Source organism: Numenius arquata, chromosome 6 (genome assembly GCF_964106895.1).
Source record: "Numenius arquata chromosome 6, bNumArq3.hap1.1, whole genome shotgun sequence".
Lineage (NCBI taxonomy): Eukaryota > Metazoa > Chordata > Aves > Charadriiformes > Scolopacidae > Numenius > Numenius arquata.
In genome coordinates this window covers 16466734-16537943 of record NC_133581.1, presented here as the reverse complement: position 1 = coordinate 16537943, position 71210 = coordinate 16466734, and the positions used below count along the sequence as shown (strand labels likewise).

General features: G+C 47.4%; 1 protein-coding gene across 1 annotated transcript; it reads left to right on the top strand.

The window, feature by feature from the left end:
• Positions 1-41430: 41430 nt before the first annotated feature.
• Positions 41431-59734, top strand: TH (tyrosine hydroxylase). Its single transcript, XM_074148817.1, has 13 exons — positions 41431-41541; positions 46077-46280; positions 49983-50157; positions 50947-51035; positions 51252-51319; positions 53071-53121; positions 53991-54136; positions 54537-54672; positions 54807-54876; positions 55228-55284; positions 55899-55994; positions 56163-56296; positions 59243-59734. Exons 1-13 carry the CDS (start codon positions 41452-41454, stop codon positions 59400-59402), a joined length of 1476 nt encoding a protein of 491 aa, XP_074004918.1. The 5' UTR covers positions 41431-41451; the 3' UTR covers positions 59403-59734.
• The last annotated feature ends 11476 nt before the right edge of the window (positions 59735-71210 follow it).

Here is a 71210-nt window from a genome sequence, read left to right as displayed (position 1 = left end):
CAGGACCTCTCTGTCCCAAAGGGTCCCACCACCCCCTTTGGCTGACTCTTCAAATCAGAGCTGAGAGGAAAATGTAAGCATTCTGTACCTTGAGTCCCTCCAGAGTAAATGGCTGGCAAGCCTCAGGCAACTGTCTAGTGAGGCCATCTTGAAAAAAAGCCTGAAAATGGGAATTTTCCTGATTTTTGGTGATTTTTGTTTCATTTATGACTAGAAAGGAGAATACAGCTGTCCCTGTGCCCTGGCTTTTGGACAACAACCTTGCAATTGGGGCACTGCTGGGGAAGGATGATGGGGCATGGATGGTGTGTTAGCTGTGATCTGCGGAGGATGGGGTCTGGGAGGACCTCCCTGGGCCGCTGGTCACGGGGCTGCGGAGCAGCATTGCTCTCAGTCATTGTGCAGCTCTGCACTCGCAGGTCCCCCAGTGGGACACCCAGGGAGAACCTTGTCAATAGCTAGGGACTTCAGGAGCAAGCAGAGTAAGAGTATGCATGCCCTCCCTCTCCTTTGCCTCCCTTTGTCATGCTAATGGAAATTAGTTTTTTCTTTTGAAGTCTCTCTCCTCCAGCCCCAAATACGATGCTTCCTCACCTTGTCCCCCTTCTCCCACCACCTGAGCTTTTCAAGCTCGTTTCTTGACCCGTGCCCGGCTCCGCACCACCAGTCGGGAGTTGGAAGATCCCTCCTGCTGCCTCCCTTGTGCTGCTATCAGGTTCAACCTGTTCAATTAGTGGAGCCCCAGGCGCTGCGGGTTCCAGCTTTCTCTTTCTGCTTCATTTAATTTGAACACACACACCTCTCCCTCCCTCCTCCTCCCTGCTCACTTCGAGGCCCCGGGCTCTGCACTGTGAAAGGCGCAAGGCAGGGCATCACTTACACACCTGGAATATGTTGCAACAAGCCCAGCAGCCTTTTACAAGGAAGTCTGGGGCCCAGATGATGAGTTCGAAAGTCCTTTGCAGAGCTGCCTTTCTTGGGTAAAAAAAATGCGCAGCTAAAACCCATCCACCAATTTCCATTGCTCCTTGGGGGATTGGTTTTCTGCTTTCTTCTTTTTTTGGGGTGGGGGTTTAACATTCCCCCATGCACATGTGGAGATCCAGCCAGCCGTGCATGTACACAAACAAGGATTAGCTGAAACTGCTCCCTGGCTTTTTTTCTGGTTTCAAAAGGAAGCTGCTATCGAAACACTTCAGTTGCTTGCCTGGTTGTGGAGAACCTTGTAATGGGCACTTCTCTTGCCCCATCCTGGCGCTGGCATGGAGATGTCTGAAGAAGATGCAAGAGCAGCTACGGCTGCTCAAAAGCATAGATCTGACTTGGCCAACTGTCTGACTCCAGGATTAAAGCCTCCGCCTGTGGGGTGCAGCCTGGAGGAGCCCTATGCTCCTGCCAAGGGTGGAGGGAGCTCCCTGAAAAACCTAACAACATCGACAGCTTCTCCTCCCAGAAAGCAGCTACCCCTGACACACATGCAAGTATGCAAATAGGTGATGCACACACTATATATATGTAATGCACCTCCCCTGGCAGCACCGGGCAGAAAAGCAGACCCCGTGTCATGGGCACAGTCCCTGTCTCCACTGCATTGTCACACAGGGCTATGGAGGAGGCTGAGTCTTGCCGTTTCCCTCTGTGTGTACACATGGGCAACACTGTCAGGGCTGGCACGGCTGCTTCTCTCCCCTGCTGTGACCAGCTGAGGAGGTGGAAGCTGCGACATGGCAGCTGCCTGCCTTGTTGGTCTCTCTTCCAGGCGTTAGAGCTGCCTTCCTCAATGAGGACCAACATCTTGGCCTGACAATGAACCTGTCTGCTCAGCAACAAATATTTCTGCATTGCAACTGGCTTGTTTCAAGGCCCAGCTCTCTGCAAAAAGAGGGCAAAGATTGCAAAAGTAAGGCTATATAAACGATGGGCAGGATATATATAAACTGCTGGCTGCGGCATGAGGAGGGATGCAGTGCCCGCGGGTGGTGTGTTGGAGCAGTGTGCTCTCGCCAGGGAAAATCTGGTGGTGGCGGGTGGAAGCACCGTGTGCTCTGCATGAACAACACGACCTGACAAGCAGCACGCTGCTGCTGGGGGCTTTGCTCTGCCGCAGGGGTGTTCAGAGGCACCAGGCTGAAGGGGGTGACTTTCAGCATCTGAGCCATGCAGTAATCCCCTACAAAGGCACAGGCCACTGTGCTCTGGGACAAATAAGAAATAAAACTTAGACCTGAAAACAAAGAAAATAATCTGACCCGTGAAATTGCATGTTGGGGTGCTGCCCAGCAATGGCAGGAAGGAACCACTGCTCCATGGAGCTGCTGGTGGCTCAAGAGCTCTTTCCTTCCCTGGCTGAGAGCCTTGGCCAAGCAGAGGAGTCACTTGCAGCTCGCTGGGAAGTTCTTTGCTGGCTGCCTTAGCTGCTGGCTGCCCAATGGCTTGCAGGGCATTTGCCCTCACTGCCTGGCTGGTTGGAGTATTTCTGCTGTGATAAACCTGTTGGAGAAGTTGAACCTAGTTCAGCAGGGCAAATACAACAAAGCGCTACCAAAATCAACACAGCTAGACTTATTTTGCTGGCAGAAATGTGGGCTGCTGGGCTAGGACCAACAGCAGCAGCAGCAAAGACAACAACATGACTATAACAAAGTGACAGAACACCATCGGGCCTGTCATTTTTAGATGAAAATTTAAACATCTCTTTTGCTAAAGCTGGAAATATTATACCAGTCTGTATAAATCTCTTCTCCACCTTTACTACACCCAGCTGTCCTGCTCATGTTGTGGCTATACATTGCAATGTGTAAAATCTTGCATGTCTCATTTCGTGCTGGGCAGTTTCTCTATGTGGTTTCTTAAGGAGTTTATTCTGCAATGTGCCATTTTTTTCCTATCAATTAACTTAAACAGTTGTTTGTTTGCTTATTTTACTGGCAGAAAAATATTCCACTGAGCTATAGTGCTGCAATAGTTTATTCAGAGCATCCTTCATTGTTTACCAGAACTCAGAGACTGGGTGGAACAAGAGTTCAGCCCAGCAACTGCTACTGGGGAGCCCGAAGCAGGAGCTGAGTGGATGCAGATGCCATTCAAGGTCACCTTCTTCCTTTGAGTGGGTGTTAGTGATGCTCACTCAGCATTTTGCAACAGACTCCTTCAGATGGGGAGCCGCTGGAAGCCCCTCACTGCACTGCAGGGAGGAGTACAGGCTGCTGCTGAGCAGAGCCATCCCCAGCATGTGGGGTGAAATTTTGGTGGGGGTGAAATTGGTGGGAATTTTTACAGCAGATTTCAGCACCTCCAACTTCTTCTTTCATTTTTTCAATAAAAATGAGTGCATTGTTGTCTTTTGTTTCAACCTTTTGCAACCTTCAAACGCTGCCTCAAACCTGTTTTGGCTGCTTTTTGTTTTGAAATGGTGAGAAGACGGCCATAAAGCTCTCTATAATCTGTCTGTCTCACCTGGATGACTCATTCCAAAATGCCACAGGCCTGCAGCAGTGGCTCCAGTGACTCCATGGTCCCCAAGGGTTACCCAGAGTGAGGACAAGGCAGGGGCAGACGGGAGTGAGGGGTACTCCCGAAGCCTCACCCCCATACACCCAGCACCTGCTGTGAGCGATGGGTAGAAATGTGCACTGAAGTGGGCAGATTTGAAAGGCAATAAAAGCTTCTAAGGCAGGAACTTGGGTAATTTGCTTTTGGTAAATCCCTGGGTTTGCTATACATACCTCTCAGGAAGGTGATACAGCCAGCTATCAAATTTTTCATGCATTTTACCATTGAAAATGCACGCTTTTATAAGAGGGTTTGAAGAAAAGAGGCTGTGCTTATTTCATTGACCCCGTGCTATCTCTTTATGAACATTGCTGAAAGAGTTCTATGGCCGAGATGGGTAACAAAGGCAAGTGAAAGGCTCTGCAGAGCCACAGCTGGGATTTTTCATGCTCCAGGGAAAGACGATGCTTCCCCCCAGAAGGCTTTGGTTGGAGCTGCCCCCGCTTGTTCTCACCTCCTTCCCCTCTCTTTCACCCAGGACAACCTGTGCTGGTGCTCCCCGAGCTGGAAGAGGAGTGGGAGAGGAGGAGGACGAGGACACTGGTGCGGGGGAGGAAGAGGAGAGGAGGAAGGGCAGGAGAGATGAGAAGGGTGGAAGGGGTCCGCAGCAAAGCGGAGGGGAAGGGGAGCAGCCCCTTTCACATGAAAACGGCTTTTCAGATGGAAATAGCGGGGTCAGCAGCAGCCCTTGGACAATGGCCCCCTTTGCTCCGCTCCCCGTCGGCGACAAAGAAATGGGGGGACGCTGCCAGAGGAGCCCCTCTCCACGCTCCCCTGGCCTGGGGCAGAGCGAGGGGCTGAGCCCTGCCAGGGGTCCCCGCCCCTTCACAGGCTGCAGCCAGGCTTGTCACCCAGGGCCCGCAGGGCACGAAAACTGGCTGGAAGAATGCTAACAAGGTGGGGGGAGGGAAATGGGAGGAGAAAAAAAAAGAGGGAGAAAGAGAAAAGCCAAAAGATTTCAACACAAATAATCTTCAAGGAGTGTTCTGTAAACAAAACGAAGGGCATCGCGCCAGGAGCACCTGCCTCTCCACATTGACATTAATTGTTTGGGGAAGAAGAAGGAAAAAAAAAATTCCTCTTGCCGCGTGTGCGGCCGTATGCCTGTGCCCCAAGCAGCCAGGGAGGCGAGACGGCGCGGGGCTGCATCGTGATGGGTGCTGCACGCCTGCAGAGGCAGGAGGGGATGCGATGCTTGTTGCTGGATGTGGAAGCGAGTCTGTGGTTGCTGTGACAAAGCCAGCCCTCGCACCCAAACCCATTGGGTGCCAGCCCCACATCTGCTCTGCCTTACTCCTACCACTTCATTCCTGGGTTATGCATGAGGATCTGCATGCTTTCTAAAGCTCTTGGTGGTTTAAACCTCTTAGTGTCTTGTATCACTCTTGGTTCCCGCTATTGTTTTCTCTCCATGTATCGTGTGTAATCCCTTGTTGGATGCTGCCAGGCTCCTGACCTTGCGGCTCTTCTGCACTGACGAGTTCCTCGGGCGCAAGTTTTGTCCTGTTCTGGGGATGGGTATAAAGGAGCTGGAAGGCTCCTGCACCCACACAAGCAGTGGAGAAGGATTAGACCGTGCATGAGCAAGTCCCTAATCATCCGGTTTGGCAATCTCCTGGTGAGCCACCTCACCTCACCTCGCAGGGACTTACTCTCCGGGTCTTGTGCGTGGCACCTCCAGCAAGCAGCAGCAGCATTTGCAGGGACTCGGGGCAAATGATGCTGTGGCAGCTCTTTCCAGGCCCAGATCTGTGCTAACCTAAGCTGCAGAGCTCTCCGCCTCTCATGAGCGTGGCTTCAGGGACCCAAAACTTTGACACAGCAATGCACACATTTTAGGTAGAGACCCAAAGGGCGCCAGTTATGCACAGCATCTCCAAGCAACAGTAACGTGGGAGCTGTTTCCTCCCTTTTAGTCATGAAGGCCATCAAGGCACACAGGGTTAGGTGGCAGCAAGGATGCGAATGGTTGGACATGACGCAAACACAGGTTGGGCACAGGGCTGATCCTTGTCCGGTGCTTGGAGTGTAACCAGGGCTGCCAGAGCTGCCCCCAGGGCACCCCTTGTCTCCTTGTTTACACAAATAAGGCTTGCCTGAGGCACCCAGCAGGCCCAAGCAAAGCAATCAAGAAATCATCTGCTGGTGCTGATGGATTTGTTAGCTGGTGTAAACAGTATACTGGTTTCATCTGAACACTGTGGGGCTGATTACAACTTGCTAAAAATCGTTCCTGGCTATTTCATTCAAAGATCTTCCTACAGATGCAGTGAAGGGCCAGCGGCTAAGGCTTCGCTGCTTGACATTGGAGCTGGACTGCATGACTGAATTTTGCAGGCATTGCTCAATTGGCATGAAACAGCACATCAAAACTGCTGCATTTGCTCATCTTATGCATGCAGAAGAGTCTGGGTAGCCTGTGTCACTGGAGGTGGCTAACTGTCCAAAAAGTCTGGTTTGTCAATACAAGCTGAAATACAACAGGCCAAGGCCCTGTGGTGTGGAGCAGTTCTTGTAGTGCTTCCTCAGGGGAGGGAAATCTGCAGCAAAATTGTATTCATGGTGGCATCACCCACCTTAAAGTAGGGTTACGTGGGTGCAGCAGAGCACAGGGAACAACACAATGCTCTGTTGGTGTTATATTAGTCTGAGGTTTCGGGATTGATCAAGTCTCCAAAGCTGGAGGAAAGTCAAATATCTCCTGTCCCTTGCTTCAAAATTAGGTTTTGCTATTTCAAGCCCAAGGTTTCAGTTTTCTGTCTCCAACTTTCTCCTTTTGATAATCACCCATCCTTACTTAAGACACTCACTTTCTTGGCCTGTTCCTCAGTCAGCCTTAACTTTTTTTCTCTCCTGTCTGATGTCCTCCTCTGTACATCCTAAAAGTGCCTCTCCCCTCCCCATCACTCCACTTTCAGGGATGGCTGTCCTACCCCTTGCCCTGGCACTAGATGCTCCCCAGTGAATTGCATGTCCCCACGCAATCAGAGACCATGCTTGTGGCTCCCAGCAGGGACCCACGCAGAGCTTCAAGCCCCCCAAAAGGATGGGGAAACCTGCAGGTTTTCGGGGGGGCGGGGAAAAAAGCTCCTTCCCCCTATCCTGCCCACTCCCAGTTTAACCATTAACAGGCTGGCTGGCCCCATCGAGACAATGGTCTGTTTGTTTAGCACCGAGGGAGCTCATATCGGGGGCCTGGCAGATTTATCAAAGCGGAGTGATTAGCTCTATTAGAGAAGGGATTTGTGTAAACAAAAAGACAGGTGCAAAGAGACGATTCCAGCTGGCAAAGGCTTCACAGAGCTTGAAGCATTTCAGTGGCAATAAAACTTCTTCCAGGAAACAAGAGTCAGAGCAGAGAGAGCATGTGTGTTTTTAACTTATTTGGCTGGCCCTCCCGACCACTTGTCCTCCCTGGCCCAGGCAAGGGGAACATGGCCTTTGGTGTCCCTGTGTCCATCACTGCTCCCCTGAGTTTGCAGGTGTCTCCAGGCTTCGTAGGTCGCTTCCATCCCTTGTGGTAGGAGAATGGGTTGCAACATGGTAGCATAAGCTGGTGCATGGTAGCATAAGCTTTCCTTTGGGGATGTGTCACCTGTCACCCTTGAGCCAGATGATGGACTCCACCCTGTAGAGGGAAGGCTAAAACCCATCTCTCTGTCTGAGCAGCCTTCCTTCTTTCATCTAGGGAGGTCCTCTCCATCCTCATCCCAGCTGTGTCCTGCTGGAGTGATGCTGGACCACTATGGTCTCATCAGTCATCAGCAAAGATGTTTGGCATTTGCTTCACCTGTGCAATGCAGCTTGTTAGAAGCCTTCTGCCAACCTCTGCAAGAAGGGATGAAGGCTGAACCCCAAAAACGCACAGACCTTGACCTATCTTGAGAGCTTGCTTTGGAAACAGAAGCCAAGCCCTAGTGACAGCATGAATACCATAAGCTAGTAGTTCAAAATCCCTGCTTCCACTGCATTTACTAATTTACTGTAATACCCGCTCTGAAATTATTTTTCAGTTTAGACTACACTGACACCAGAATAAGCATGCTTTTTATCCCCATTGCCAAAGTGGATAAAGCTTACTCATAAGAAACACGTCAAAGCAGAGCATGCAGCTCTTCCAGGGCAGCTCTTTGGAGCATTGCTGAGCAGCAGCAGAAGTTTTGATTGTGAAAGGTTGTGTGAGCAAAGCAAATCAAAGAAACAGGAGGAACCTCACCATGGGCTGAGCTTCTGCTTCTCTGATTTGAGATCTCAGCACACCTGACCCAGGAATGATTCAGAGAAGAGAAATTTGTCACCCGCAGCTGCAGATTATTGTCATGGCAGAGGACTGCTAACATGAGACTGTCATATTTTTCTTCTGCAAAAATATTTTCTGCAATGACAGATACATTTTCTGCTTCCCATGCTATCTGTGTTCTTAAAGGATCTCTTCAAAGGAGCTACACTGATGCTACAACATTTTGCTGAGTGTAACATGGATGAAAACTTTTCTTCAGACATGTTATACTGGCTGAGTATGTATTAGCAATGCTGACCGAGGGCTGGGTTTGCTAGCTGATTCAGGCCCCTGTGGCAGCTAAGCACCTAGTGAGCTTTTCCAAAGCCTACTAGATTATAATCTACATTTTTAGGTACTGACTTGCCTGTGTCTTTAGGCACCCAAGACAAGACTTCAGCCATTAAACCTCTTTTGAATGTTCCAAAGGCTTCTAAAGCTTTGTTGTGTTGTGCATGCACACATATAAAGTTTCCTATATGACTCAGTTTTAGAATTTTCAGAAGTTCTTTAAAACAATATCCCTCCAATTAACCTTAAACCCAGGCAATTTCCCATTGCACGTGTGCCCTGCTGGGCTAAGGGAGAGGCAGGTGCATCTCTGTGCGGGCAGGCTGGATGGTGGCAGCGCTGCCCACCCAGGCACAGCTCCAGTCCTGCTCCCTCATTGCACACTTCATTCCACCTTCCCCTGCCTTGGCTTTTTTTCTATACCAACAGGGATGATAGAGTTGATCTCTGTTTGCAAAGTAGCTGGAGATCTTTGGGAGAGCACTCTCTATGAAGAGACTTCACAAGCTATTGCTCTGCTTGCAGCTGGCCACACTCATAGCTGCATTCTTTGGCTGGTTGGCGGTAGTGTTTATCACCAAAGGCAGCTATAAAATAAAGCCCTGGGGGTACGTTTTCAAAAACAGGTGCCTCAAATGTGGTCACAAAATACGCACATCCCATAAGAGAGCTGTGCAGCAAGCACTGGGTCCTGTGCACACACCACCTGTGTTGCTTGAGCAGTACATGTTTTGACTGCCCAAAGTCTGGTGCTGCTTAAAGTTACCCCTTCAGAGTCCAGCTTCTCTCTGAAACGTACAGTTTTGCTGAACGTTACTTTAATAAGAGATCCAATGGCTCTCTCACTGCTTCTGTGTCTCTGTTGAACTTGCTGTATGGATGATTCACGTTTGGGTCCCTGGATGAGAATGATCATCATTTGTCCTGCTGTATTTTCTCCCCCTAATGGGGATATGTTAACACCTTGCTCCATGCTATTTCTCTGTTTATGGGATTTCTCTGTATGGGGATAATAGTGGCATCGATGCTAAAAACAACTCTCTAAGCCTAAAAAGGTCCCAACGTGGTTTCCATCAACCAGGTCGCAGTGGTACCTTTTACACCTTCCTTCATGCTAATACTGTTTCACCACCCCAGAGTATGCATGCCTTCTCTCCTTCTCCCTTCCCACCTTGCTGCTTTGTGACCATTTGCTGTTGTTCATCTCAGCTGAAAACCAAATGGAGAGTAAAGATGTGGGGGGGAAATCAGAGGTTCAGGCAATGAGAGCAGAGCTGGTGTCAAACCAAAGCATGACCTAAGAAGAGCCTGGTGCTCAGGATTTCCACCCAGCAAACAAGCCTCTTTCCTGCTTATAGCTAAAATCTGTCTTGAGAAGTGTTTCCGTTTTACCAGTGTCACACAATTTGCACTGACAACAAGGAGGGTCAGTTCCACTTTGTTGTGGTATTGTATAGCTGTTCAAAACTGAAAGCTCAGGCCTCTGCTCTTGCATCAGTCTTCAAGGAACAGAGCATATTTCACCCCATTAATGTGAAAGCATCAGTTCCCTTCTGCATTCAAATGGCAAAATAGATCCATCAGCATGACAGAAATATCTAAGGGATCTTCATTTGTGCCTCATCCCCAAGGGTCAAATAATGGAGATAGGCGACAAAGGAAAGAAAACCAGGCTTATGAAAATTCATGCAATTATTTCTTGGCAAGTCATTGCTACTATTTTGCTTTTGGGTCAGGAGGATGTAGAAATGCTGTTGGCTGGGCAGAGACCCTGTGAATCTGGGCTGCTGGCTGCCTTGCACACCCCACCAAGGAGTCTGAGCACAACATGCCACAGTGAAGAAATGGCATGAATAGCAAACCTGTGATTTCCCCTGGTCTGCCCTCCTGGGCTATACTGTGCCAAGGGGGTCTTTCATTGCACCATCAGTCAAAACCTTAGTTTGCACAAAGGCAGGAAGTGAAAAGGAGGAGAAGGCAAATGAGGTGTTCTCTCTATGGCTTCTCAACAGAAAGGCTCGAGTCTACTCTGCCACGTAATCAAATCCATGCAAATGCTGGGCATCAACTGTGTCTAGTGGTGGCTGTTTCATAGAAGGAGGCAGCACTATTTGCTGATACATGAAATGTCACCTGCACGCTATAACCTCTGGTTGACCTGCCAGCAACCCCCAGAACTGCAATGCGTGTGCAGAAGGTGCATTTTGCATTGCCTGGATGTCACAGATCACAGTGCTTTGGTGAAAGCACAGTGGGAATCCTGGGTGCTGTCCTGGAGATGAGTCATGGCTGACATTGCTCTGGGTGGACCTTGGCTAGCTGAGAAGATGCCAGTGACCCCATGCAGCCTGTGCTTGATACCCAAGTAATGGGTATCAAACTACCAAACTTACAGATTGGTCATGTCTTATTCTGAGAACTCAGGCTTCTACCTCCATCTCCCTGTTTCCCCAGGGTGTACATTTTTGGCAACCTGTGGGTGCAAGCAAGCTGGTAGCCTCACACAGGTGAGAGGTGGGACTTGAGACCACACTGATCTCTCACGAGCCCGTGATACCACTCAGTCTAGGGCAGCCCTGCTGCCATGTATTACTCATTTCACCCTTCCCGTGCCAGGCACCAGCAAAGCTGTGATTTACACTGTTTCTAGGAATGGAGCAGTGCAAACCTGCAGATGTTTTATGTCTGGGTGCCCTATTTCTATTTTAGCTCTACTTATGCAAGGGCAAACAACAAAGCGGAGACTGAGCCTGATGCAGCCTCTCTCCTTGAAAGCCATCCCTGTGCTTCCCAGCAGCATGGAAAGGCAGCAAGGCTTCCAGAGCCCTGCACACCTCTTGTCAGGAATAAATACTTGTGTGGAGAGGTACAAGTGCTTCCTATTTGGTAAGTACTCTTAAGACCTGATTAGAGCTTGCAGACACCCACAGAAATTCCTGGGAGGATGGAGAGGGAACTGCCACCCAAACCCCTGCTGCTTGGGATTAATTTGTGCTTTGTGGCATGTTTCCCTGATGGAGCAGCAGTGGCCCTGGGGATTCATCCTGCATCTACTAACCCGCCGGCTGGCCCCAGCCCCACTCCTCCTGCAGGCAGGGCTGCTGCCCGGCAGAAGGACCTGCCCCTGGTTGCTCCATGTCCCGCAGTCCTGGGTTTCCATCAGAAAAGATCAGCTGTGATGTATGGGCTGCAGGCGGGTAACACAGCAAATTAATACCTTTCTCTTCACTGCCTCAGAGGGCTGAGTGTTTCCTAGCATCCTAATGGTACCATCAGGATTTGCTATAAGAAAACAAACCTAACAATACCAACAGCAACAAAAACCAGGGAGAACCAACAATGCAGCTCATGTGCCATTGCAGGCTGTGAGAGTCTGTCAAGGACACCCCTAGACATCAGCCACCCCTGGGGGCATTCATGGTCCTACCTCTGGGAGGACAGCCTCGGTCCCAAAGGGCACCAGCACTGCAGCTTTGTGATAGAGAGGTGTTGGGATGCTCTGAAACCCTCCCGCCAGGCACTCCGCATCTTTAGGGACCATGCAAAGACCTGCTCAAGCCATGATGATTAGGAAGAAAGACTTTAAAAAAAAGATTTGAGTATTGGGAAGACACAGAAGTTATGAAGGCAAGAAAGGGTTCCCTCACTATCTTTTATGTGCTGGCTTATGAGTCTGGGCTGGCTGTTCAGATGGTTTGTACGGGGTGAGCATCAATGATTGCAAGGGCCTCTATGGTCTTGATAAAACCTTAACTCTAAGTAATGAAGCTGTAACCTTGCCTAGGCTTTCCTTTCCCTTGTCCTACTTATTAGGGATATTCAAGCAGCTTTGCTTTACTCCTACATATCAGCAGCCAACCTACAACAAAAGGTAGGTTGAAGAGGAGCTTTGCAGCCTGGAGAGCGAAGCTGCAATGGAGGGGTAGCACTCCTTATGCCAGAGTACAGCACTGAGCCTGCAAGTGCAGCAGAGCACAGCTTCTATCTGGAGAGTGCATGTTCTTGATATGAAATCACTATTATACTCATTGCTTGGTGCAGATGTTGGACTGGAGAGCCAAAGCTAACATGTGGAGGCAGCAGCTCTGAGGCTGAAGTCCACCAGGGAAGAGGGTGGCAGGGTCCTGCTGCCTGATGGAGCCATTGGCAACACAGCTCTGCTCTCATGGGTACAAAGGTGTCTGGATGAAGCAGTGGCTCTTACTGAGGCAGCGACCAGCCTCTTCTAGCTGCAGCACAAGTGCTTGAGCAGCTCCCTCATCCTCAGCACCCCAGAAACCCCTGTGGACCCTTTCACCTCCATCCCTCCATGAGTGGCTGTGAGCCCTTCTCATGTACACCTGTGGTTGGTTTATTGGCCTTTTTAAATTTTATTATTTTATTTTATTTTGTTTTATTTTATTTTGTTTTATTTTATTTTATTTTATTTTATTCTGGGCAGCTCCCCTATGGTTTGGCAGCATCTACAGTGAACCCTGGCCCAGCTGGGATGGGAGGGGTCCCATCTGGTGAAGGCTTTGCTGGGGACCATCTCCACTCTGCCGGTGGAGCATTCTTCATCCACCCTTTCCATAGAGGCCTGCATGCCTTTTGTTACCTGCCAGGGAAGCAGAGCAACAGGATTGCTCAATTAACATATATGTACCTTGGCAGGGCACCAGCCTGAATCGCTGGCTCCACCCTGCCTTCCCTTCCCTGTAGCCATATAGCTTCCCCCCTCCTTCTTTGACATACCATTCCTCCTCGCTATCTAGGCTAATCTTCATCAGTCATTGCCCTGATGCTCTCCTGCTCTGACACGCTCCGAGTTTCAGTACAATTCCTGCGGCAGGTCGTGTCACGTCCTCTCATGCCGGCTGCTTTACATGGATCCCCGCTGAGGCACCACACAGCCTTGAGCAAGACTTCTTCTGCTTGCAGTAATTTAGGGCATCTGTCTTTATTGCTGGCTGTTCAGCTCCCTGGGAGGAGGAGCCGGGGCTTTCAGTTTGCTTTGGAGAGCTGGCTAAAACGCAGCGCAGGGCAGAAACCAGCTAGCATGTTCCAGCTTGAGCTCCTGCCTGTGTGATTTAGACACTGAGGGATGCAGATTTGTTATTTCTGGAATGTCAGAGAGTTTCACTTGGGGTGGCTTTTTGTTTGTTTTCTGGAAGGGCCCAACTGATACCCTCTTTATGGCCAGCACACTGTGCTCTTTTGAGCAAAAGGGGTCTGCTTCTGCAGTGCTCTCTGCCACATCCCTGCTGCTGCAGGAGATGCATCACTTCCCTTATCATCTCTATCCAGAGGCAGTGATTGGAACTCTAGCAAGGGAAGGAACTGGTCTGTGCCATTCATTCCTCCCTGCACTTCCTATTCTGTCCTGCCCTGTGCTCCCCTGCCCACCTCAATCCGGTCCTCCATCCCTCCAGGCCACACCAGCCCCTTTTCTCATCCTTCACTTGCACACTCTGTTTCCATACATTCTTCCCTGTTTGATTCATATCTTTGCAGGGTTGTGCTTTGTTGTGTTAGATGACACCTTGCCTTGTCACCTTGAAACTCAGTTGTGCAACCCCCACCATGGCATATGAAGAGGTGCCACTCATTTTTTGGTAAGGCGTCTGTGAAGATCTACCCCCTGTCCACTTGAGCCACATCCTGCCGATGGAGGTGAGTTTTGCAGAGCGCTGAACAGTGCATTGCACTGAGAGATTGGTGATGGGAGACTGGTAACTATGATTGGGCGGATAAAGGAGAAAACGTACCTCAGCCAGTATGAGGAGAAGCCTCCCAGGTCTGGAAGACACAAAGGTGAAACAGCTCCCAGTATGAACTACAGGATCAAACTAGGAGGCTCACTGAAACCAAGCCGGCGTGCCTGTGTCCGTGATTGCCCTGGCTGCTCAGTTAACATGCAAAAGAGATCGTGCTGTCTTCATGTTTACATCTGGTATCGCTTCCCTAGGCAAGTTGCAGGGCTGGGCAGTGCCCAGTGTCACAGGCTGTAATCTGCGGTCTTTGTGCTTTGTTATATAGCGGTTATGCGAGCTGATATTGCAGGGTGCTTTGAATACTAACTACATGTTTGCATGTTATCTTTTGCCCTAAGTAATTGCAATGGACCTGACGGATGAGACATGGTGAGACAAGGCTGCCCCAGAGAGAGGACATGCCGCATGGAGAGGGGTGCAGCCATGGAGATGGGGACCTGTCCTTCCCCTTCGGTAAGTTGCCAAAGGAAGTTTGGAGCCATGCTGAGAAATATAATCAACCGAAGTTATAAATATACCAAATTATAGCAGCCTCACTTTAAATTTCCAGGTGTTTCTTTGTTGGTGGTGTTACTGCTGGTGGTTAGCAAATAAACTTCTGTAGACATCAGAAATCCTCCTTCATGAAGGACTTCGAGTTTCCCAGATTTGTGCCATCTCTGACCTGGAGCTGTTCTCCCTATGATCCTTTTAGCTCAGCTGAAACCTTCCACACTTAGGCTCTTTAGGGTTCTCTCTCACCAACGACATAAAACTCCAACCCCAAACTGCTGAAGGTGAAGTAGATCCTGAGCCCTGGGGCCCCTGGCTGTCTGACCTGCTCCATCAGCAGGAGCAGAGCAAGGAGGGAGAAGACACCCCATTCCTGATGGGCAGTCATTTCATGCCTTCCCCCCACTTATTTCCACCCCAGCAACTGGCAGTTACTATTATTTTAATTAACAATAAATAAGGAAGAAGGAAGTTCTGAATCCAGGCATGTAAAAATCCTTGGCCAAAAAGCAGAAAAGAGAGAGAAATAAGTTCGAGGAACTAACTTGCTTTCACGGTGACAGTCTTATCCCCTTCTGTAAAGAAAAAGGCAAGAGCAAAACATGCCTAGTGCAACCACCAAACCACTAAAAAGGCTAACAAAAATCAGTTGCTTAACAGCTGGTCTTCAAATAAAGGTGGAATAGAACCGTGCTTGTTGCAGGCCCATTCCCCTCTTGCTCACGATGACTAAGATGTTTATCAGGCGCTAACCTCAGAGCAAGTTATTGCTTTGCATGAGCAACGATGACCCTAAATCCGTCAGTACTCTGTGGTGGTCTCTTTAGACTTGCAGTCCCAAAGCCAGCTTGATGTAGGTGCTTAGCTTAGGGTCACCGGACCAGCCCTGAAGACCTTTTGGGACATGCATCCATCCTGGACTGCAATCTTGATGACAAAGGACCCATTGAATCCTGTTCCCCTTGCGCCTGCTTGAGTTTTTGGTCAAGCCTGGGCAAGGAACAACCTGGCTGTGCCTCCCTGTGCGACCAGTCACTGCCTGGCCCCTCAGACAATGGGGAGGAGGAGGAGGAGGGCATTAGGCAAATATCCCCAACTTTTTAAGATTCCTGCTTAATGAGCACATTTGCTCTGTACCGCAATTTTGCCCCTGCATCAGTAATCTTATCAGGCTGAGCCTGCCTCTGCCACCTGCAAGCAGAGATATCAGAGGGGGGGACCATAAACCAGTTTGTTTTAAGTACCTAGGTGCTAAAGTCAAGAACAAGTTTCAAAGTGAACTTATCGTTTTATTTTTGTCATAAAAAAAAAAAAAAAGAAAAGGGATAAAACACGACCGGCTTGCTTTATGATTCACTGATTGCAGATGTTTCCTGTCGGGTGCCCCGGGGTGCTGGGCTTTCTGTTTGCCACTACTGAAAGGCAAAGGCACTTGGCACCATTTTGGGCACGTGTCGTGCAACCATTGAGCCACCGAGCCTTGCATGCCGCCTCCCCAGGAGGTGCCAAGTCCTACGACTTCACCTCTCTACGTGCCTGTGTGCGTGCAAAAGGACTTTTGTACCTATTCTCGGGCTAAAACCATGTTTCCAATAGGAGGCATTAGGGACTAGCAGAAGAAAATAAGGTGGGGTAACATGTAAGTGCCCACTGCCACTTCAAGTGGGTTTTTAAATATTTTCTGGCCATCTCCTCAGACATTATATATTACTCATACAAGGTCAGGGCCAGATCCTCACCAGAGAACAGGCAGAGGATTACACTTGACCTGACCTGTGGGCTCACCAAGTTCTGCAGCCTGGAGGCCTGTACACCATCCAGGGGTTCAGTGGTGGTCCACTCCTGACTGCATTTGTCTCTTAGCCTGGCACAGGCTTTATCACATCCAGGCACAAACCAACACACTAGCACTATCTTCATCGTTAAAGAACAGAACAAAACAAAAATCCCTTATTTCTACAAATGTATTACAAATATGTAGGACCTCGAGTATTGAAAGTAATCTTGGCCAATTCTGTCATACCTTAAGCAGATGAAAATTTTGGTTTTTTAAGGAAGTTTTGAAGCCACATCCTTTTTTCAAGTGGTAAGTTGCATCAAACGTCTCAGAGATCTGGAGCAATAGAAATCCCAGATAAGACATGTGCTGGACACAGCACTGGTGACATGAAAAATGGCATTTATCTCTCTTTTGACTGTTTATCTTGTGGATAACAACAGCATCACATCCAGGTACTGCCTACCTCCCTCATTAAGCATGTCATGCCTGTGTCAAAGGAGTGTAAATACATGGTATATGGAAACAGTGCGTGTTTCCAGGTGTATGTTTGGGTGATCAGCAGAGCTCAGCATCCCCCACCAAAGCAACACACCACATATATGCACCCAGCGTGTTGCCATCAAGGGCATCACAGTCTGCATGAGCACAAAAACTCACGTGCTTTAAGCTCTTTCGTGGGATCTGCCTGAAGATGAGCAGTGGCAGGGGCATGCAAAGTCAGACAATGAAGCAAGGAGGGGATTTTAGGTATCCAGCCCTAACCACCAACTCGTGCCTCTGCCCAGGCAGGCACCCTGGTGCCAAGCAGCTGGGCTGCAGGTACACCACAGTGCTTGAAACCCCACAGCTCTGCTCTGTGTGCGTGCAGAATATGCCAACATGGGTCAGTATGAGAGAGGGCAGCCTGATTTTTGAGCTAGGGAGCGAGCCTTTTCATCTCAGGGAATGCTGTGAGTTGCCTTCACACACAGTCTCGTGTCTGGCAGCAAAGCCTTCAGATGAACATGCTGCTGACCACATCACCAAGTTGCCCTCTCAAAGCCAAGACCTGCATCCAAACGCCGACTCATTGCTATATTCAAAGGGAGAAAAAAAGCAACCCTGACACAGAAAAATGTGAGGCTTTAAGGGTTGTTTTTCCCCCTCTTTCTCCCTTGCTGAGCCATGAGGATGTGGGGTAGCTGGAGGCATAGCTTGCTCAGGATCTGTCAGCTCCCCAGCCCTACCCTGTGCTTTAAACAGGACAAACAGGTTATGACATTAAAGTTTCAAGACCTGGGGGGGTTCCTTGCGCGGGAGAGGTTAACGAAGGGGCACTCCAGGCCCCCGGAGAAGGGGAGGAGATGCTTTCAGGTTTGAGATACAGACGCAACTATTCCAAAATTGGAGCTGGCTCAGAAGAAAACCAAACCCATTCTCCCCACCCATCTCTCTCCTCCAGTAGGTCTGCTGAGTGCTGTACCTTGGCAGACAGAGACTGGAAGATGCATTGCCCCAGGCCGGGCTGTATCTCACCCTTATCTGAGCAGCCCTGTCTGGGGCAGCCCCCTCCAGCCCAGAGCCAGGCTTTATGCACCTGGTTGGGAAACACTTGAGCATCCAGCTGTCAACCAGCTGTGGGGGGAAACTGTGCTCCCCTCCCTGAGTTCCGTCTGAAACAACCCAAACATACCCAAAGATGGATAGCCTTGAACCGAGAGCCTGTGGAGATGCTGCCGGTCAGGTCTCTGTGCCATTCCCACCACCACCATGCCAGAAGTGATTCTGGAAGCTAATGGGCACAAGTAGGTTTTGGTTTTATTACTCCAACCATGAGTTGGCATGGAGGGCTGTGGGCAAACTGCGGGGCTGTGAGATGAGGGGTTTTGACAGGAATGAGGGGAAAGCATGTGCCCTGGGAAGCAGGGAGGAAAGCTCTTGCCCCTGAGCATAAGATGTCCTCTCCCCCATGCCCTGAGGACCTCACACAACCAGCAGTTTATGGAGGGTGAGAAGAAGGAAAACTGCTTTCTGGCTGCCCCATGATCTGGGCAGCCCCTCAGCTTGTGCCCTTGTTTTCTTGCTGTGGGTCTGGAGCACAGGGAGGGCACCCCTAAATTTAGGCTGCCCCCATGTCCCCAGGGCAGCACCTGCCAGAGTACAGAAGTGCCTCGGCAGGGCCAGCAAGCATGAGCTGGTGCCAAAACACTTCTCCACAGGGTGCATCACTGCACCCGCTCCAGCAGCCCCAGCACAACCTGCAAGAGAAGCACGTTCTCACTAAAAGATGAGAAAAGCCTCGGAGAACTTGGAAAAGTTGCTTGTGAGATATTAACTGAACCACAGACTGGGAAACATACCTAAGAGTTGCTGCAAAGGGAAGGACCTCTTTGGGGTCCAAAAGACCCTCTAAGAGATGTCCTGGGAATAGCGTCATCCAAGCAGCCAGCTGGTGTTAGCACATGGCCAGTGGCTCGGGAACTGCCTGCGAGCAAGGGAGAGGGGAAATAACAGCTTTCTGGGACAAGAGTAACCACTAAGCATATGCATTTTGCACACTGCAAGAAGTACTTGTAATATTCCAGCAGCACCCACACTGGACTTGCTTTCCTTAAAACTGCTAGAAGTATTCCTGTGGGATTTAATATTCAATTTTACAAGAGAACACGCTGTTCCTGCCCGTTTATGGTGCAAAGGTGCATGGCATTAGGAAGGTAAGTGGTGTGCATGGTCCCAGGGCTGTTTGGTGCTCAGGGCATGGGGAATAGAGTGGGAAACCCCCAAGAACTCCAAACAGAAGTCTGGCCACGGATCTGGGCTCCCTCCCAGCTCTGACACAACTCCAGGAGGTCCCCTCCTATGCTTGGTGACAAAACAGCATTTCTTAGCCAAGAGGTGGTGTGGCAGGGAGAGAAGTGCTGTGTGTGGGTGTCCCTTGGCTCAGCTCAGCCATCCCTGGATGCAGGATACTGTGTATGCACCTCTGACCATCCTGAGTAGCCCCAGCTGCTCTCAGACAGTGGCTGTGGAAAGGACAAGACGAGAGAAGGCTGCCACCCTGATCAAGCTCCTCCTGCTCCCCGTGCTCCCCTGGCTGATGGGTCCCCAGGCCCCAGGAGGATGACACCCTGACATTTCCCCTTCTTATTCTGTCTCCAAGTGTCACTTCTCAGCACAGCCAAGGAGCTGTCAAGTTCCCTGTCCCCTCTGGTGGTTTGGAAGGCACCCATCACAGCCACTGTGCCCGGCAGGAGGGAGTGAGAAAAATGGGGGCAGAGCAGGGTGGGGGGATGGAGATGACAGCAGTTGGGAGCCCCTCCGTCTGCAAATGGGTAAGGGTTTCAATCCCAGCCATTGTGGGAACCTCCTCATGGATCTATTTATTTATTTTTTAAAAATATTTTCTTCTAGCTTCTGAAGCCCTCCAGTGCCAAGCTGTCATTTTGCTCTTTTAATCATATTTTGTGTCTGTGCTGCTCTCTAGGCGAGTCTGTGAGCTGCTTCCAAGCTCTCTCAACACTTAACCATTTATAGCCAAAAAAACCCATGCTGAGATGTTTTTCTTCTTTCTGGAGGACAGATCCTCCCCCTTTTGCCTCCCTTTCAGAGGCTGCTGGAGCTGGTGCTACAGTTGTAGTTTAGTTGCAGCAAGATTCTTGTGAAGGAGCAGGAAGAACATTTGGAGAAGAAAAGAAAGGCAGTCCTCAAGGAAACCCCCTTGTGACTCCTGGTTTAGCTCAGATCTAGGGCAAAGGGAAGCAAAATCTAAATATTGTCAAATCTTTGCTGTTCCCGGTAGGTGTCCAAAGGGGAACAAAATTGTGAAATGGTGGTGTGGAAGAGAAAGCTAAAATGGATTCAGAACATGCATTTTGTGTTTGGCAGGTAGCAGTTATCAGAACCCCCAAGAGGAGGTACCCAGCTCCTGGCATCCCTGTGCTCCTTCAGCTGGTTTTGCTCTGGTGCAAGCTATACATCACCAGCAGAAATTGTTGAAGTCCAAACGTCTGCCATATCACCTGGAAGCATGAGCCTTTCCCAACAAGCCTAGGAGCAAGAAGGCAGGATGCTATTTTAACCCAGAAAATGCTTTTTTGCACAGCATCTGCTTGAGCAATCTACAGAACTGGCACTCAGCTGCCCTGGCACATTTGCAAGTGCCAGGGACATCCCACCAAAGAGAAATTTCAAGCAGAGACAATGCAACAGGTGTGTGGAGGGCAGGAAAATACCTCCTGTGCTTTTTACTGTTTGCATTGCGTCAAATAGAGACCAATGTGAGCATGTACCACCCACCATAGAGTGGTATGGAGGCTGTCCCTCAGAGCAAGCACAGAGTAGTGCTAGAAAGAAGCCCAGACCACAGATAACAAGATTAACAGCTGTTTTGGGATACCCAAATCTCATTTTTTAAATGATGGAAGAACTGCATCTTTCCAGATGGAAAGCAGGCAGGGAGGTGGCCCTGCTTCCCTAGGCTTTTTGTGCGAGTAAGTGACCGGCTGAGCAGCAGAGGAGCTCTCCATTCTGTATATTCATGGAGACCCTTGTCGCTGGGCAGAAGGGGAAAAGCTCATCCGGAGCTGGTGGGAAGCAGAGCATCCTACACCAGCAATGGCCACACTAACCTATTTACATGCTGCAGAAGGACGGCTTCCAGGTACTTCAAGGGAGCTGCTCCAATGCCTGGAAGAGATTTGGTGGGATTTGTACCTCCCTCGCCTTTCCCCTACTCTCACCTTCCACCTGCTCTCACCCTGCCTTTCTTTCAGCTACAGCTCTCCTCTGCAGTGTGGTCTCTGCAAAGGGACACCTCTGAAATAAGAGGTCTTGCTGCATCTGCCTGTCAGTCACGTCCATTGGCTGTAGCAGCAGTTACAGTTAGAGCTCCCCAGCCTTGCAAAGACAACGACTTTGGGTTTCAACCCATTGCATGGATCAGCCACTGGGCTTACATTACCGTAAGCAGGGGCAGATGACAAGGACAAGAATGTTGCTGGGGTATAAACAGTGGCAGGATGTGATGAGGAAGATGGTGCACTGGTGCTGCAGGAGACTTGCTACAGGCAATTGCCTGTGAGATCCAGGGTGAGTTTGCAGGGTTGGTAGTTAGATTAAAAATGGTCTCCCTCAGGAGAGGAGTTTTCTCCGTTGCAGATCTCAGACTCAAGCCCTGCAAGATGCACATATGTCTGGCTACATAAAATGTAGTTGGGTTGTGTCTTTGGTCAGAGCAGGGGAAGGGCTGGGACACATGCCTGGGCCCCCAAACCCCCACCATGAAGCATCACTACAGCCTCTGCTGCCTTCCCACTTCTTTTAGTTGTGCTCCACATGCTTCTCTGTGGACCTGAAAACTTTGCCTGCCCCTCTGACTCCAAAGTGAACAGGTCCTGTTTACTCTTCATTATAATAATTAATGCTATTACTTTTATTATGGGGCTACCTAGAATCTGCCTTCCAGCGATGCATTAGAGGAGATGATGGCCAAACACACTGGATAGGACAGGCTCTGCCCTGCAGTCTTGATAGCCAGGGGTGTACGTCTTCCTTGACTTGGAAACATGTTGGTCACACTTCTAATTGGCTGCAGGTGCCAATTTGGCAAAACACAGTTGTTGAACACAGTTTTATGAACACATTCCTCCTTTTGGATTGTTTCCCACTTTGCTGAACGAGTCACAGATAAGAAGACCTTGCCAATGCTTGCCTGAGACTTTCCAAACCTGTTTGTTCTGGTCTCGTTCTGGTCATCCAAAGAATGCACTCCTGGGATGGAGATAGAATCATAGAATGGTTAGTGTTGGAAGGGACCTTAAAGATCATCGAGTTCCAACCCCCCTGCCATGGGCAGGGACACGTCCCACTAGACCAGGTTGCTCAAAGCCCCATCCAGCCTGGCCTTGAACACTTCCAGGGATGGGGCATCCACAACTTCTCTGGGCAACCTGTTCCAGTGTCTCACCAGCCTCACAGTAAAGAATTTCTTCCTGATACCTAATCTAAATCTCCCCTCTTCCAGTTTAAAACCATTATCCCTCATCCTATTGCTACACTCCCTCATAAAGAGTCGTCCCCCAGCTCTCCTGTAGGCTCCCTTCAGGTACTGGAAGGCTGCTATAAGGTCTCCCCGGAGCCTTCTCTTCTCCAGGCTGAACAACCCCAACTCTCTCAGCCTGTCTTCGTAGGAGAGGTGCTCCAGCCCGCTGATCATCTTTGTGGCCCTCCTCTCGACCCATTCCAACAGGTCCATGTCCTTCTTGTGTCGAGGACTCCAGAGCTGGACACAGTACTCCAGGTGGGGTCTCGCGAGAGCAGAGTAGAGGGGTAGAATCACCTCCCTGGACCTGCTGGCCATGCTTCTTTTGATGCAGCCCAGGATACGGTTGGCTTTCTGGGCTGCCAGCACACATTGCTGGCTCATGTTGATCTTCTCATCCACCAACACTTCCAAGTCCTTCTCCTCAGGGCTGCTCTCCAGACATTCTCCGCCCAACCTGTATTTGTGCCTGGGATTGCCACGTCCCAGGTGCAGGCCCCAATAATGACCCAAGCAATGAGTTTCTCACTTTAAGAGTGACAGATTTCTAAAATATAATACAAAGTATTGATATCCTATGGCAGTCTCCTGAGGTTGACGGTGATCTCCTGTTTGTGATGATCTGCCTTAAAATCTCTGAGGAATTTTGATCTGAATTCAATTTCACCAAAATTCCTACAAAATACACCCAGTTCTTCTTCCTCTGCTCTCCCCCTTCCCCGGCACCCCATGCCATCTTTAAGGTCCCTTCCAACTCTAACCATTCTATGATTATATGATTCTATGATGATTATCCCTGCAAAAATAATTCTGCAAGTGCAAGCTGTGCCCTAGGGCATTTGCAGCACGTAAATTCTAAGGATAAAAGCACTCTCTTTACACCTTGTCATAAACCATGAAATGCTTTGGGTGTAGGCTGGTGTGGGCCTGGAGGGGGGCTTTGCAGCTGGTACCCTTACACCAACAGCGAGAATAGCTGAAGCCTCCGAACAGGGACTCCCGGATGTTGTCACTCTGCATGGTGTACTGCTCTTTTAGCAGGGAGGCGCCTCATTTGTTTGTCATTAGCAAGGCTGGGTGCACGGGGACAGCACCGCTGCCTCTCAGGAGTGAGCCCGCCTGTGCTGTCCCTCCTCCCTAGACCGACCCGCAGCTCCCCAAAGCCGGGGGGAGCGGCGCGGGGGATGCGCGCGGGGCCGATGCCGGGGCGGCCGGTGGACCGGCAGCGCCGCCCGGTGCGCTGAGGCCGTACTGCGGCCTCTCCGCTCCGCCGGGCACGGCACGGCACGGCACGGGCCGGGGGACAGCCCGCCGGGCGGGTCCCCTCTCAGCAAGGGAAGCTTCCGGGACCGCACGTCCCTTAACGCCAGTCTCCCCGCTTCGTCTTCCCCAGGGTCAAACAGCCTTTGTCGCAGCAGAGCCGCAGGATCCTCTCTGCCATGGGGATGCTGAGGCACACAGGACAGCTCACCAGCCATGAGGGATGGCTCTGAGACGTCCCAACACTCAGTGCCACGTTGAGGCCACATAGAATCATAGAATTGTCTAGGTTGGAAGGGACCTTGAAGATCACCTCGTCCAACTATCAGCCTAACTCTGATTAAAAAAAACATCACTAAACCATGTCACTAAGCTCTATGTCAACCTGTCTTCTAAATTCTTCTGGGGATGGTGCCTCAACCACTTTCCTGGGCAGCACAATATGATGACAGCTCCCCTTTGTGCCCCAGCATTTCCTTTCTGCCTGTGTCCTGTCTGCCTTTGTCCGGCTCCACCTGGGCAAAGTGTGTGAGGTCCAGCTGCCAGCGGTGGAGCCCCAAAGCAGAGCACAACAACCTTGGCCTCACAAGAGGCTGGAGGTACCTGCCAATGGAAGCAGTCCATAGGAGCAGGAGGCTTTTAGCAAAGGTCTCCCTGCTGCTTTGATGGCAGCTGCACCTCGCAGCCCCTCATGGTGCACCCTGCTAGAAAGTCACTTGTTTGTCACGGCCAGGTCCTTTCTGACAGTCTCAGACATGCAGAGTTTGTCCCTACCTTGCAAGGGTCATCGATTTAATCAATTTTCCATCATAAAAAACCACACTGCACAGAAAACTACAGATCTCTCAGTATTCACTGCACCACCCTGCAAAGCTTACCAGCTACCATAACTTTCTTTCAAACCTCTGGTTAAGATATCAAACAGTGCTGGCCAGAGAGGATGCCATCCTCTTTTTTACGAAGTGTGCTTTGCTTTGGGCTAGTTGTCCCCAGGTTTTATGCTGCCCAACTACTCTTCTTTGCATTTTACCTCATCTCCCTAAATAGAAAAGCTTTCAGCCTGTCATTTGGAGTACCTTAAATTAAGACTACATTATTTGAAAGGGCTTTGCCACGTTACTGCCCCAGACCAGCTTGGATGCACTGCTCCCCACAAGGTGATGTTGCAATGAAGATCTGCCCTTGCACAGAGGTAGCGGACCAGTCTTTTTCCCATATAGAAATCACGTCTTCTTATTTCCCTGCACCTGCCAACTCCAGCTGCCTCCGGTGTCACCGCAAAGTGCGACCAAAAATCTATACTTCTTCAATACTCTGTGCATCACCCAGGAAAGGGCTAATAGGAAAGGCAGGCCACTTGAGAGGCCGATCGATAGACCCGCCTGATTTTGATGGTAGGTGTCTCGCAGAGCGAAGCGCTGTCTAAACCCTCAATTACCCTTCCCTCGCCTCTCCCTACCTCCTGACAACCGCAGCGGTTAAGCCCTCTTCAGCATCTGTAAGTAGACCGCTGCCTAATAAAAGGCTGCAAAATGCCAGCACATCCCTGAGCCACTTCAAGAGGTCACTATTTAATGCTGAAAAGAGATGCGGTGGAGGGAAACTGCCCCATGCCTCCAGTTATAAGGAAAATAGGAAAAACAGGGAAGAAAGGAAAAAAGCAAGTTTTAAAAAATATGTTAAGAGGAACAGGGGATTTAAAACATTTTAGAAACAGTTTCAGGTGAAGCCTGTGACCCCAGCTTTTCTGAAAATCAGGCCCAGATGTGTCACTTCAGTACAGGTGTCTGAACTGAAGCCTTTTTGGGTGTCCTGGGTTTTGATCGTGGAGAAAGGGAGTGGAGAGGCTACAAGTCCTGCCCCGCTGTGGGGCACGCTTGGCTTCGGAGCCATTCCCTGTCCCCTGCTGTGACATATCCCAGGGCTGCAGGAGGGGTTGATGGGGAGGGAGCAGCAGGCGCTCATCTGCAAAGATTATCAACAATCACCCTGAAGTGAAGCAGGATCTGAATGAAAGGGTAAAAACAAGGGAGAAAGAGGGCAAGTGAACATGTTGTCATGAGCAGACAAGGCACAGAAAGCTTCTGTGGGCTGGGGCTGCACATACAGCTGGAGTCAGCACCGATCAGCTTCCTGGAAATTCAGCAGGGGAATGAGATTTCAGGCTCCCTCATGCCCATCTCCACCCATTAAATAAATGAGTGTTTACTGAAAGGAGAAGAGCTGTTCCAACCCCTCTTGTTTCAGGAAACCACTTTTTTCCTTACTGACATCTCCTGGTAGAAGTGGCTGGCAGTGTAGAGAAGAAGAGGAGCAAACCTGAGAGCTGCTGAGGTTTTGCAATCCTCTTCTGTTGTGTTCCCCTCAGGCAGAGCTTGCCTGGTGTGAGGACTCACGGGAGCAGCTCCGGTTTTCTGCCTCACAGTCCAACCCCTGGCTGACCACCAGCAACCCATGCTGGGGCAGAGGGAAGGCTTGAGAGGAAGGGTAAGGAGAGACTTGCAACATCAGGCACATTTATGACCAATTCCTTTTGCAGACAGTGAGTCACAGTGGAGAAGAGAGCTGAGAGAATGGTTTGGATTTCTCTTCTTCGCGGATGCATCTCTGATTACAGTTCTTTGAGACCTAACAGAGTTTTGATTTCACTGACCAAAAGGCAAGGTGGAGATGGCTATAGGACTTTCAATCTGCTTTGCATACAAAGTAGACAGAGGAGGTTTTTAGATCAGCTTAAGCTCTATAAGGTCAGTTGGCCCTCAGAGGGAGAATTCAGCTTCAAGACCATCTCCCAGACATCTCCGGGCCACCACTTCTCAAGAAAACATGAGAACTGAGTTTCTTTCAGCCATGCACGTGGGGAAGTGGGAAGAAATAAAACACCTCTAAAATCCTGCACAGCTGTGGACTCTGGAAGAAGGGGGATTTGCTTTTCAGGTCTTTCTAGCAAGAATAGAAGCCTAAAAAGTGACCTACCCATTGTCAATCCTACCACCTACAGTGAGACGGGAGAATAAATGAGAGATTATCATAGAATTATAGAATCATAGAATGGTTCAGGTCAGAAGGGACCTTAAAGATCATCGAGTTCCAACCCCCCTGCCATGGGCAGGGACACCTCCCACTAGATCAGGTTGCTCAAAGCCCCATCCAGCCTGGCCTTGAACACTTCCAGGGATGGGGCATCCACAACTTCTCTGGGCAACCTGTTCCAGTGTCTCACCAGCCTCACAGTAAAGAATTTCTTCCTGATACCTAATCTAAATCTCTCCTCTTCCAGTTTAAAACCATTATCCCTCATCCTATTGCTACACTCCCTCATAAAGAGTCGTCCCCCAGCTCTCCTGTCGGCTCCCTTCAGGTACTGGAAGGCTGCTATAAGGTCTCCCCGGAGCCTTCTCTTCTCCAGGCTGAACAACCCCAACTCTCTCAGCCTGTCTTCATAGGAGAGGTGCTCCAGCCCGCTGATCATCTTTGTGGCCCTCCTCTCGACCCATTCCAACAGGTCCATGTCCTTCTTGTGTCGAGGACTCCAGAGCTGGACACAGTACTCCAGGTGGGGTCTCACGAGAGCAGAGTTAAGGGGGCTCATGAGAGCAGAGTAGAGGGGTAGAATCACCTCCCTGGACCTGCTGGTCATGCTTCTTTTGATGCAGCTCAGGATACGGTTGGCTTTCTGGGCTGCCAGCGCACATTGCTGGCTTATGTTGATCTTCTCATCCACCAACACTTCCAAGTCCTTCTCCTCAGGGCTGCTCTTCAGACATTCTCTGAGAGAATGGATTATGAGAGCTGGTGAGGCACCTGTGGGAAACACAATGTGTTTTGCTTACTGCATGTTGAAGGCCTGATGGGGCAGCCATTACAGGAGACAGGGAAGGGAGCAGCACATGGTATTGTAATTACAGGAGAGCTTTAGAAAGGACCTGAATATGACTTTTCTTGATACTATTGAACAGAAATGCAGTTATCTTCCTGCACCTTACACAAGTGGACAAATATTAGCCCTCTTCTGGAGAGACTCTGCAAGGAGATGGGGAGCCTTTTCCAGAGATAGCATCAACTACATGAGCCACTGTTTCTCCTGGTCCACCTTTGCCAGCTATTGCTGGAGGACAGGAGAGGGGAAGCTCCCAGGCCATGACTCAGCATGGCGCCCAGCCTGGAGCACTGAGTCACTCTGTGCCACCGCCAGCGGAGATGACAAGCCACCAGGCACGTCACAAGCAGCAGCCAGTCATTCGTCCCCATGCTTGCTTGGCCCTGCCGTTGCTCTGTTCCCATGGCTCATGGCTGCCCTGCAGGTACTGGGGACCCGATGGCACTGAGCAAGGAGCCGTGCGGTTAATCTGGTAGCAACTCTGATGTGTCATGGCAATTAGAAGAAGGTGGTGAGATGTCATATTATTGACAAGAGCACAAAGTGGTCCTTACATAAAAATTCCCCCAGCAAACTGAAAAGTGCATTGACCAGCTGAAGAGAGGGTGACATTTTTTCCTTTCTCTCTTTTTTCTTTTTTTTTCATTTTGGAGGTTTCTCAGGTGGGCTTTTCAAGAGGATCTTTTTCAAGAGCTACTATTTTAATATTTTTTTTTCCTTTCTTTTCTCTCCATTGGTAATGTCAGACTGGCAGGGCAGTTGTGGTTGGAAGAGGTGTCAAGATACCCTGGTCTAGCCCCCTGTGCAGGCAGAGAAGCTACGTGGGGCTGTGTCCAGCTGGGTCCACCAGGACACCTAGGGCCTTCCACGCAAACCTGCTTTCCAGCCACTTGGCTCCGAGTATGTGCTGGTGTGTGGAATTATTCCCCTGCAGGGGCAGGACTTTGTATTGTCACTTGTTGAGGTTCTCATCTGACCACTTCTCCAGCCTTCCAAGATCCCTTTGAAGGGCACCATGACTATCTGAGAAACGGAGGTTAACCTCAATTTGAGTCTAACTTTTAAGCTCTTGCTGGGCATGAGGAATCCCCCTGGTCCTTTTGGAGGCCATAGAAGCGATTAAGGCCCGAAATGAGACCAGTGGGAACAACATGCAAGGTATTTTCCATCTTGGGGCATGGACTTCGCTGACAGAGGAGTTCAAAACACATGCTCACCTGACCAGCCCCAAACATGCTATAAACGCTGCTTGCACAGGAGGCTTTTCAAATAGATCTGGACCAGGGACAGATGTTAATTTAGGAAAAGAAGAAGCTAGGAAAAATGCTCTAAGGAGAACCGATCTCACCGTTCCATCCAAGCCACCATTACTGCTCTGTGCCTAAGCTGCACTGCTTGACTGTGTGTTGGTGGCTGCCTGCTGTTCTCTAGGAGAGAGAATACTGCCAGGAGAGGAAGGCTTGTGCACAGCTGATGCACAGCCATACCCCACTGCTGGCTCCCTGAGTTGTGCTGGAAAAGAAGAGCACGCCCTTTCTCCAGGTCTTTATTCTCAAGGAGCAAAATGGTAAGCAGCGTTGGATTTCAGCCTCAGCTCTGGCAGCTGGAATTGCCATGGGGACACCCCAGGAGTGGAAACAGGTGCCCCAAGTTGGGGGAGACCACAAGATGGAAATGGAGAATAGGTTTTCTGCCCATCTGAGGTCTGGCATGACCAGTATTGCCCCTGCCCTGGATGATGTCCCTTGAGACATGGGCTGCCATGTGAGGAAAGTCTGGCACTGGTGGGATGAGGTGGGATGGAGGTGGGATGACAAGGGGTGGTGGTGACCCAAATCAGGCAGCAGGGCCACACCAGCTTTGCACCATTTTCTCATTTAAGGTGCCCGAAGGTGTTGGCCTCTCTCAGCAGGGATGCAGTCTAAACAGCACTGGCTCTGATCAAACAGGGGCTTAATGGAGACCTTCTCCAGGCACTGCAGGGGCTGAAAAGCAGCCCTGCGTCACGGGGCACGGGGAACAACAGGCAGCTGTCTCTGCACCTGCCCTGCGTTGCTTATCGGCAGGGCAGCGGGAGCATCTCCATTTAGGGATGTGTTTGCTTTTTCCAACTGCAGTAGTGTGATAGGGGCTGCGGTGAGACATGGGGGGCCCCGCTGCTCCCTGCTGCCAGTGTCAGAGCTACGGATGCCCGTGCGCACAGGCAGACCCTTGCTTCCTTCTCAAACCTCCACCGGATCTAGCCCATGGCCGTGTGCCCACCTTCTCTGTGCTTTCAAACATGTTTGCACTGCTTAAATTTGTCCAGTTCACTCCACCCTAACTTCCACCATGGGGTGTGGGAAAGCCCCCTTACCACCTTCTAACCCCTTCATCTCTTTGAAAAGCACAGAGAAATGCTCAGATTTTGCTCAGCCATTTCCAAAACGCCAGCGCCAGGGTGAGAAGCTGGTCCAGCACACGGTGCTGGGATTGCATCCCAGCCTCGGCCCCCTCGGCTCCCCTCTTTAGATCCCCCTCACCCCATCCTCAGCAATTTCTCAGCCAATTTCAGGAATAAACGGCTGGCTAATGGTAGGGCATGGGAAGAGTTGATCTGGCTCAGCGTGTGCTGTAATGACAGGTTATCAGGCACATTGATCCCTCTCCCATTTCTGGGCATTGGTGAGGAAGCTGCAGCACCCTACAGGCCTCCTGCAGCCTCCGGAACCTGTGTGCCTTGAGGCGGCCTTGGAGCATCCTCTGGGGCATGGAGGGCTCATTCTGCATGACCCAAGACTTGAGGCTGAATGTCTCTTTTGTGTTGTCACTAGGGGGACTGACTTTCTGCATTTTGGAGGCCCTTTTGGAGCACTGAAATGGGGGGGTCTGATGGGGTATTAGTTGCAGTGTTGTCCCCTGCCTGCCAGGTAGTTTCTGAACTGATGGAGAGCTTTGATTAGTGCATGTTCTCCCCTACTGCTGCCGCACTTGTGTCTCTCGGGGATCAAAAAGTGCCCTGAGCTTTCTTTAAGGTTCCTTTGTGGAGATGCCACTCAGCCTCCTTACAAAATGAAATCTATTTTAGTATACAGAAAACTACTGTCAGATGGAATACATGCAGAATAAGTCAGGTGCAGTTGTGCTGAAGACAACGTGCTAAGTCTTTTTACACCCGAAGTAGTAAATTTCCCAGTATAGTAAAGCTCGTGTTGAAGAAAAATTTGGAAAATATGAAAATCCAGGGAAAGATCCTTGGTTTTTTTTTTGTCATGGGAGCCTTTGTTCATCCCAGACATGCCAAACAAGTGACTTGGGAAGTGGAGATTTGGTTACAGTCCTGAAGAGTGCTGGATCTGTAACAGCCAAACAAACCATAGGAAAGTGTTAAACTAACCTTCTGCCATCCCACTATCAAAAAGAAGAGAATGAAAAAGGAGATAATCCTTGTTTAAATATCACAAGCAGCAGCTGAGTCAGTGGGAGCTTTAGACTGGAAATGTCAGGGAGGAATTTAGATTTTCAGAGCAGTTGCTGCTCTGCAATTATCATAAGCCACTTAAAAGGACCCCTTGTCTCTCGTTGCCCTCAACCACGCATTTGCAGGGACAGGGAGCAGAGACAAAACACATGGCCCTACCGGGGACAGATAAGGGAAATAAACGCCATCCCAGTAAAGGCACAAGGCAAATCCCTTCAGGCTATGGCCGGACTCCTGCTACTGTGCAGGTCAGATGGAGGAAGGGTATGAGGAGTTGGGGGAAGACAAACCCACAGAAGGGGCAGGGAAGAGATATGAGAAAGAGATTGCTGGAGAAAACTGCATGCTGGCTCCCCCCAGAAAGGCTTTTATTTGCTTCTGGTGATGTTTTGGGGTTAGGAATGAGAAGGGAGACAGAACAATGAAGATCTGGGGGTATTTTAGCCTCCTCTTCTTCTGTGGTACTTTTCCTGTACCAGCATGCCTTGTTGTCATCTAGCACGTCTCTGTTGTAAATTAAATAAGTGAAAGTACTATTAACTCTCCCGAAGCAGGCACAGCCTGCACCAACGGGGGAAGGATGAGCACTCAAAACGCATAATTTCCACCACATTAAGTGTTTCAGAGACATGCGTTTTCCCGGCTGGTACACGTGGGAACGCTAAAGACTGCCTCTGATGTTTTCTTACCTGTCTTTTCTCACTAAAAATGTGAGGTTTCCAAGACCAGTCTTGACTGGGTGCAAGGTAGAAGGACCTTAGCCATGTTGTGCTGGCAGGAATTGGTAGGGGTCTACCCTGCCTTCCTGGCTGAGGACAGTAAGTACCCCTGCTCCAGCTTTGTGCTTTGTGAGATGGGTCATCACAGCCGTATTTCCTCCTGCACAGCACATGGGTTCTGCCATCCCCATTAGTCTTACCCTGTCCTGTCTCTGGGTCTGATAGACACAATCTTCAAGTGAGGCACCCGTTCTGGTTAGGACACTTCAAGCAAAGGGGAACATGGCTTTCCCAATGCCCATTCGGTCTGCTCACCATCACGATTAAAAATGTATGTTCTACTGCTGACTTCAACTTTTCTTCTTTGCCTATCTTTCAGCTACTGATCTTTTTGTTCTTCTCTACTAGATTAAAGGATTTGTATGTGTACAGGACAGTCCTATCATTGGGAGGATAGGAAATGTAATCTCATAGACCCTGCTCTTCCATCGCGTCATCCCAGTAGCTTAATGGCAGTTTTACTGAAGTCAGGCATATTGTACCAGTATAGATCTCAGACTCCTTTCTTTACTTTCCGTGACTGTGGATCAATAAAACTTTGTTGATACACCTTGAAGATCCAGAAGAGAAGCACAGGGCTTTGATGAGTCATCCTCTTAAGCCTGCTGGGTGGAATGAACCTTGCCATAGGTGATGCATTTACATTCATCCTCTAAAAAGGAGAGGGAAATATTTTCTCATGCTCTTTCCCATGTATTTACTTGATGACTACCTGTTAGGAATAACAGATGAGATCCTGAGTGGATGTGAATCAATAGGAAAGCTTTGACTTCACTGTGAAATGCTGGTGACAATTTCCAATTCAGAACTGGTTGTGTCTCCGTAATAGATCTCATCCATTCCATGCTGAATGCAAAACACCTTTCGGCAGATGACAACAGAACGATGAATAAACATTTGTATGAAGTCAATATGGTGACATTTTCATAGGTCTGAGACCCTTTGTGTGACTCCTAATGCTAAAATCGCATCAGACCTTTTGTTTGACAGGCAGATGGTTTTTATCCTCCAGTGCCCGAGGAGAGAGGCAACCGAGTGGGTAAGAAGTTAGTGATTTTCTGTTCACACGGAAGTAGCACTGAGCTGCATTTTGCTGGTCCACCTTGCTGACCTGGAGCTGCAGTTATGGAGGATGAGAAAGAGGGTAAGAGGAGGGGGAAGGAGATGTATCCACGTCAAAGGAGTGACACACTCATGAAAAAGGAGAGTGTTGGGCAAACACTGACAAAGCACTGATGGGAAATCCTCGGCTGCTTCTAGCATCATTTTCTTCCATGACTAGAGCAGCAAGGGGTGGGTGACTGGGAAACCGAATGGAAAACAACACTCAGGGGAATGGCCCAAGAGCAGATGTAGGGTCCAGACCCATCCCAGCCACAGCAAGCAGCTTTTCAGTGCAGGTCCTAACAGTCACAGGGGACTGGTGGCAACGGGTCAAAGTCCCTTCTGCTTTGGCCGTGCTAAGACCACACCACACAGTGATGTGTTTCCAGTCCTTCTGAAAGGGTGATAGGAACTTGCTTTGAATCCCTCACCATGGTTTGTCTTTATTCATTCTGATGCCGCTGTGAGTTAGATAAACTATGTCTTACTCCAGGTGTGGGTGGATGAACAAGAGGGTTAAACACATCAGGCCAGACACCATAGTCACCAGCAGAGAAAAGACTAAGCACCCCAAAGCCCACTTTCAAGAATGAAAATACAGTAGGACTAGGACTTAATGAACTTCGCAAGAAAATGGGGACATGTCCTCGAGTTTCTCTTTTCATCTAGAGAAAGAGTTGGAGGATCCAGGTTACTGCAAACTTCTTAGTGCTGGGACTTCCAAGGGTCTGGAAAAATAATAAGCAGTAGCATAAGTCCCTTTTCCACACGTATTCAGCAATGCAAAGGCCTATGCACAGTCCAACTACAGGCGAGAGGACTGAAAGGAGGCAAGAGCCAAGTATTTCCATCTATTTCTGCATCTATTGCCCACTATTAACTGGTTCTTGGCAGTTGAAGGTTATAGCAATTACCAGCCTCGAGGCAGAGGGCAAGAAAGAAAGGCAGTAAGTTAAACGACTTGCCCACAGCAGTCAGTAAGGCAGCCCCATGTTCTCTGCACTGGTTGTCAGCAATAGGATTAGTGCTAGACATCTGATTTTTCTTGTCATAATGTTTCTGGTGTTTTCAGGCAGTTGTTTACCTATGCAACCTTTTTTTTTTTTTTTTTTTTCCCCTCCAGAAAAGTGAATTCACTGTCAAACTCAATGTTCAAAAATTCTGTGCCAGGTCTCCATGGTATTTAAGAAATGTGTAGACATGGCACTTCAGGGCATGCTCTAGTGCCTGAGATCGTTGGTTTGTGTCTGTTTGTGGGTGGGTGTGGTGTGGGGGGTTTTCTTTGGGTTTTGGTTTTTTTTTTGGTTGGACTCGATGATCTCAAAGGTCCCTTCCAACCATGAAGGTTCTGTGATTCTGTGATGATAATTACTCTTTCTGGAGGGTTTTCCCACCTCTGTGGGAGCTCCTAAACTCCTTTTCAATCTTTATTCTGTTCTCAAAAGGGCTGCATTTAATTTGTTATTTTTTTTTAAAGAATGCTGACTCCAGGAGCTAGGAGTAAAATACCGCGTATCACAAACATAAATTAAATTCACAAGGACTGGTAGTTCAGGAGAACTGTTGCAATACACATAGGCTACCTTTCTGCATGAAGGTGACGTTCCCTGAAGGTCTTGTTAAAAGAAGCTGCCTACGACTTGAAATACAGTGGGCCAGATGTGTCAGCAATTAATTTTACAACCCCACAAGATGGCATGCTCCAAGAGATGGTGCATTTTATTCCCCCGTTCCTGACTGTCTGCTTGCTGCCCAAGTTTCCAAAGAGAAAATTCCTCCTAAGTGCTTCCCCATTGATGCAAGACAAGGTGGTCATTTTGGATTCTGCTGTGGCAGGTGAATCATCAGTACAATATTTCTGAATTTTCACTTGCCTATTCCACATCCATTTCCAGAAACAGAGAGGGATTGCTGTTGTGTTTTTTTCTGAAAACTCAGGGCTAAATTCTCGGTTCCTGGGGAGAAGATGATTTTTTTCTCCATCCAAGTAGCCTCTCTTCCTTCTGAAAACCCTTTCCCCAAACAGTTCATTATTTTACTGGAAATCACGTTATTTTCCTCTGAAAAGATGATTGCTGTAAAAACTTCCCAGAATTGCATTTTCATTGTTGACCAACAAGAGGAAATTTGGTGGGTTTATAGGCAAATGTTGAGCAGCATGAGTAAAAAATTTTGAATCTGAATGTGGAGATGAAAATGGAGTTGTGAGATCAGCCAGCCCCAGGTTTCAAAATAGGGGTTGGAGGGTCATTTTATGTGTGTAATAGGTATATTCTCAGATTTAGCTAAAACCTCACCTGGCCTTCTGAAATGTGAAATCTCAGACACAGAGGTTTGCATTTAACTGCTGAGAGTATTGGCCTTGATCCTTAAGTCATTGGTTTGCATCTGTAGAGCAGATCGATCCTGTACACCACACTGTGAAAATGTACTGACACATACCGAGGCAAAGAGGCACAAGAGGAAGTTGCACAGCTCTGCTCCATCTTCTCTAGGTAAGTGTATCTTCCGCCATATTTTTTTTCTTTTTAACATAATTGGGGTTTTTTTGGTTTTGCCTTGGGATTTACCCACTGGTTGGAAGAACAGCTCCTGCAGCAGGGCTCTTCATGTCCCAGTGGTCAACTCTGCAGTGGGGGTAATGGAGGGCCAGGACCCCACAGCTGGCCTGTCCACTGGACCAGGTCTGAAGCTGCTAAATCTCATCTTATATGGCAGAGCTTTTCTCCCAGGGTGGCAGGAAACATCTTGCTGCCCTTACTGAGGAGGTAGCACATCTTTGCTGCTTGCACCCTCCTTCCCTCAGGCTCGTCAGTTGTGAGAGAGCGCAAGCACAAAAGTCAACATTTTCTAGATAATAGGAGGCTGCAAAGTTAAGAGGGAGATGAGGTTTTTAATTATCTTTTTTTTTCCTCCTGCCACTGCCCCAGTCCTAGGGAGGCTGCAATGACGTGGAAGCCTGAGGTGTCATTATGGGTTATTAAACTCCTTTGTGGCACTCGGGGATGTTGAATGGAGCTGCAAAGGGAGAAGAGAAAAAGACATCTCTTGATGGAGCTGGCTAACCCCCCTGTAATTGCTCCATGTGACAGACTGTAATTATTCAGGCTGCAGAGGGGAAGAGTGAGAAAGAGCGGGTGGGTGGGAGAAAGAGCAAAAAGGGGACCTGTTCCTTTGGCCATGTGGCCGTCAGTTTGCCTTGGTGGTGATGGGAGATGGCAGCTCGCCCTCACATCAGCAGACATCGTCCCTTTCCTTGGCCCTTGGTGGGGCACTCTCACAACGCAAACCCTGTCCCTGCAGCTCCATGGGACACTGGAGAGACCCCTACCCTCTCCAGTCTGGGCTGTAAGTGCCTTTGCCACTGCTTCGACCTGGGACTTTAATGGGCACAAGCTGGAACATAGGAAGTTCCATTTAAATATGAGGAGAAACTTCTTTACGGTGAGGGTGGCACAACACTGGAAGAGGCTGCCCAGGGAGGTTGTGGAGTCCCCTACTCTGGAGATTTTCAAGACCCGCCTTGATGCAGTCCTGAGTAATGTGCTCTAGGCAATCCTGCTTTAGCAGGGGAGTTGGACTAGATGATCTCTAGAGGTCCCTTCCAACTCTGACAGTTCCGTGATTCCATGATTCCATGACTTGTAACAAGACCACAGGATGTTGCACAGAGATCTCTCCAGCTCCCACAGTGAGGGATGGTGATTTGGCAGATGGGGTTTTCCTCTTGGTCTCCATAACTGAAGTGCTCAGGAATGGTGATTATTGCAAACAACGCTTGAGGATGCACAAAATGACCACACGGATCCAGCCAAAGAAGATAATATCTTGCTCTTTTCTCTGCACTGCCAATCCTGCATCCAGTGGCCGGTGAAATGACCCTCTTGAGGACCAGCAGTGCTCTACACCTTAATGCCATTTCTGGATCCTTTTTGGGTCTGTTTTACCCTTGAAGGAAGCACAGCCAGAGCTGCTCAGTTTATGGGCTTTTCTGTCTGGGGACTAGTGCAGGAAAGCAATGTCCAACAGTGTTTGCTGTTTCTGCTTTATGTCAGATTAATCCCTTAAAACACACAGCTGGATACACATGGTACCTGCACACATTCAAGGATGGTCATGTGGTTGGAGTGGGAGAAACAAAGCAGTGATGAAGACCCATCCATCTGTTGTATTTCCTTCATAAAGCTTCCTAAAGGCTCCTCTTCCTCATTAGCAAATCTGGTAGTTAGTCAAACATGACAAAAGCTGAGACAAGCCTGGCTTGGTTTAACCAAACAGGCTCACAGACCCCAGAAGTCTTGTCTGATAGCAGCAGAGTTTAAATATGGACCCAAAGAGCTGGTTTATAGAGATGTAGACAAGTGAAAATATGGAAAAGTCCAAGATGTCTCACCTCCAAAAAGGTGAGACTTTGCCTGGGAAGGAGACAGGTGGAAAATGTGTTAAGGAGCTTCGCACTGGACCAGCTGGAAAGCAATGCCTGTCCTCTTGCAGCTATGCTGATAACATGGCTTTGAAGGACATCCACCTGTTGCCCATCTTCCTGCCCAAAAGGAGAACCTGCTGCCATGTGGTTTCTCCCAGATCGCCTCCTCTGTCAGGTCCTCCAGGACAAAAGAACCAACCTGATTTTTCCACTTACCATCACTCGTGGCAATCTGGAAGTTTTGCCCCTGGTTGCATGGAAAGCTGGGCTTCGCTTTAGCTATGTGGAGCCTCCGTGCTGGAGAGCTTTTCTGTATAATGCAGGACTCTCATCACCAGACAGGGATGGCGGGGTGACAGATTAGCAGGACTTAAAGAAGAAAAGAGTTGTACGCTTCATTTTTTATCCATATAAAGAAGAGGGATTAAAAATCAAGGGCTTTGGGATGAGATAACTAAGTAGAAGAACCGACGAGCTTAAATAAAGTACTGAATTTCACAAGGAGAAAAACAATATGTAATGAGACAAAAGAAAAGCAGAAAATATATTCAAAGAAATTCCATCTATTCATACAATAGTCTTGAAAACTTGTCTGATGTTATTGGTGCTTTTTAAAGCCCCTGTTTGTCAGAAGAGCCTTCATATGCAATCTCTAAATATGTTACAGCCTGCAGGAAGCCTGAGTGACTCGTTCTGTTCCTATATTTGTTAAAGTACTTTACCAATTTTCTCAGTTCTTTATATGAACTGACATTTTAAGGTATTCTTTCAGCAAATTGATTACAAATTTGGATAACTGGAACTTGCTTTGATGACTGGTTTTATGTTTATCATGCCTGGCAAATGCTGTTCTAAAGAGACCTTTAAACTAAGTCAGTTACCAAAAAATAAAAGGTCTAGCAAAATGGTTTTTCTTTCCGATTTTAAGGTAAGAAAACAATATGAAGAAAGAGATTAAATTCATTAAATAATTTGAAATTTGTCTTTGTCCTAAAATTGAACTGAAAACCTCAAACAAAAAATGCTGAAATTCCATATTCTACGTGCTGTATGAAAGGTAGTCCAATCCAAAAGAGTTCATCCAGAATTAAAAGTTTCTTTGATAAAAATATTCAAATGCAATTCTTGTAACTCTCCTCCTAGCCAAGTCCCTTTTTCCTTCCTAAAGGAAATTCCAGTGAGGCTGGCCTGATCTTGGCAAGGCCTTTCATTGACAATGCTCATATTGTAACACTGTAGCACATGAGCAAAGTCTTTCAATAGTTTAAGTTAAACATTTCTTGAGTACTTAGCCTAACTATGGCTTTCTGCTCTTAAAACATTTGCAGCTTCATCCTGGAATACTTAACACCACCATTGCATGAAATGGCTTTGTGTGGCTGTAAAGCTGAATAGGACAACTTCTTCAGCAAAGCGAACAGGCAATGGCTGCAAGAGGCATCTTCTTTGCTTTCTTTATGTGTCTACTTTATGGGCACAAATGGATTTCCAGAATCCCCAGTGAGGGCTCTTCAGTGATGTATAACATGAAAGATACGTAAGTTTTATTTTTGTGGCCTCTTTTGGAATTGGTTCTTCTTCCTGACAGTCTTCATAGATTATCTTCAGATAACCAATATGGTCATAGTTTGCTTTTTACTCATATATTTCCACATGAGATCTACCTCCTACATACTAGCAACCACTAATTGCAGAATGGATTCAGTCTTCCTACAGCAAGACACTGGTGCAACCTAGGACAAACACCTGCTTGTTTGAAGGAGTGGTTTCTGACAGTCTACTGTCTTAATGTTTGTCTTTAATCCCCCCTATATCAGAAAGGGTACTGCAGATAAACTTAAAACCCTATAAAAATCCAAGAATTTTTCCCCTTCGTCTCTGGAGAGAATCAGATCTCTTGCAGGGTAAAAATCAGGATGAGTTGCTGTGATTGAATTCTGCAGGATTGTCTGGGGTGGTCATCCCTCTTCACACTCTGTGGCTGTGATTGGGGTAACACAGAAATGTTCCAGCATGAGATTAAGCATCATACTGCTTGAAAGTCCTGTCTCTGAGATCCCTGAGAAATGCCTTGTTTCAGAAAAGTCAGGATAGAAGGTGGAAACATGAGACAGCATGGGTGGCAATCTGCAAGAGATCTTAATCTTCTTAAATTTCATGGAAAGATTAACTTCAGCAGGAGCTGTTTTAAATGAATGCTGTGCCATGGTCATCCTCCAAACCCTTCATTCCCTTAGCTGGGAGGCAACCAATTCCTGAGCAGGTTGATGAGCCTGGCCATCGAAGACAGCCATGACTCCTTAGGTGGCAGCGATCTCCCAGTGGCAGTGCTAAACAATGCCAATGACCTTCTGTTCTGTGCACTTGCTGGGAAAAATGGGCTCAAACAGGCTGTGGAAAGGTGCAGCCTGCAGTGAGTGCAGCTGGGTTGCCTGGCTAAGGTGGTAGCGTGAGAGTGAGCGCTGGTATTTCAGAGTGGTCTTCCCCGCACCCCAACTTGTCTGGCTACCGTAGTCCACCTTAGCCAGTGGCACAAAAAAGCTCACTGTAGAATTGTGCTAATTTGTATCTCCCAGTAAGGGGGTCCCCAAGGCCACCCCAGCAACCAGGAGGTGACTGAGCCTGCAATGCTGCTCCTTGACCAGCTCCTGGGCAGCAGTGATGACCCAGGACCTGCCCCTAAAATGTTTTCTGAGAAGATTGCAGCAACAGGCAGCATTCCCCTCCATCAGTTTGGTGGGTTTTTATCTTGTGTTTCAAGCATCCAGGGTTTAGCAGAGGGCAAACAGAAGGTTTAGGAGACTCAGAGGGGATTAGGGATGAAATTAAAGTAAGAGCAAGGGCTCTCAGTGTGCAAGGTGGTACCACAAGGGAGGACGCAGAGGCTGGAAGAGAGGAGCCCCAATGGCTGCTTAACTCCTTCCTCTGGTTACCACTATATTGAACAGCAGGTTGTCCTCAACACCCACAATAAGAGAAACTGCTCCACCTGAATTATTTTTTTTTTTTGTTTACTACTGGGCCAAATCTTTGGCTACCACCAACTGCTCACTTCAGCTTCAACTTCTACCAATCTTCAGCCAGTTGGGGCTTCCCAAGCTGCCTTGGTGGGGCTGGCAGCTTTGATCATGCTGTCTGCTACCCAGTGTTTACAGGAGACGGCAAACATCAAGAGCTTTCCAGCCTCAAGGAGATCAATGGGATGTTGATCCTCCAGAGCTTTTGGTACTGCAAAAATCAGCAGCATGCTGGCACAAACTCAGCTGTCCTGCCACAGGAAGGACAAGCCACCAACACTAATCAGGTGTCTTCAGCAGATGTCTTGTAAAGCAACACCGCAGTCAGCAAGGTTGCGGGTGAGTTCTCCGGCAGTCAGCCAGTGAAACACTACTAGCTTCCCCACCGCAGGGACTTGTGCCAGCCAGTGGCTTGTCCCTAGCATGGTGGTGGCTCACACAAAGCAAGACCATGCATTCCCACAGAATTTGTTTGGCATGGGAGAGCTGCTGCAGATCCCCTAGGAGGAAAAGACCACTTTTGCTTACAGCAAAGCAGAGTCCTGGGATGGGTCCTGGGTTGGCACCCCCTGTCACAGCCCCAGAGACTCAGGCATTTGATCTCTTAGGAATTACTGCAAGAGGAGCAAAGCTCTTGGGAAGGCAGGGTTGAGAGGGGTTTTTTTTCCAGGTTATTTTCTTTAAAGCCTTTTTCATCTCTGAGTACTCAAGGGGTCTGTTTCTGTAGTCGTGCTGTTAGTGTTACCTGGTCAAAGAAAGACATGAGGTGGTGGGAGAGCACCGAAACAAGTTTGCAGGGGCCAGACATTGGGAGGTGTGTATGTGAGAACAGCATCCAGTCCCGCAGCTGCCTTAGGGGAATCAGTGTTATTTTCCTATTCATTTACTGCCTCAATGACAAGGCAAACATGGGGAAAAGTGAGCTAGAAAGGGCTGAACCTCTCCCTTCCTTTGATTTTGTCCTTTCACAGATCAAAATCCTTTTCTGCAACTTACAAGCTGGGAAAGCAAATGTGTTGGACTGAAACACGGCACGAGAGTCAACTCCATCAAGAAGGAAGAGGAGGAAAAAACAGAGTAGAAATCTTTTGGGCACAGGCAAACAGGTGGGGGGAGCGTCTGGTCTGCGAAGGCAGGGTGTCTGCAATCTTTGTAGCGATTAGATTTAATGGGACAGAAACGTTTCTCTCCTTCATGTCCCCTCCTCCTCTCAGCCTGAGGGGGAGAAAGGAGGGAGGTGGTGATGGGGAGGTGGCAGGGGGGAGAGAAGATTTGAAAGAGTCTTTGACGTCAGCTCTGCCCTATAAAAAGCTGGCAAGGAGCTGAAAAGCGGAGATCAGAGCTTGTGGAAGAGCAAAGATGCCAACCCCGAACATCTCCACCTCTGCAGCCAAAGGCTTCCGCAGGGCGGTGTCAGAGCTGGACTCCAAGCAAGCCGAGGCCATCATGGTAAGACAATCCTACCCCACTTCTTTCCCCTCCTCTCCAAAAACTGCAGCCTCTCCCATAGATAGGTAGAGGCAGGCAGGGATAGACGGACCAACACTGTCTTTGTGGGAGTTCCCTCATATGGGCACCTCCGGGCTCCAGGCTGGCAAAGGGAAATTACCTGAACAGTTCTCTCTTACATACTGGTACATGTGAAATGCAAACATTCAGGGGGATGAAAGCTTGAACGAATGCAACACCCCCCTCCAACCAAAAGCAAGGTAAATAACTCGTAGACTTAAGGCAGGAATAACAAGGAATCCCCAGCGTGAAAGGCAATTTGAAAATCTTGATGCTCTCCTGGTTTCGAGGTAATAAACTGCAGAGATTTCACGTGTTCAGCATAATGAAAAAAAGTGGCTGTTATATCAGACAACATACAAGGCACAGGTAATTTAATCATTTGTTCGCCACTGCTGCATCCTCAGTTTGGCTTTGTACCAGCACATCCTTCCTCTGTTTCTGTTCCCAGACCTCCCTGGATGTGGTCTTAGCCCTGGGTTTAGCCCGGGGAATGCTCTGCACACACCAGATGTGTATGTGTCAGGGAAAGGAGAGGAAAACTTCCTGCTGAGCTGTCAAGTGCCTTTAGAAAACCAAGTCTGGCCAACCCATTGGACTGGATGTAAGGACAGGGACATCTCACCTCCTAACCCAAATGCTGGGGCAGACAAGAGGAGCCTGGAGACTCCTGGCATGGGACAGTCCTGTGGGTCAGAGATCTGGCCAGGCTGCCCAAAGCAGCCGATGGCAGTGGGTGCACCAGGAGGGGACCCCGTTGGGATGCTTGGCAGGAGAAAACTGGGGAATCGAGCCAAGTTAGGGAGCAGGTGTGTTTGGCAGACGCCTGCAGGGTGACTCCAGCAGGTCGGTTATAGAAGTCCCCATTTCCCTCCCCTACAACCACTGCCTTTTTCACCTGCCCTCCTCTTAACCCTGTGTGATGCTCTGACTCGGTAAAATCAGCCACTAAATAGGCAGAGGTGTGTTGTGGAGAGTGGAGTGTGCTGGAAAAGAAGGGAAACGTTTAGGAAACAAGCAGGTAAGCTTGCTTTCTCTAATAAATGGAAATCAGGGAACGCTTTCCTTTCACAACACCATTTTCATTCTCGCAAAATAATGAACACTGAAGTGGTTCTTGAAAACCTGGTATTTTCCAGGCTGCTCATCAAAATAGCACTTGAGATGCTCATTGCTGTCTGGAGAAGGGGCGAGTGTTTGGTTATTACGCAGTCTGGTGTGCTGCTTCATGTTTGATGGGAAACAGGCCACTGAACGAATGGGCCAGAGGAATTTGGGCTCACCAGATGTGCCGGCAGGAGCATGGCGGCTTACTTGGGCTGAGCAGCTCCTCCATCCTGGGGCAGACATAGAAACTCAGCCTGTCTCTGTGTCCCTTCTTTGAATGGAAATTCCCAGAAAAATAAAAAAAAACCCAAAATTTAGCCTCTCTCTGAGAGCAGGCTGCGTGAGAGACTTTGCCCTTTGCTCTCACCTAGCATAGCAGCTCTCCACAATCCCGTCACTTACTTTGATGGCTTGTACCGGGCAGGAGGCATGACTCTGCATTTGCATGTGTCATTGCGTGTCCCCAACCCTCGTGGTGTTGGTGTGACCATGGGCAATTGGCCACCCAGCCCCTGCCCAGCACTGCACCAGCTCCAGCAGGTCTGTGGTGTTCCCTTGCCATTAACCCCCAGGGACCAGCACCCTGCAGCAGGGGAAACTGCAAACTGGGGGGAAAAAAAGACCTTTGCAATCCCAGAACTCATCTATACCAGCAGGTATTTTACTTGTCAGCTGGGCTGGCAAAACATCAAACTCACACCGTGGAAAAATCTTTTGTTACGTATTTATTTTTTCTGCTGCTAATAGTTTTTACAAGACACCCTGGGACTGTAGCTGGAGCAGGGTTTGGTTACAGAACACACAAGAAGAGTCAGGCAGGAGACAGCAGTTGCAGGCAAACCAGCAGGAAGGAGCACCCAGGGAAGCAGGGGTAGGACATTACTGTCCCCATGCTGCAGGTAAGGAAATAGTCTTTACAATCTTTCCTGCTTGCTAAAAACAATAAGCCAAGAAAAAAAGCCAAAGTACTTTAACTCAGAGCACAGTATTTTTAATGACACTGCTTAGACAGAGTACTCTGAGCTACAGCAAATGCAAAGAAGGAAAAAAGAACTAACCCATCATAAGAGGTCAATGACCGTATCAGACTCAGGCCCCATTTGGGCAAATAAATGTTTTGCAAAATCAAATTAAACTTCTCACTGTAGCTAGATATGCACTCAGGGAGACAGTCTACCTGGCTATTCAGAAATACCATGTAATAGTACCTTCTGAAGAAAGAAAGGTATTTCTCATGATAGATCAGTTTGGTTAGTTTATATGCCAGATTCCTAACTTCCAGCAAAAGGAAGTAATACTCTGATGAGTGTAAATGTGAGGGGCAGAGGAGAGGACGATGCGGTGGGGAGCATGTGGCCAGGCAGCCTCTCCCGGCAGAGGCGGCAGCAGGCAGACCCACCCCTTCCCCCCCAGTGCTCTTCTCCCAAGAAAAATTCAAATTTTTTAATTTTTTTTGTCTAATTTACCCACTCAAAACACGCCAGAACGGAGATAAGCAACTTCCAGGACCTCTCGACAGGGACCAAAAGCCCCTGCTCCTGACTGCCAGGGGCCACCCGGTCCCAGCACATGGGTCTGAGCTGTTGGGGCTGCCTCTCCCAGTGCGGCTTTCCAGTCACAGAGGTCTTCTTGCTATTTAATCTCCTTCCAGTAAGATTTTAAAATTGATTTACAGTCTAAATTGGAGTCTAATTTCCCTCCTCTCCCCGACTCCACCTCAGAAGTGAAATCCTGCTGCACCTCTGTGCCTCGGGGCACAGTGTGATGAAACATCCTTACCCAAAGCACCGCCTGGCTTGGGATGGCTGCAGAGCCCAGTTACTGTGGCTAGCACAAAGCTGTTTGCCCTGCTTATTGCAGACACTTTAAAGTAAACACCAGCTTAGCTTTAAACATGGTAGCGATATAAAACACACAGAGCTGAGCGCATGCTCACAAGCTTTTAAAAGTTATGCCTCAGGATACTTATTATATGCTTTCTCTCTTTGGGCATGAATACTGTACATTTAGACAAGCAGCGATATGTGCCTATTTGTTAGAATTTGTTTTTCTGTGCCACAAAGAATAAAGGGATTGAGGATCAGCAAATATCATTTCAGAGGTCCTTTATTAAAAAAGGACCAGACAGAAGTGCGTGGGCTGGTGCCTAGATGTGCTGCCTTTTTCAGGCTGCATTTAAAACGTTAGCTTTACACCTCTAAAGCATCCAAGAGGATTATCACAGGAAACATTAGTTATTGGCGGTAGGCTTTGAAAATCAAACAGAAAATGGGCTTAGTTGTTGAGCAGGCTGTCTTTTTAAAAGGAAAACATTCTCCAAATTTTCATAGGGTAGGGAAGGCACAACTTGGTTAGCATCCATCTCTTTTCCAGGTATTTTCAACGCAATCAGAGGGAAAACTGCAGCCAGTCCTGCTCTATATGCAGGTGCTGGGTGGCTTTATGTGCTGCTCCTTCTGCAGTGCTGCCCCATGTTTCTTTTAGCAAGTTCTGAGGGTTTGTCATCTGGTTTGGGTATTGAACACAGAAAATTGGAACCAGCTGAGCTGCCTCTAAATGAAAAACTGGTTGTAAAAAGACCAAGAACAAATAAGTTGGTATATGAACTATTTGTATAACAAAAGAAACAGCAGTGATGGAAATAGTTTGTAGCTCACTATAAATATAAACAAGTGACCTACATGACCCTAGACACAGAGCTGCAGCATTTTAGGTGCAATTCCAAGTAGCAAAAGTCTCCAGGAGTTTATTGGGACAAAATAAATCTATAGAGCAGTGGAAGGAATTTATTTTCCAGGGTATATGGATGTGGTTCCAATTACACTTCAGTGTGCAAGCATCCACTTAATGTCAGAAGAAAATGCCGTGTTGGATCCTGGAAGCAGTTTAGCTAAGTTGCCCTGCTAACACACCTGCAAACAGTTCATGTTTCCTGGCCAGGCCACAGCTGTAGACTTCAGTTGTCCCTCATTGCATAGCTTTTCTCAGATGACTTCAGGTTTATCTAGTGCCTCTCCACTTGAGTTCATCAGACTTTTGAAAACTGCATAAGATTGTTTCCTATTTTTATTTTTGAAGGCTACTGAAAACTATTGCTGGGGAAGGTGAGGGGAGAAGCCCACTCTCTAGTCATGGTACAAGGATATTTTAAACAACTTTTTCCTAAAGCTCCACATTTCCAAAAGTTCAATTCTAAAGCCTCAGTCCTCATCACCAGATCTTCCTCTACAAGCCAGGCAAGTCAGTCCAACATTCCCCTTCTTCCCCTGCTGAGACACTTCGGTCACACCTCATCCAGCTACCAGGGATGCCTCTGATCTCCCCTAGAGCTCTATAACAAGTGTTATTTGTTTCTGTTCTGTCTTCAGTCTCCACGGTTCATTGGTAGACGCCAAAGCTTGATTGAAGATGCCAGGAAGGAAAGAGAGGCTGCAGCTGCAGCCACTGATGCTGCAGAGTCTACAGAGACCATTGTCTTTGAGGAGAAGGATGGGAGAGCCATGCTGAATCTCTTCTTCATGCTCAAGGGAGCAAAGACTTCACCACTGTCCCGTGCGCTTAAGGTATTTGAGGTGAGTACCTAACCTGTTGTATGGGACTCAAGGAACAGACTACAGGTTTCATGGCTGTTCTGTGAGAAATATCACTTGAGTCTACTAAAAAAAACTCAGAATAGGTCTGCCTACTGCAAATCATTAGTTAATTGTCTGATGTCCCCACTGTCATGTTTTGGTCATGCCCTAGTGTGCCCTCACTTTCTGTCACTGAGAATGACCCATACATCTTTTTGGTAATGATGTTAAACTCTGGGCTTAACTTTACTTCATTACTGGATCCAGCCACACAGTTTCACACCTACAACCCTTGCGTCTTGTAGCATACTCTGACAGTCCCCTCCACTGCTCAGCGCTTCAATTTCATGCGCATGCCTCTGATCTCACATTCAAAGCAAGCCATGTGCCCTGTATGGCTACAGATTGAAGCTGCCTTACTTGTGGGTCAAGGCTTTAGCAGTCTCTGAATGGCATTGCTGCATTGTTCCTTGCTCAAAGAGTTACAGGAACAACTTCACCCTGAGTGTAAAACTGGTGTATTGATTTCAAAATTACCTCCCTACTTCAAGGATTAATTTGACTCACATGTTAGAGATTCTGTTGGTTTCCCCGGAGATGTGCCCTGTATTTGGCTTTAATAACAAGGAAAACTGGTAACTTACTCAGCTTTTTCCCCCCTAGCCAGCAATAGAATGTTGCATTATCTAGAATCTCAGTACCATGAATGGAAAGACTGAGATAAGTGTTGCCTATTTTAACAATAATCAAAACATGATAACTTGCATTTATGTAGTACATTTTCATCCAGAAGGATTCAAAAGTGTTTTGCAAACTGAGGTTCTGAGATACGTTTTATCTACAGTAGCTTAATTTCATTGCTTCAGCAGTGACAGGAGAGGACAATTTGTTCCTATTAATCAGTCATGTGGGTTGCAAAGGGCCTCCGGAGGTCTCTAGTCCAACCTCCTGCTCAGAGCAAGTCCAGTCACATCAGGTTGCTTGGGGCTGTGCTTGTTGTGTGTTGAATATCACCGAGGTAGAGGTTCCAGAGTATCCTCAGACCACTTGAGCAGTGTTTGACTGCCTTCATGCAAAAAGCTTTTTCTTTTTTATTTTTCATTTTAATGTCCTTGCTTCCAGCTTGTGCCCATTGCCTCTTGTCCTCCCACTGTGTACTTTTTGGGTGAGTCTGGCTCTGTCTTCTTTACACCCTTCCACCAGTTACTAGTAGACAATGAACCAATCTCCCCTGCCCCTTCATTTCTTAAGGCTGAATAAATCAAATTTCCTCAGTCTGTCTTCATACAACATTGTGCTCCAGAACCCTGTGCATCTTGGCAGCCCTCCACTCTGCCTGCTACAGCACATCAATGTATTCTTTCTACAGGACAAGGTACTCCAGATGTAGTCTCCCCCATCCCAGATAGAGAGGAAGAAACAGTTCCTTTGACCTGTTGTCAAAATTCAATTCTAAAGCCTCAGTCCTCATCACCAGATCTACAATTCAGTATGTGGTTGGCCTTTCTCATCACAACGGCATGCTGCTAGATCATATATTAATGCACATGCTAATTATATAACACCTTCCCCATGAAATGCAACCAATTCTGGGGTAAAAAGAGATCACCAGCAACACTATACAGCAAAACCACTACCTAACAGCTATAAACATACACAAAGTGTGTTTGGGGGATAAGTATTTCCCTGAAATTGTAGCACATTCTAGCTATTCATTGCCCATGCAGTACTAGCTCAGATAATCTTATGAAAAGTGTTTAAGATCTTCAGCAATTACAAAATGTCTTGCATCTCCTCTTAGAGGACTGTTGCAAGACAAGCTGTTTTCTGGGCAGCATACAGTTCTTGTCTCAAGACTGAAAGAATCTCTAAGGCAAGCTGGTCAGACAAAAGCCTTGGTATTACCATGGTTAGGGTACCCTTCCTAGAAGTGCACAGCTGCCAGATAAGGCATGAAAAATCCACCAGTGTAACATTTCAAATGCAACAGACTGCTTAGTGGGATTGAAACATAGAAGTGTAGGCGCTTGTACTTGGTAGATTTTATGTTACACTGCATTTAAAGTCTATAATTTAAACAATTTTTAGAACATCAAGCAAGAAGCAGGGGCAGCTTATTTTCAAATATTATTTGTTTCTTCCTCGAGCAATTTACTTGCTGCATCAAGAGATTTTGTAGCAAAAAAGCTCTTTGAGCTTGTCACAGAGAGAGCTTTAAATATAATAAAAAGACAAGCATGTCAACCCACAACAGAGGAAGATTCATTTCCCAGATCCCTCTGGCAATGCAGGTACAAGATATGAAAGCAGACGGGCATAATGACATTTGCCTCATCATGAACCAGGCTGCAGGGAAGCTGTTTTCACTCTTCTGTATGTGTTACATGCAGCCAAAGCATAGGTAATGCAATCACAGCTGTCAGATTAATGCAAAGGTATTGATTGTTGAGGGGACAATGTAATACTGAAGTTGGTAGGTACATTAAAAAACACAGTCCCAAATTTAATTTACCTGTGGCATCGCATATGTTCCTTCTCATCTTTCTGCCTCTGATTAACAAAAGAAATCACGTCCCTTCCTTTACCAAAGATCTTACAGAGACTTTGGAAAGGTTGAGTCATTGGCCAGGGACTCGAGCTTGTACTGCCAGTTTTCACTGAGCTAAAGAAAATATCCAAAAATCTACCAGGGCCTTTTGGAAAACTATAGACTCCCTTTTATCTCCTTCTTATGATTTGGGGGAGGTCAGTTCTGATAGTGAGCCCAAACGATACCAGTTCGCACAGTGAGCCCCAGACTAACGCCACGGCAGACTGGGCAGGGTTCGGCCCCGTCGGTTCAGCACCACGGCCAGCGCCCCACCGCCCGCCCACGCCCGGGCAGCTCCCGCCCCTTCTACGTCATCTCCAACGCCTTCCTCCCCCAGCCAGCAACAGAGCACCTTTGCCTTAAGTGGGAGGTTAAAGGAAAGAGGGTCATAGGAGGTGGCATCTTGCCACATCAGTTTCCCTTCTGGATACGATCTTCTTCACAGGAAGAAGTGGAGTGGAGCACCCCTCCTATGAAGACAGGCTGAAAGTTGGGGTTCTTCAGTCTGGAGAAGGCTCAGGGGAGACCTTATAGCAGCCTTCCAGTACCTAAAGGGGGCCTACAGGAAAGATGAGGAGGGACTCTTTATCAGGGAATGTAGCAATAGGACAAAGGATAGTGGGTTTTAGCTGAAAGAGAGAAGATTTAGATTAGGTATCAGGAAGAAATTTTTCACTATGAGAGTGGTGAGGCACTGGAACAGGTTGCCCAGAGAAGTTGTGGATGCCCCATCCCTGGAAGTGTTCAAGACCAGGCTGGATGGGGCTTTGAGCAAGCTGGTCTAGTGGGAGGTGTCCCTGCCCATGGCAGGGGGGTTGGAACTCGATGATCTTTAAGGTCCCTTCCAACCTAAACCATTCTATGAGTCTGATTCTTTGCAACTGTGGAAGTCTTGTTGACAGCTATTGACCACTGCTTGTCTGTCCAGAAAGAAAAACTGTGGAATTAACGGAAAAGTGTGTTTATCCCGGGGGGAGGGAGGGTGGGGAGAAGAAGAAAAAGACAAGGGGGAGTCCCTCCCAAATGTATCCATATGGACATCTTTGGGAATTACCAGCAGGTCTTTCAAGTGTTGTTTAATGTTTTTGTTCTCCTTTTCCATATTCCAAAAGACGTTTGAAGCTAAAATTCACCACCTGGAGACCAGGCTTAGCCGAAAGCCCCGTGAAGGAACCACTGAACTGGAGTACTTTGTGCGCTGTGAAGTCCACAGCTCTGACCTCAATACTTTCATTAGCTCCATCAAGAGGGTAGCAGAAGATGTGAGGACCACTAAGGAAGACAAATGTAAGAAACTCATGAATTGTTTCACTTTTGCAGAGAGGCTGAGCTGTAGAAACAGGGTGGAAACTTTGTTATTCCCAGGAAAAGGGAAGGCCTACTCTATGCTGAATTTAAGCAAAACAGAAAAGACTGCCTCTGGGACACCTGAATCCTGAAAGCCACTTCCCTCCTTGTCCATTTCTCAACAAACTCCACAGTCCATAGCCCATTCTTCTGGGGCCAGATTGAAAAAATTGGAATAGGAGATGAAATTTTATGCTTTGTTCATACCTATCCTACAGAGTTCTCCATCCCTATTCCAGTGTTTTATATTATAAATGTAGTTTCCTACCTGTGTGTCAGAAACTCTGTACAGATCCAGCATTAAACTACAAGACTCTCTCCCTCCCATCCTATTCTGAATACAGGTGATTCTTATTGTAAAATATCCCTAGAGATCTTCAGTGATCACTCAGTCGGACCTCTGGATTTGTTTTTGATGTGGTCTAGAATCTTTAAGTAAAATCAAGTTTTCATCTTCCTGTTTAGTTTTGTTACAAAATACTCTGCTGAGAGATGGGCAGGGAAGTCATGAGATGCAGATCATGGCATTCGACCTGACTCTAGGATAAGAACATTGAGAGCGTGGGACTACTGCCCAGAAGGCACAGTTGCGTCATGTGCTGTTTGTTATGTGTGTGCATTTGGTACACAGGGTCGGATGTATTTTATTCAACTTCACAACCCCTTCCTAGCAGGGGATACTCCATCTTCACTTCCACAGGCAGTTTTTCTCTTTCTTTCTCCCCACAGTTCACTGGTTCCCCAGAAAAATCTGTGAATTGGACAAGTGCCACCATTTGGTCACCAAGTTCGACCCTGACTTGGATCTGGATCACCCGGTGAGTTAGTCTGTGTGGGCACATCCTCACGTTGGAGTCCTGAGCCTTCCTGCAGAAGCAGGGAGCTGGAGAACACCTATTAGTGCAGTTGATCAGGGAACTATAGTGCAATCACCACCATGACAGAAGTTTCTCCAGCAAGTGATGAACTTTGTTGGGTGAGAAATTTTAATAACTGATTAAAAATCCTGTCTCTCTTCCTCTTTGTCATCACAGGGCTACTCTGACCAAGTATATCGCCAGAGAAGGAAATCAATAGCAGAAATTGCTTTTCACTATAAGCAGTAAGTCTCCTGACATCCATGCAGGGATAATGCCATGCCAGTGCAACCTGTTTGGAAGTCATTATGCTATCTTCATGAGATTTCCCTTCTTTTATGTTTTGTCTCCCCATTCAGCCTTGTCAGGTCTTTTTGTGTCCCTCTTCTCTCTATATGTTCCAGTTTCTTCTTAATGAAAAAAATGTCTGTGGTCATTAATTCATATATTGATAAAGCCAGAACACACCTCCTGCATAACAAAAGCCACGTATTATTCCATCAGACCTCACGTTTCATTTTGAAATGTAGCATCTCTTTTAGAATGATACCTAGTTTCAGCTTCAGTGTTTCAAGTACTGAAAAAGCTACCACGTGCCCAGAAAAATTGTTCCCGTGGTTCATTAACCTGACTGTGAAAAAATGTGGGTTTTATTTCTAGACTTAACTTCAGTAGCTTTAGCTTTCGCCCAATGGATCATACATGCCTTTCATCTACTAGATTGAATTGTGCTATCAGATTTTTTTTGCTATGAGGGTATTTATAGACTAAATGGTTCACCTCCTAACTCTCTCTGATAAATTAAATAGATTCTAGTAGTGGCCTCATCATTGTCTTATATAGATTTAAGGCTCTTTCTTGTACTCCTACTTAATACTCCAGTTCTGATATATGCAATGATAGCACTCAGACTCTTCCCTACAACATCAAACAGAGCTCTAATATTCAGTTGGGTTTGTAAAATGCTCCCTAGATCCTATTCAGTAACACTGCCTTCCACCGTAGCATCTCCCTCTCTGAGCAGGACTTAAAATGTAGATTTCTGTGTAGCGAGCTGGAAGCAGGCTATAGAAATTATATGGGTCACCTTCTTGAACTACCCCTGCAACCGGTGTGATCCCAGCATGGCTTTCTGCTCTCTTAGGTTTCATGTTCTTTGCAGATTTGAAGCCCGGCACATAGACATTAATGTTTTTATCCTATACTAATACTAAATGCACAGAAAGTCACTGTGCCGGGAAGAGAGTCCTAAGGGACACAGAAAGAAATACTGTCCTAAGATGATGCACCTGTTTAAGATATGTCTTCTCTCACATCTCATCTGCAGGTTGGCATTTATGAGCCATGGTGTAGCATCCCTTCAGGCTGTTAACAGAAACCGAACTATGTTTTATCTTTATAATATGTGAATATCTCATTTATTCAAATACAGAACACAGGATTTAGGAAATACAATTGCTAATTATGATGCAGAAAAGGCAAGTGTCAGTTGTCTTTGGTTCCCACTTATATCAAAGTTAAGCTTTTCTTTTCTTGCTGTCCCTAATCTTATTGACAATATATTTTTCTGCAGTTCAAATGTATTTAGTTTTCCTTATTAGCTGCTTTTATTTCCCAGCCACTGATTCATTCTTGGAGCCATCATCCCCCTTAAGTTCAGGCACATGAAATTCATTTATTTTCACACAAAGTTTCAATTTTTTCCAGTGAAAACCATATTTTTTTCTGGAAAATATTATGCCTGCTAAACTTTTGCTCATCCCTTTTTCATTTATATTCTCTGGCTAGTCTAATGCTTTTCTCTGTGTCTATGTATTTGTTGCACCTGTACAAACGACCCAGTACTAAGGCTTTGTCTTTCCTGTCACCACCTTGTTTGGTTTAAAGAAGATTCATCAACATCAGGCAGAGCTTCTCCGAAGTGTTTCCTTTTCAAAGGGAAGAGGAGCCTGGCTTGTGCTCTGCTGCTGTCTGTAACAGTGCATTTGCTTTGCAGCGGGGACCCAATCCCTCATGTGGAGTACACAGCGGAGGAGATAGCTACCTGGTGAGCGCTGATTTAATCTGTGACCTTTATTGGCTTCACCACTAGAAGTTGGGAATCAAAACCTAAACAGTTAGGGTGTGACCTCTTGAAAAATGCATAGGAGTGCAAACATCCTACTTAATAGCTTGTTATAAAACCCAGTAACTCATTGCAGGGCATTTTATGATAGCGACTGCATTCAGGATAGCAAGCTACCTCTAAAACAGTGATGCTCTGTCTCCTCTCTTGGGGCTGCACTTTCATGCTGCAGGCCCAAGGAGTTTCCTCCAAAGGAGCCTCCCCAGAGAGTGAGGTAGATAATTTGGAGTCCCACTTCTCTAGGGGGGGCTTAGTAGCAGCCTCCAAACAAAGGACAGTTATCACAGCGGCAGAAAGAAGTACAAGGCCCTTGGTGAATATCTGTGTGGTACCTGGCTGGTCTCACTTAGGAAAATGCTTTTCTTTGAACACGGTTATTTCCAGGAGTGTTGCTGCAGGAGTGTCTCTGAAAACAAGGCCAGCTCATATGAGCTGAGTACACAGGCTCCTAAACAAGGTCATCTCCTGGTTGTATTGACTGTCTTCATAGTGCAACTTCAGGAGCTAACCTACAGGGAATATTTTAATTCCAGTTAATACAGTTTACACAATCTTCTGACTTTCAAGGTCAGAAATAGGTCTGTGCAGATACAACTGCTGACCTTGCAGGCTCATTGTGTGTCTGTATGTTTACATACCCCTATCAATGCGCACAGACATAGACTTAGTGCTGGAGAAAGGCAAAAGGACAAGAAACCTAGAAGCATGAGTCCTTGATAGTATATAACCAGATGACAGGAGAGGACTAGACACATCAGGCCACTGAATGTCTACCACTTCTCATCCTGAAGGAAGGAAGTGTACAGCACCCTGAAGAGCCTATACCCCACCCATGCCTGCAAGGAGTACCTCGAAGCTTTCAATCTGCTGGAGAAATTCTGTGGTTACAATGAGAACAACATCCCTCAGCTGGAGGAGGTCTCCCGCTTCCTGAAAGGTGGGTACGGGCCTGGGAGACTCAGGCCAGGGCTCCAGCAGAGTGATGGCAGCTACATCTGGGAAACTTGAACCTGAAGAAGGAGCATGTGAGCTGAGATTTGGGAGGAGGCCTGGTAGAGGCTTGTACATTGGCCACAGAGGACAAGGGTAGACCCCAGCTGGTGGGGACTGCAGCTAAATACAGTGGGATGCAACTGAAGGTCAAGCCCATAGTCAGACAATCCCACTGAGCACCTAAAGAGCAGATGTTGCTCCCCAGTAGGAGCAAAAAGATTAGGCTTGGCACAGCAGAATCCCTTTAGTTTGCAGCACTGATGCTTTTGCTGTGTTGGGAACATGGGACACCAGCACAGCCAGTGGGCCATGCACACCCACAGAGATGGTATGCACTGTTTCAGAGAGGACTGGTTTCCAGCTCCGGCCAGTGGCTGGCTTGCTGTCGGCGCGGGACTTCCTTGCCAGCCTGGCCTTCCGTGTCTTCCAGTGCACACAGTACATCCGTCATGCATCCTCGCCCATGCACTCCCCCGAGCCGTGAGTATCACCCAACCTCAATGGCCTTCCCTGCCCGGACATCCCACCTGGCCAGCAATTAATCTTTCTCCCTAATGGAAAAGCTCTGTCCACTGTTGACTGCATTTTCCTTCTTTTCCCCTGGGCATTGGCAGGGATTGCTGTCATGAGCTGCTGGGACACGTCCCAATGCTGGCCGACAAGACGTTTGCCCAGTTCTCTCAGGTAATGTGGTCATCTGCTTTCTTGCCCCCAAGAGGGCAGGACAAAAGGTGAGAACACAAACTGACCTGAGTCTTACCACCTAAACCCTTCTTGTTCCAGGATTTATTTATATTAAACATGATGTTCAGGAGCCCTAGTGATGGACCAAGAACCCTAATACAGGATAAAAATATTAGACTCAGCAGCAAAATGTTTTTTAGTCAGAGCATGATGAAGTCCTAGTGAATGCATGGCAGGGCAGGGCAACAATATCTGTTGTATCTATCTTAAGGCAATAAAACAGAGCAGTCCATGCATAAGACCCTCAGACCAAATCTGTTCTGATGTTTGCTGCTTCCCTTTTCTTGCCAGGACATTGGGCTGGCGTCTCTGGGAGCAACTGACGAAGAAATTGAGAAACTTGCAACGGTAAGTTTTCCTCTTTGCTGTACTGGGGCCTCAACCCCTTCAGCAGCACTTCTGCGGTATCAGGGTGACTGGTCCAGCCTGATCTCCCCAAGTTTGCAGGCTCAGACCCCCTGCGCGAGCTGCCCCAGCCCTGCTCTTTCTTGATGACCGTGCAGAGCGGAGATCAGGTAAACAGCAGAGCTCACTTGCACATTAGCCCAATTTTCTTGGGCATCAGAGTATCATCAAGCATCGTATTTCTAATGACAGCACTGCTGCGACTCTTTGGGATGGGATTAAATGACATCCACTTCCTTTGGGTCTCCCTCAGCAAGGTGACCCATCCTGCCCCAAGGGCACAGAATGGCAGCACTGCGCAGCAGCCGCACATGCAGGGGACCAGCCCGGGGACCGGCCCAGGGACACAGTTTCCTTCTGTCCCAGGATGGCAGCAGCTTAGTTTAGCACTTTGCTCTGGCAGCGATGGGTGCAGGGTAAGGAGAGGGGATAAAGTGCCAGGCGCTGGTTCATTTGAACAACCCCAGATCCCAACCGTGATGCAAGGGCTCAGAAGTGACAGGGAGATGAAGATAAGGAGCTGTATCCCCAATGTGCTTTTCTTTCTCCTTTCACAGCTTTACTGGTTTACTGTGGAGTTTGGGCTCTGCAGACAGAATGGGATAGTTAAAGCCTATGGAGCCGGACTCCTGTCCTCCTATGGGGAACTCATAGTAAGTCGCAGTATAACTTGCCTCTATGCTCTAGACCCTGTACAGCATAAAACCTTCCCCTGCACAGATCCAAAGACTTTATCTGATCTGTTCTCCACCGCTGTATATCACATATGTGCTCTCTGATCCCCTTAATTTCATGCTGGCATTTTTCTGCTGTGTCCATAGCACTCCTTGTCAGATGAACCAGAGGTGCGGGACTTTGACCCCGATGCTGCTGCCGTTCAACCCTACCAGGACCAGAACTACCAGCCTGTATATTTTGTGTCCGAGAGCTTCAGCGATGCCAAAAGTAAACTGAGGTAGGACTGGGCAGTGAGGGAGACCCAAACAGAAGGAAATGAATCTATAATATATTGAAACAGGGCTTGACACCATGGCTGCTTTCAGTTCAAGGTCTCAGAAGTGCTCTGGCAACTGTTGTAAGGTCTTTCAAAGTAAAGTGATTCTCCAATTCCTACAGGTTCCAACTTCAGTCTCTTGGATTCACCCAAGAGCCCCCCAAAAATATGCTGGACTCAAGGGTATGAGTGTGGAGGAGCGGGATGGAGTGGGGGGCAGCACTCTTGGAGACAAGACTGAGGAAGCGAGAGAAAGGACAAATCTAGCTCATCTGCCTAGTTCTCATAGGAAGGGTTTATAGTGTATATCCAATTCCCAAGGGAGGCCAAGCAACATAACAGAGGTCTGGTGGTCCAGAAATTGGAGACTGAGACCACCCAAGTCCCCCTCTGCTTCCTTGCTGCAGAAGGGCCAAGTGACACAGGTCAGATACTAGCTGTCTCTCATGGGAACATCTCACCAGCACGTGTCCTTCTGAAACCCTGGCTTCTGTGTCATGTAAAAGTAAGTTCTGTGGGTGGAGGTTTTAGGAGAGAGGTGAAGACCTGCTCAAAGCAGTGGCATTCTCTGAATTTAGGTTGCAGAAAGATGTCTTTCTGAGCAGCTGCTGGGCAACTTACCCATTTATCATTCAACCAGCAAAAAAATCCCAGGCATTGTTAGTAGCTTGTACACAAACTAAAAAGATTGTGTGATGGGGCTGGATTTATCCATGGAACAAATGGAACTTTTGCTTCCTAGGCTAGTTGACATGGGTTAGCAGACCCTAGGCAGCATCCCACCAGCGTAATTGAGTTTCCCCATCCTGTGGGACTGCAAACAGGATGGAGAAGGACAGCATTACCCACAGACACCTGTTCAGAGAAGGATTTTCTTGGCCATAGCCAGAATTGCCCACAGGTGGAAAGCTCAGTCCTTTAACATTTGACTGACAGAGGAAAATTCTGCCTATATCATTTTACCTTAGCTTAGGAAAGGGGTAGTATGAAATGAAGTATTACACAATGTACATGACTTCGCAGTTCCTGCAAGTAGGGTATTTCTTATAAATAACGCTGTGAGGACTGCTGAATTTCAACTTCTGCTTTTATTACCATCACTTGCACTGTTCATACAACCCAGAGTCCAGCTGCTCAAAAGCAAGCACCTGGGGAGCCCGTCCTCTCACACACACTAGGCAGCTTTAAAAAAAAAAACCCAACTGTTGCCTAATGACTCATTTCCTTGCATTTAAAAAGCAAAAATATACCACATACACAACCAAGATTAGGCTAAAGGGTTTTGACAGTGACAAGTACTGTAAATTATCCTTTTTAAAGAGCTTAGAGACCACACAGATGTTACTCCATGAGGTGAAAACATTAAAACTTCTATATTTTTTGCGTTACTGGCAGCTGCCACCATGGATCTGGTTATCCGTGATATCCCTCAAGAAAAGCCTCTTTTTCCCAGAAAGAAAACTTTCCATCAGTTTCCTATGGTGGACACCCCACCCCTCACCATGCCCTTCCAGGAACTGACGTTGTACTTTTATGCTTTAAAAGGTGTCAAGTGAACACACCTGTGTTGGAGGGCAAGTTTCTAACCATTAGCAGCTGTTCTACAAGTCATCACTGTGGCATTAATAACCGAGGTGAGCTGGCCCTTGCCTGGGAGAGCTGGGGGCACTGAAGTAAGCTGTGTTCTTTAGGTGATGGACAATGTGATTATGCAGAAACCCCCTCTGTTTGTGTTTAGTTTTGGTTTTTTTGCAAACACGGCAGCTCCCTCCCTGCAAGCGCCAGCCTGCGGCTTTGGCCATGTTGTCATTTGGCCCTGTTTGGAGCTGGTGGTGTTTTGCCCAAACGCCGGCGATTCAAGGACCAGGCTTCCCCACGGCACACAGTACCAGCCTGGGAGCACCTGAGAAAGGGAAAAGGATGCGCTTCCCCGAGCCCTGCGCCGGAGCAGACACACAGTAGCCACAAGAGGGTACCCTAAGCTAAGCAATTCAGGAGCGAAAGGGTGGCTCCTCAGCAGAGGCGAGGAGCATGCCTGTTGCTAGTCCTATTTATCCCCTCATCTTCCCAGGCCTTTCCAGCATGAGATTGTAGCCATGAGTACCTAAATATAGATTCACAGCTCCATATTTACACAGCCACTAAAGAAAAAAAAAGCAAAACCTACTTTGTCTAGTGTACAAATCTTAGTGTTGGAGGTGAACAGGAGCAACTTTGGGGAAGCCTTACCTGTGATTTGTTTCACGTGACTGTATACTTTTCCATTAGAAAGGTAGCAACAAGGTCTTGCTCTTGAGAGGTATCAGGCAAAGTCAGGGGCATCACTGAGATCTGGACTCCAGTTGGCTTTGGCTATTATAATGCAATGTTGCTCAGCCACGTGACTCCAGTAGTGCTATTTCCCTCCCGTTGTCCAGGCCTGAGCTATTGCCTGTCAAATTTATTCCTAACACACCTTGCAGCTATTCCCCCCTCCCCAAGCAGAGATTTGTCAATAAACGAATGTCAGAAAGGATTTAAGAATATAATACTATAATGTCACAGGCTTTCCCTACAATTAGTTTCTAAATCTCCTTGGCATTTTTGAAAAAGAAAAAATGAAATTGAAGTAGAGGATGCCTGGTGATGGCCACAGAGGTGACTGAGTTCTGTGTACCCTCCCATTTGATGCAAGCCCATGGAAACCCACAGTCAAACTCATGATCTTCCTGGCTGAACAGGAGATATCTCAACTGCTGCTATAGCCCTGTGGAGCTGGAAAGGTGGGAAACCAGAGCTTTTGTGCTAACCTAGAAACTTTGCGTAAAGGAGGTATTAACCTGTCATGATCTGAGTGAACAGTGATGGGTCGGAGGCAGACTCAGGACCCATCTCTTGTACCAACCCCTCTGCACCCTTTCCTTGCAGGAGCTACGCGGCACACATCAAGCGGCCCTTCTCCGTGAAATATGAGCCCTACACCCACAGCATCGAGCTCCTGGACAGCCCTCAGACGATCTGTCACTCCCTGGAGAGTGTAAGGGATGAGCTTCACTCGCTGATTAATGCGCTCAACGTTATCAGTTAATATGAGAACTGGGCTCTTTCCTTCCCCTCTTCCCTCGCAGCCCCAAACCCCCCCGCTCTGCCCTCGCCTAGTTCCCAGCTGACAATTCCTACCTGTCTTCTCCAAACACTTGCACTGCTGCCTATCATCACATGACCCCGACAGCTTTCCACTTTTGTATGTAGGGCCAGCTTGGAGGAGGGCAGAGGGATGGACCTAAGGCCTGCTGGTGTTTTGGGTAGCTTTTCTAGTGATTTAGCACAGACCAAAAACATGGCCAGGCTACAAAGTTGAAATCAAGAGCTGTGTGCTAACCTCCTGGGTGCAAGGAAGAGGAGAAAAGCATCATTATTAAAAAAAAAAAAAAAAGAAAGAGATAAAATCTATTTTTTGCTGTTTGAGAGAATAAATTATTCTGCTTTTTTAACCCCAGAGCAACTCCTATAGCAACTTCATGAGGGACCCCTCAGTCCTCACCATCTCCTGCCTCTTATAGCCTTGTACACTTGGAAATGCAGAGCTGCTCTAGAAGCTTTTCTGCCTGAACCATTCCTACAAGGTTTGAAATTTCAGCTCCCAGCTTCCCCTCAACTTCTTACACAGGGGGGATGCTTAGGCATGAACCCCTAATCTGCACTGCACCACCCCACCAGGCTGCAATAAACATTGTAGCTCCCCTGAACCTCTAAATTGACCCAAGCCAGGAGTTGCCTGTCTGGCACAGAGCAGCCCTGATCTGCCTGTATCCTCCCCAGCACAAGCAGCACAGGACAAGCCCTGGCCACCCCACATCAGAGCACAGGCATCCCCTTCAAGCCCTCTTTTAAAAGCTGCCACAGCAGGGCATGCTCCAGATCCCAGCTACCATCCTTCACAGCAGATAGCAGTCACAGCTGTTGATGTTCCTGCATGGCAGGAGGTGGCCCTGGGCAGCCTTGACATCCTCTTGGTGTCCTGAGTTTATTGGTTATTGCAGACTGATTGGGGTCACTGGTGTCCTGAGTTCACCAGTCCTTGGGAGGATTTCACACGCTTTCACTTTTTGAGCCTATTACACAGGTACAGACAGCTTTGTCTTGTTCTTAGATATCCCAATATCACTGTCACCTGATGTAGCTCAGGTGTGTGATTAACGTTATTGTTGGCCATTTCTGTGAAAGGTAACACAGTTAGAATGCTCAAACCCAGCTTCATCCAGCTTTTGCTGTAGATATTAATGGCTTGATTTGACCCAAAGCTCCCAGTTTTCCTCCCCCTGCTTTTGCCCTTCTTATCTTCTTGCAGGCTGTCTCATAACTTAGCGGTTTGCTCAGAAGTTTGGCCCAAGGTCATGCAGCTGTGCAGTATCAGAGCTGGGCTTGGGATGTGTGGAGGCAGCTAAACAGCTGTGGGGGACAGCGAAGGGGAGAATTACACATAGTTGTTTGCATGATCAGTTATAACATTTCTGTACAGACTTTTACCATTCTTATCCACTACGTATGATTTTTATAATTTCTTCTTTAAAGAAATGCAAGGCTTAGCAGTCAAATTTTGGCTATTAGGTGTAAGTATCCTCCAATACTTGTATATACCATTGCTCTCCAGTGTTACTTCTATTGTGGTTCAGTCATAATAGTTTACAATCCATTACACTTTATCCCATTTCAAACCATCACATACACATGCTTAATCCCCAGTTCTCTCAAATTTTAACTACTTAGATACTGGCAACGCTTAGTCTCCCACCTGCTTCAATCCCTCCTTTCTGTTTCCTTTCTTATTTGACACCCTTCCTAAATTCCTCCTAAATTGCTTAAAAGACTATTACTGAAATCAGCAGTTCAACAGTAGGGCTAGCTGCTTCTCCTCAAGTTGTTCCTCCTCAGAGGATTGTCCCGTAAATGAATAAAACTACTGAGTTCATTCAGTTATTGTAATTTTAGAGCACTTTTCCAAAGCTTCAGCTGTGATTTCCCAATCTGGGTGGATCCAGATCTTGAGCTGTAACTCTCAAGGCTCCCTTAAGAGCTGTAACAATTTTTAATTTGGGGTCTTAAGTTATTACTATTAGATTAAGTAGCTGGAGCAAGCTATGCAAGACTAAGGCAAGTTAGGTCATAGGTTAGCTATCTAGCCATGAAAATCTTATTGGTGACTGCAGTAAAACAGACTAAAATAAAGAAAATAAAGCTCCAAACAAGGAAGATGTAACAATGAAGCCTGTATAGTTAATGCACAGCTTATGGCCTTGTTAGCAATAACAATGCCATGTTACTAGTGTGCAGACTGCTGTTCCTCCTCTCCTTTGGTAGTCTTTAACTTCTGGGTTACTGCCCAGGAGTGCAGCAAGGATGCTGCAAACCCTGCAGCAACGCCAGGCTCCTGATCAGGACTGAGCAGAGAGTTTCCATGGAGGTGATCGCTTTCTGGTCTGGCCTTGGAACCCAGAAAGGTCTGAAGGTGGTCGCCTCTACTTCTTCAAAGCACTTCACAGTCATTATCTGCCTTGTTAAATGTCTAAAATTAATGCAATTTATAAAAAGACTAAAGCTGTTAATATGGAGTGAAAAGCTAAGTTAAAAATACTTGCAATGGCAGGAGCCCTCAACTCCTCTGCCTTGCCTCAGAGTCTGCATTGCTGCTCCATGACTCTGTCAGCTGTTGCTTGTTTGAGGAGCTGTAGTAAAATCTGTTGCCCTACGAAAATAGAAAATAAGCAAAACTCTAAGCATAAACCAACCCCATTAGTATGCAAGCGTATAAACAGATCTACTGCAGCCATGCAGGAGGTAAACACCACGTGGGTTGCACCCCTTGCTTCCGAGAGATGAGGTTGTGCCGGGGAGTGCTGTGAGTGCGGGGGCTCAGGCTGAACAGGCGCCGGAGGTTCCTCTCTGGGGCATTTTCTGTGTCTGTGCTCTTGACAAATCCATGACAGATTCCAGAATTTTTTGGCCCCTTAGGGGGATATCTGAGAAACATGAACCCATTTGTATTTACTATTGCCCTCATCTATTTAATAACTTAGAGGACATATCCTATTAGTAACATAATAGGTGCCCTTCCATTTCTTCTCTAAGGATTGTTCCTTTTTATCTGGTTTCAAATACATTTCTTGGCCCCTTTTTTCATAAGCCATATATGAATTGGATTCTTCCCTTCTCATTTTACTTTCTTTTCTCCTATTAATTCTTCTACCTGAGCATTGTTTTCTTCTTTACCCTGCAATAATATTTTAGGATCTTGAACATAGGGCCACCAAGGAACTGGTTATCCAAGCAAAATATGATAGGGTTGCAAACCAGTCCCTAACCTGTCACTATTTCTTAAAGCTACTAATATTGAGGTTAACTTTTCAGCCCATCATTTTGGATATTGTTCTACAACTTTCTTTAGTCTATTTTTAATAGTCTGACTCATTTCTTTCTGCCAGTCTGGAGGATTGCAGGTGGTACGGTATATGCAGTCCTTGCTTAATCCCCAGGTTACTCATTAAGGCTCGATTTACTTCACTTACAACCCCCCCTGCTCTTTGTCTCATCCTTTCTCAGCTGCTGTTCCACACCTACAGACAACTTTCTTTAAAAGTATTTTTACAGTTCCAGTGGCTGTATTGCTTTTAGGTTGAAGAGCCTCAACCCATCCTGGAAAGGTATTTATGGTGACAAAGAGATACTATTACCCTTCTTTAGTTTGTTACATTTTATCTGGATGATCCCTTTGCAGTATTTGCCAAAGTCTTTCGTTTAGCCAATGCAGTACAGTTGGCAGCTTTCTTTTACTAGTCTACTTTTGCATCATTGCACACCTTATGCAGTTTTTACTTATGTCCTTTATTTCTTGCTTCATTTGGGGCCAAATATAAATTCTTTGCAGTCTTTTCAGAGTACCCTGTACTCCTTTACGTAGCTTATTGTGACAGTCTAAGACAAAGTCCTCTCCTTCACCCAGCCACAGTATCCATCTCATCATCTGTTTTAGGTGATTCCTGGTTGGAGCTGCGGTAAACAAACTCTGAGTCAATTTATCTGCCTGCTCACTGAATTGTTTCTCAGTATTGCTTTCAGTCTTCTCGTGTACTTTAACATTCTTTACATATATTTTATTACCACTCTCCCTCTAAGCTTGTGAAAAAAGCCCTCCTGTTTCCTTCGGAGTATGAGTAGACTGGGGTACAACTGGACTGTCGAGGAGGAACGCCTCGAAGACCATCACAGCCCAGACTGCCGCTAACCAGGATTTCTCATGGCCAAGGCAATTTGGTCCAGCCCCTGGAGAGGGGAGGACAACGCTACTGGTATCCATTTTCCTTCACTATTTTTCTGTAACAGTACTGCTCCCACAAAATCAGCTCAGGTTGAAACTCTTATTATGAATAATTTTCTTTTGACTGAGAATTTTAGTGCAGGAGCTTTTCAAGCAGCTTCTTTCATGTTAGATAAAGCATCATCTTGCTCTTTGCTACAGCTGCCTTCCTGATTCTTTTTCTGACATTTCCATAATGCTCTGCTGGTACTAGCAAAGATGGATACGCTGCCATAAGATACTAATACAGTTCTGGATATGCTGCCATAAGAAATTAAATCCTCCCAGTGCTCTTCAGAGTTGGGACTGATTAGTGGGAGTCTTTATTTCACAGAAAGCTTAACCTTTCTAGGACCTATCCATCTTCTTGTTTCACCAGTTCCAGTTCCCAAGCAGTTAACCTGGGGTTGCGTTAATTGTGCAGTATTCAAATTGACTTTAAATCCTGCTTGCTCTATTAATTTTAAAACTCAGCCACTTCTCTCTTGTACCTCTTCTTTTGTAGCTGAAGTCCCCCAAATATCTTCCACATAAGACAATTTATTTTCTTTGTCCCCTGGATACCATCTTTCAAACACTTTTGTAATGCAAACATGTGCAGCAGGGCAGGTGCTTGGCCCTGTGGGATGCAAGTAAAGGTATATTGTTTGTCTCTTAATGTGAAAGCAACTCTGTAAATTGCTTCTTCCCCTGCATTTTACCATATGGGATTTCGCTGTGAATCGTGGGGGTGCATTTGTGCCGCTAGCTCTCCTAATTCATCCACTGTCCAAGGAGCCTGACTCAGCCTTGGGGCTGCCAGGGACAATGAAGGTACCTGTGCTGTGTTGGGAGTGAGCGGTTGGTACATGATATCATGTCCTGCTGACGTTCAAACAGCTGCCCATCAGTTCATTAAAGACTCTCCATCTTCCTCAAGATTATGGACTGATGTTAATGCTGCTGATTGCATCTTTGTCTTTTACCATTCAACTGGGCAATTTGATTAAATGCCCATGCTGGCATGATTAAATGTTCATCAAGGAGGTACCCAATATGCATTGAATAAAAGCTGGTGGAGCACAAGCTCTCATCAACTTACCACTTAATTCTTATTTAATATAAAATTTGAAACAGTTTTTTTAAGTCCTACACTCCACTCTACTGTTGTGCTTTCTTTCAGTGTTTTCATATCCACAGTTACATGCCTTGGGGTCACTTTTTGTCATTTTAACAGCTACAGCAGTTTGATCTGCCATACCTGTCTGCTCCGGGACAGCATCTGTAGTCCTTGTGGGATATGCTGCTATTCTCAACTTCTCTTTCTTTTCCCATTTGCACATATCATCCTTGAAATCATCTTTCTCTGATGGCTCCCGATCCAGCTCTCTCCACCACTTCCTGCAGCTACTGCAGTTATTTTTAATTTTTGCATCCCAATCTGCTTTTGCAAGTGTCTAATTTTAGCTATGCATTTACTATGATCAGGTCCCTTTTGAGCTCTCCCTTGCTCCAGGGTGAATCACTGCACTATATATGTTAATCCCTCTCCTTACTTCTGCTGTTTTTCCTTCTCTTTTTCTAAAACCATCTGATTCTCTAATTGCCATTGCACCTCTTTATTGCCTTTTTGGGCCACTAGATGGTATTCATTTTCTAAAGACAAACTTATTTCAAGTCACTTGATGGATTCTTTTAAAACACAATTTCCCTGGTGAAGCAGCTGATACCCTGATGTTGCCTTGGCTCAGTCGGCACGGATTATTGTTGCTTCCCATACCAATCCCACTAAGAGTGGCGATGTATCCTTGATTCTCCCTTCATCTGCTCTCCTGTATCAGGGAACATTCGGTCTCTATCACCCATCAGCTTCCTGTGGGCTGGAGAGGCGCCCACAGCCCTTGCTGTAATCTCTGATATTGTTGGGATTTCCTGTAGCCCTCCAGTATTTCTCTTTTTAGGCTTTTTCCTGAGTCTTTTTAGATTTTCCCCATGCTTTAAATTTTATCTTAAGGTATCCCTTAGGTATTGTACACAAGGCTGGTCAGATTTATGGAGTTGCCTTGAACAAGATCATTCAGAAGAAAAGATTTTGAGGATCAACCCAGTCACACCCTCCACCAAAAGTTGTTATACGTTCCCTTTTCCTGACAGTGGAGTAGATTTGTAGGATTATGTGGCTGCTTAGAGCTAAGTATGAGCTCATGTCCTTTGGGGTGGGTCATGGGAGCTTTTATGCCATTTCCCCAGACCCCACCAAACATGGCTGCAAGCTCTATAAAAAGTGACCTGGAGAAAGCCAAGGTGATGGGTCAGCCCAGGATAAACCCTCCTGTAGACAGAGCATGGGCTGGCAAGGGAGAAAGAAAAGGAGAAAAGCCTTCCTCTGAGCCAGGCCCTGCCATACCCTCTGGTATCTGCGTGTCCCAGTGCCTTGCTGAATGGTCTCTCGTTGTTGTCGCTGCTGCTGCTGTGGGTGGATCTGTCTGTCTGTCTCTGTGTAAAGAAATACGAAACAGAATTATTTTTCATTTTGGAATCGTGCTGCTGCTGACATGATATTAAGAATTAAAAAAAAAAATATATTTCTGGTCTAGCATCCTGAGTTTGGCTCTTGCATCCTTCTGCTGTCCAGATTCAAGTGGCGTGTTTTGCCGGTGGGTAGTATGCAAACCCAACCTGGGGCCCGTTATGGCAGGCGATCCACAATGAGTGCTCGTGCACAATGTTAACTTAGAGGTGGAAAATGGTCCCTTGTTTGCAGATGAGCTGATCTAAGCCTTTCTTTGCCAGGATATTACCAATTGCACAATTATTCATGGAACAGTAGTTGGGACGTCTCTTTTTAAATAGTAACACACCAGGGGGCTTGCCTTCACTATGTGCTCTCTCTCCCAGCATTTCTCACTATTTCTGTTCAGTTCCAGTAACACTGGCCATGTAGGAACACCAGCATACGCACAGTGCCTGGTAACGTAGTCTGGTTTGCGTGTATCCAGGCTATGCAACCCCAATCCTAAATGTGTTGAATACCCTTCCAAGAGTAATTAGGGGTGGATCCTGCTTGCTTAAGCATAGGGGCTATTTTAGATGACCTAAGGCATCTACTGCATCCATGTGGGAGTGGTGGATGGGATACAGGATGCCCAGGAACTGGAATGCAGCCCGGGAGACCAGAAGAGATGCCCAAGGCCACGTAAGCGTTTCCTACTCCGAAGTTATCCTTATGTATAAGGAAACTAACTCCAGTCACTACCGCAAGCTTGGCTTTTACATGAAAGCCAAACTCTTTCTCTGGCTAAATCCCTTCCAGAATCATGGAGAGAGGTGGATTAATGTATTGCCGGCACAGGTCTGGACGATGCATGCAGGCACCCCAGCACCGTCTGAGAAGGAGTTTCCTAATTTAGGACTTGTAAGGATACCCTGTATCTTCATAGTGCTCGTTAAAGTGTTACAGCTGTAATGAATTCATCTTCATTACACGCTTGGGAGGTAGAGGAGTACTCTTGTCCCCGTAAAAGGCTGACAGATAAAAGGAAGCAGTGAATCTGAGAGACTCAGACCAGGCACAGAGCCTGAAAAGTAATTACATGCCTAAACAGCTTTGGGAAGAAGCGTCTAAGTGGCAGATCTGGGGCTTGAACCTCTGTCAGCCCCCTTAGGACCAAATCTTTCTTCTTGTGCTGTGATGGTACGGATCAGAAGAACTCAATTATTTACAAATCCTGTAGCCGCAGGTATGTGCGCACACACGCACCAGCCCCCTGGAGACGGGAATTGATTCGGATAAGACCTGAGCTGTCATTCGTACTGCTAATCCAGCTAAAATCAGACTTGGGTTTTTTCCTCAGGGACCAGAAAAGGTATACTGCACTTTCCACGGCAGAGAATTTGTTTTCAGTTTTTCCTACACTTGTTTGTTACAATGTTTAGGAAAATGCTAGGTTTTCTAGGGGAAAGAGGATCTTTTGACATTTTTCTGGCACGGCTGAAAGCAGAATGTATCTGAAATTACTTGAAAACTGATCAGGAGGGGTTTTTTTATTTTTTAATTTTTTTTACCTGTTTGCAAAGATTAGGTAGGGGATTTAAAACCCTGAGACTGCACCCCAGATGTGTTACCGTAGCCTTGCAGCACTCTCATTGTGCAGCTGGTAGGGTTGGCGCTGGCAGGTCAATAAAACAAGTATTTGGAGATTAGACATTTTTCAGTCTTGCAAGTGCTGTGCTTCAAATGACTGAGGTTTTCTTCATACCTCTGTGAACAGATTCACTTCGACCATCTTGTTCATGGTGTATGTCACTCAGGAGCAGCTGGAGCATGTACATGTGTTTACTTCTGTGCTGCAAGCCTCCCAAAATCATGTACATCCCAAGAGGGGTGGGACCCACCCGGACTCCTCATGCATCCCCTGAATTCTCTTCTCCAGAACTGTGGAGGGTTTGAGTTCCGATATAAATTTCCAGTACACAGATGCCAAATCCAAAATATTCCCTCCAGCTCCAACCAGTCACTGTCACGTGCTTCTGTGTGGTGTTCAGAGGTTTAGCTTGGCATGGAGCAACTGGTTTTGAAACTTAATGTGAAATACAGGTTTGAATTAGACTTGAACTACAGCGGTGCAAGACCGGACAGGCTCAGGGGTGAGCTCCAGAGCCTCATGGGGGCCTATCCTCATTGATTTTCCTGGAGGGATAATGATGCAAAATCCATTTTTTCACTCCTGACATTAGTTCTACCTGGTCCCTTTGCGCTTATTTTCTCTGGACACAGCAGGGTGAATTGATCTACGAAATATTTGCAGGGATGGTGGAGGATTAAGTATCTCACACAGATACTTCAATGCAACAGTTGTTACCCAGGACCGTGGAGAGAAAAACAGGGTGGGGTAAGGGAGTTGTTCATTTTCCTTCCACTAAGGTCAGCCTTAAATAACTCTCCCACCTCCCTCAGAGGCTGAGACAAGATAATAAGGACAAAAATGTCAGAGCAAAGCATGGGGCCCCTCTATTTACAGCAAAGGCCAAATCACTAACCAACAGATCAGAGCTTGCTTTCTAAACACCGATAAGCGGCAACTTTGAATTAACAGCCCCGGTTCCTCCGCTGCTGTAAATCAGCCTGACCCTGACTGCCCGCAGCACCCCAGTGCCTCCCCCCGGCCACGGACTGCCGGGCAGGAGGAGGGGGCTGCAGTGGTGGGCTCACCCTTCCTGGCCCCTGGAGATCCCTGTGCCTGGCTCCAAAGACCCCCCCCACCTCCTCTTCCCCAGCCCCATAACACTAACAAGCCTTATCAGTAGGATTTACACCTCCTTGTCTAGGAACCCATAGACAAGCCTATGGACTTGTTCCCGGTGTGCATCCAAATCCTTAAAGTAGCTTTAAGTGCTCAAAATGATCCACTTACTCAGCAGTAATTAATGATATCAGACCTGGGACTCCCCATGCCCTGGCAGGGGAGATCAGAGCACTTTACAGTGGGGTCCAGCTGACTGCGAGCAGAGAGGGGGGTCAGCCTTTCTGCAAGTCCTCGGCACCTCCTAGCCCTGGCAGAACATCCCAGGAGTGAGGAATAACCAGTGTAGCTGGCAATAATGCCAGGGAGATGGATGCCTGGGAACGGCCGCTGCCCACAAGAGCAATGGTGGGTTGGGTTTTTTTGGTTGCCTGGTGCCATGTTAGGAAAGGTCCTCTGGCGCAGAGCTGTGCCGGTCGGTGAAACACCAGTTCCCACATGGGAGATGCTGTGAGAGTGAGGGGGAAGGAGGGAGAAACCACAGCTCCTGGTTCAGGTCCCAACCCAGCTGGAGGCATCCAAAGTGCTGCGGCTTGGAGCACCCTGCAAAGGCAAAGGAGTGAGCAGCACCTCCAGATGGCAAACCACATCTCCTAGAGAAAAGTAGGGCATCAGGGCAACAGCATCAGGACAGTGTTAGCTAAAATCTCCAGGAGCACCCAATAGCAAAACAGGACTTTGAAAATAAAGTTTATTCTAGAAAATGGTGTCTCACAGCCTCATATTTAAACTCGGCATAAAGTGTGATGCGAGAATGAGTACATTGTCCTCCATGTCCTCTTACAGTATCACTTGCAGCCCCCAATTTTATCATCAGGAAAACTGTGGCAGATGTCCACAGTGCATCCAGAACTGCAGAGATGAGCAGTGGCAGAAAACAGATGTATTTGACATGATCACTTATTTTAAATCCATGAGACCACCTTACAGCAGGCAACAAATCCAGTCTGAGCCAGTGAAAACCATTCCTTCATTTTTTAGCATTTATCTCTTTACCTCCTTGCTGCCTTGGCTGGTTATAGAACCCATCATTTTCTGCTATGTCTGCTGCTCTCTGGTGACCTGCCCATGTTTTCCAAAATCATGGCCAAGGACCAGGTCATCTTTATTTTACCAAAGGCTTCTCCAGGTCATCCATGCCTTTGCTTTCCAAGTGGTGCCTGTGATGCAAGCTGCTGTGGAAGCCATGGTGGTAGCACCATGAAAGTTTAGTGCCTACAGTTGTGGACACTGGAGAAAACCCCCTAATGGACTCAATGGCCCCTCTCATGGTTGTTTCCTGAGAACCAGGTCAAGATCCTCTTTGGTTGTTCTTGTGAACTTCCACAACGTGAAGAAGGATGGATGCGGTATCAGTGCTGAAAACGTCTATTTTTGGATTGGTGCTGATGAGGCTACTTTTCCAGTGCTTCTCCACTTTGTGGAAGTTAATTGTTACTTTTGTTTTTCATTACTTGTCCTTTAGCAGGGTGTCATCACCTCTTCTAATGTTTCTCGATCTACGCCAAGGATTACTTTTGGGCCATTAATAGCCACAGATTTCATCTTGTCCTCATTGATAAACAAACTAATTTGTTCTACTGCATCTGCTAATAGCTATGTCTAGGAACTATTAGCAGCACTTAGGTGCTATTTTCTCCTCTAGCTTCTCAAAAAAATATGTGGCCAGTAATATTTTAATGGAGTTAAAAGGAGCATACCTGTTTTTTTCCATCTGTATTTATAACCTTGCATATGCTCTTCCCAAGATGGATGGGAAAGACTTTGGGAGCTTTACTCTAGACATAAAGAAATTTGGTCCGTTTTGCTTGAGTAGCTGTACTTGTGTAGAGGTTTTAGCCTGTAGAGGGGGACTTGAGCAAGGTGCAGCTTCAATGGTCCCATGTGAGCTGGGCTGGCCAAAGGTCAGCGTTTGCCTGCTGAGATGTGTTCATGTGCTCAGGATGGGTGGCCAGAGGGTTTGGGTTGCAGGAGGCCGTTCTCAGAGCCATAGCACACCTAGGAAACTCCCTTGTTCTCTAATGAAAGCTACTAGCTCTTCGGAGTTGCTCCCTGGAGCATCTTCTACCAGTGAGTGGTGCGGATGTACTCACAACCCTCTCTGCTGTTAGCAGCTAACCCAAAGGTGATGGAAACCGATGGGTAAGACCTGCTTGGTTACCCTGGCCTTTGGGTTGCACCCTCTGTTTTATGAATCAACCCTTTGTGCTCTAAGCAGCAAGATAATGTCCCTGGCCTGGAAAAGCCTGGAAAATTGTGA

Bases quoted from the DNA above. Each gene is read 5' to 3' on its own strand.
- TH (XM_074148817.1), top strand. From the start codon at position 41,452: ATGCCAACCCCGAACATCTCCACCTCTGCAGCCAAAGGCTTCCGCAGG. The intron at 41,542-46,076 runs GTAAGACAATCC...TTCTGTCTTCAG, and splicing joins AGCAAGCCGAGGCCATCATG to TCTCCACGGTTCATTGGTAG. The intron at 54,877-55,227 runs GTAATGTGGTCA...TTTTCTTGCCAG, and splicing joins CGTTTGCCCAGTTCTCTCAG to GACATTGGGCTGGCGTCTCT.